At 33.3% G+C, this 72089-nt stretch overlaps 2 protein-coding genes and 1 non-coding gene across 3 annotated transcripts; 2 read left to right on the forward strand and 1 right to left on the reverse strand.

The window, feature by feature from the left end:
- Positions 1–26859: 26859 nt before the first annotated feature.
- On the reverse strand, positions 26860–30258 carry LOC146885527 (uncharacterized). The gene is made up of 2 exons (XM_085674972.1): positions 29895–30258; positions 26860–27329 (listed from the first exon to the last, which is right to left on the reverse strand). Exons 1-2 carry the CDS (start codon positions 30256–30258, stop codon positions 26860–26862), a joined length of 834 nt encoding a protein of 277 aa, XP_085531098.1.
- A 1339-nt stretch (positions 30259–31597) lies between these two features.
- Positions 31598–31704, forward strand: LOC146885528 (small nucleolar RNA R71). Its single transcript, XR_014996180.1, has one exon. It is a non-coding gene; the product is annotated as a small nucleolar RNA R71 (small nucleolar RNA).
- A 29582-nt stretch (positions 31705–61286) lies between these two features.
- Positions 61287–62191, forward strand: LOC146885529 (U-box domain-containing protein 56-like). The gene is made up of 3 exons (XM_085674973.1): positions 61287–61475; positions 61761–62011; positions 62167–62191. Exons 1-3 carry the CDS (start codon positions 61287–61289, stop codon positions 62189–62191), a joined length of 465 nt encoding a protein of 154 aa, XP_085531099.1.
- Positions 62192–72089: the final 9898 nt, after the last annotated feature.

Raw genomic sequence — 72089 nt, forward strand, 5'->3', positions numbered from 1 at the left:
AACATATCTAAACTATACATCTTTCTCTACAAATCAAGATTAACACATAGATGAAGTTGTGGTTAGTGAGGTGAAATAAAAAATGTTTAAATTCTTGTATATTTTAAATCGAAAGAAATGAAAAATTTGTCATCACGTCTTTTTTTTTTCATGTTTTAAATTTTCATTTTGCATATGTTAGAGTATATTATAGAGTGGAGGTAAACATGTTTTTGATCTCTTAACTTTTAATGAAAATTGAAATTGGTCCCTTTTTGAAACTTTGACCCAATTTAGTACCTCAACCTTAGAAATGCATGAATTTAGTCATTTTAACCAAATTTTGTTAAGTTTATTTGACGTTTCAATGTTAACTATTTTACATTTGAGTTGTTTATACTATTTTACATATTTTCGCTTTAATGTTAACTAAGAAGCACATTTAAAACATCAAATAAACTTAATAAAATTTGGTTAAAAGGATTAAATCCATGCATTTCTAATGATGAAAGACTAAATTGGTCCAAAGTTTCAAAGTTTGGTTAATTCTAATTTCCAGTATAAGTTAAAAGACCAAAAATATATTTAATTTTTAGAATTAGAGTGTGAAAGTTATCAAAAGTGGAAATTTTAATTGATGGTGATGAATTTTTTTTTTCAATTTGTGTGTTTGTTTCTTGATTTCATGTTGCATTTCGCATAATAAAATAAAAAACAGAAGGCACAGAGTAACCGCATCATTAGTATCATATCATCAATCAAAGTTCTCGCCTTCAACGCATACATACTTCAAAGTAAAGAGAAGATTCCAAGAGTAATTTAAATATTTATGATTTATTAAATAAAGGGGTGACTCTCTTACCACATAACTTTGTTATTACATATATAATAAATAAATATATTAAAATTTTTAAAATAGTGAAAATAAATAATGAGTTAAAAGAACGTAATATAGAATATACATACAAATATAATATGTAAAACAAAAGTTTGTGCCATGACCAAATTGCTTTTCAAAATCTGAAACTATTCAGGTACTCATGGGCAGTAGTGGAATTTCATGCAATATGTTGGGGGTGTCAAAATTTTGGTTAAATTATTCTTTGGTCCATTTTTTTGTCTAAAAATATCATGTTGGTCATCTAGTGTTTTTTAGTTTCAATTTGGTCTCAATTTTATAAAAAATAATGCAATTTTATATTTTTCGTTAAATTTCTTGAAGCGGAACAAGAATTTTTCATTAAAATTGATACTACGATTATGCCAATTACACCCACAAAGCAAATCATTCACAACTTCAGTTTTGATGAAAAATTCTTGATTTGATTCAATAAATTTAATGAAAAAGGACAAAATTACATAATTTTTTAAAATTCGGACCAAATTGAGATTAAAAAAAAAACTAAATGAGTAACTTAATATTTTTGAACGAAAATAGGAACCAAAAGAGTAATCCTAAAATTTTTATATAAACTAGTCAAAATATTGTATTTACTTTTTTTAGGATAATAAAAAATAATAAAATTACAATTATTATTATTATAATTATAAAATTAGATATAAATAATTTTTATAATTTTAGTATAATTAATTTTCATTTATAATGATTCAATTTTAAAAAATGAAAAATGATTAAATTAAACAAATAACAATTTAAAAAATAATATTAATAAAATAATTATTTTTATTTAAAAAATGTTTAAAAGATTAAATTGAAAAATAAATGTAAAAAAGAAAACTTTTTCTTATATATAAATATAAATGTGTAAATATTTATTAAAATATTAAATTTGAAAAAATTTATTTAAAATCATATATTAAATTATATAAATGTAAAAAAAGAAAAAAATTGGGGTTCATGGACCCCTTAGTTCCAACTTTGTTCCGCCATTGCTCATGGGCATCCATTCTAGCATTAGTGGATGCTTTTTCTTGTACAGTCTAGAGAGTAAAGAGCTTCTTTTGTAAATATTAAGAAATAAAAAAATATATAAATGATTAAAGTGAAAAAATATTGAATTAAAAAGAAATCATATTCTTTTGAAAAAATAAAAAAAAAAATTCGTTATTTAATTTGATAAAATTAAAAAAATGTTACTAAATAGAATTTCCAAATTATTGTATGTTTCAAATAATCTTAGAATATATATATATAAAAAAATAGTAGTAAAATAATGATTTAAAAAATGAAAATAATATAATATAAGATAAGTCAAGAGTAAATTAAAATATTTAAAAATGTAATAATAAAATCTCTCACATGAAATTCAGTTTCTTCACTTGTTATACATATATTATTTCTAATGGTTTTGTTTTTTTTAAATCACCATTTAAAACTTTTGATTGATTGATTGTACGTCAGATGCTCTTATTAGTGTTGGTTCTACAATGAGTACTCATTAAAGTTCCACATCAGATAATATGATGAGTAAAGTAGCAGAAAAGTACTATAGAAATAAATAGTTTTTTTTTAGTTATCACCACAACATAATATATAATTTGAACTTATGAGAGACTTGAATAGTTGTGTAGCATTAAAAGGGTTGCAATTTTGTCCAAAAAAATTGCATGAGAAGTATGACTTTTGTCCAAGAAAAAAAATACACGATAAATGTTTGTAGTTTTGTTCACAAAAAATAAATTGTATGAAAGTTTGAAGTTTTTGCAAGAAATAGAAAAAAAAATGAATGTAGTAAAACTTTTTGTGACTATTTTGCTTGAAAAAATTATTTTTTTATTGCATGATTACCAACAATTGACAATGGTAGTTGAATTAACGGACCTGTAAACAAGGTAGGATAAACCTAGTATGGGGATGTTTAGGGTGTAGTAATATCTATATTAACCTTCCTTCTTATTATCATAATAATGTGGACTGAGATGATGTGTATCACAATACGTGTTATGATCTCGATCCTTTCCTACATACCCCCAAATATAATATTGAAGAGAACTATAAGTACGTCGGCAATAGTCAATAATGAATATAATTACCAGTAATATTCTCATTACTTTTTGTATAAAATAGTCAATGCTTTTACTGTTGGGTTTTTAATAAACTTAAATGTATTAACCACTATAGGTAACTAGCCGTTGTAAGAAACTAGCCATTGTGAGTAGTTAATGCACTAGTCGTTGGAGTCTAGGTAGTTAATGAGTTAGCCGTTTATAGTCGTTTATAGCCGTTGAGAGTACAATGGTGAGGAAATGTGGGTCTATAAATATATTATGTATTGTATGAATAAATAAAAACAACACAAGAGGTGAATAAAGTTTTTTCACAAGATTATAGAGTTGTTGTCTAACAAAGTACTAACAAAGTGGTATCAGAGCCAGTTAGCTTGAGTGTTTGAGTGGAAAAAAGAGAGAGCTAGAGAGTTTGAGTGTTTGAGAAAAGAGAGCTAGAGACCTAAGTGTTTGAGAAAAAAGAGAGTGAGATGGCCAGTCTTACAAACAATATTTCCTTGCCTAAGTTGACAAAAGCTGTCAACTATGACAATTGGAGTCTCAAAATGAAGGCCCTTCTTGGTTCCCAAGAAAATTAGGAGGTGGTTGAAGATGGTTTCGATGAACCAGCTGCAAGATCTGGGAAAATTAAATAGTTATTTAATTAATTATTTAACTAGGACGGGTAGCGAGAACATTTAAAGCAATAAATGCGAGGAACTAAGACATGGAAGAGTACTAGCTCAAGTGGTTGAGAGTACTTTATTGTGTGTGAGGACTTGGGTTCGAGTCCTATGTGTGTCACTTCGATGTTATTTAAATTATGTGTTTTTGTGTGCTTATATATTGAACTCGTTTGGATGATGATAAATCCTTAAAATTGTGGGAGTCATCATGAAATATGTGTTGGTTGAGTGGTTATGTATTTAAATTGTTAATTGGTTGGTTGTGGGTTCAATCCTTGCTAAGAACAAAACTAATTTTCTTTTTGGCAATTTTTGGTTGCATGGTATTGAAGGGACGTAGAAAACCTAGCTGCAGATGAAGGCAGTCCAATGGGTAGGAAATCATTCAATAGTGGTTCATGAGTAGTCATTAGCTAGGACATTTAAGGTATTTTCGTTTTTAGCACTTAGCACCTTTAATTTGGGTAGTAAGTAAGAGAGAACAAGCTAGTGGGAGAGGCAAAGAGTACCACAGTGGGTGTAAGGGTCAATTATTAGGTTTTCAGAAAGGAGGAACTGATTGTAAGAGGGTGGAGTGGCTGGAAAACATTGTGAACGTGCAAGAGAAGGTCAAGGAAGTTTTTTGGATTGGAGATACATCAAAATTCGTGGTTTAGCAAGGAATTCCAGGTAAGGGGAGTTGTTTTTGATGCTTTGATACATGTACGATGTACTGTGTTGTAATTGATTGAAAATTGCATGCATTCCATCTGATTCTGCACTGTTTGATTGTGTTTTCTGGGTTTCTCCCAGAAACCGCCTGGCGGTTCAAGCCCTACCGCTAGGCGGCTCATCAGAGATGAGCAACTGTTCTTATTTTGGGTTGAATCGCCTGGCGGCCATGAGTTCCTGCCAGGCGGCACCACGCTGTTCGAGTGTTGTTTGATGGTTTTGATGCTATTTTGGATGAATGTAACCGAGTACTGAGGTTCCGTGATTGTATACATATATATATGTAATAGTTGTTGTACTAAATTGATATGTTGGAATGTTTATGATCATATTAGATTTTCGTGTATGGGTAGTTTGGATGGAAACCTAGAAATGAATGTAAACCTTGGGTTGTTCGGGCTAATTAAGATGTAAGTGGAATCTTGGAACGTGAACAAAATGATATTGGTCAGAACGGGTGCTAAAAATGTTGTGAATGAATATGCGGTGGTGATCATGGGAGAAGAGGAGAGAGTTAAGATCGCGGAGGATGCAGAAAAATGCGTGAGGAGGTCTGTATCTGGTATGCCGCCTGGCGGCGCCTTGCTAGCCGCCAGGCGATGATGTGAGCAGTCCCAGTGTAAGTGCAGTGAGTGGATGGCCGTGGGGGGAGTTGTGGTATTTGACTTATACGTAATTGTTGGTGAGTGAAGAGAGAAAGATTGATGGGCCGAGGGTACTTGTAGGGAGAAGGATAAAACTTTACGCAAAAAGGGGAGCTGATACGGTATGATGGTAGGTATGTTTATGGAATAGGGAAGAGCAATTGTATTTCACAATTTAGGTTCTGGGAGTATATTGTTGCATATGAGGTTGGATAACTGTGATCAGGACTTATTGTTCTAGGTAGCATACGTGACTTAAGTGAGTAATGGATGATGTGGGATTATGTAACCTTGTATAGGAATATCAAATTTATGGTGTAGTGAAGGTGCTGGATGGAGCAATGGTGATGTTGAGCTAAACAAACCTTTAGAAAGGGTGGCATTATGGATGCTAAAGGGCAAGTTATGACTGGAGCCACTTAGGGAGTGACTTAAAGATCATGGGGCATGGGTAGTGTGAAAATATCACATTAAGTTGAGGGTGAGGAATAAGAGATCCTGAGTTCTTGGTGTTATTAGTGGTATAAGTCCATGTACTCAAACCCGTGTGAGAAAATTGACAGTATGCAGATCATTGGTGTAGCGCCTAGCGGCACGAGCGAGTGCGCCAGGCGATTGGACTAGCGTCAGATGTCCCTACACCGTTTGTCGCCTGGCGGCAGGGATGTGCTCCGCCAGGCGGTGTTGGAAAAACAGTGGCGCTGGAAGAGTGCTGGCGCCTGGCGGCGGGCATGTACCGCCAGGCGGTCTGGAACAGTTTCGCCTGGCGGCAAGTGGGCTGAGCCAGGCGGTAACGCTGTTGTTCTTTGTTTCCTGGTGTTGTTTTAACTGACAATGATGCTTTGCTTGGATCGAGAGATGCTGTGCCATGAGCGGGTAGGTTCATGGATGGTGTGACATGTGATGATATGAGCGGGGAGGTTCATATCCAGTTACTCTCACGTGGGGATACGAGCGGGGAGGTTCGTATGTTCCGTGCTCACGTTGAGAGATGCCACGTGCGGGGAGGTACGGGGGCTGGTGGATCACATGTGTTGGACTACGGGCGGGTAGGTCCGTAGAGCAGGACTACGAGCGGGGAGGTTCGTAGAGGCAGGACCACGAGCGGGCAGGTTCGTGTGGGCATCAGATTCCCGAGTCCAAGGCTAACAAATTGTATGATTTGAAGACCGATAAGTCTTGGGGTTAAGGTCTTGGCCAAGAATTATAGATAATGAGTATGATGGGTAAATGATCTATCTTGTGTTTACATGCTTGTTATTTTATTTTCTCAGCTCACCCTTTCTGTTTGTGTGTGGCGATGATCGTGTAATTCGTTACACGGGAGCAGATGTTGATACAGGTGGTGCTGAGGATGCTCAGATGGCGGAGTGAGGGCTAGCATGGGTTTAGAGCTAGAGTTTTACTCATATGTATTTTATATTTTAAATGCAAATTTTGGGAACTTGTAACATTTTATGAATTTGGTTATGAGTTTTGGCGCGCTATCTTAATAAATTGAAATTTTCCCGCGTTGGGATTTTTATCGAGATGGCTATTAACGCAATTGATTTAATTTAATATTTATTTTTAAGTAATAATCCCTAGGGATGTTACACCAGCCAACACTACAGGTTGGTCAAATGTCCAATTGAAAGTGCTGAAAGACGCACGTGTGAAGGACAAGGCAGCTTTGTACATCCTGTACCAAGTTGTGGACGAGTTTGGCTTTGAAAAGATTGCAAGTGCTAAATCTTCAAAAGAAGCGTGGGGCATATTGGAGAAGGCGTATAAGGGAGATGACCGAGTGAAGCAGGTGCGACTTTAAACACTTAGAGGCAAATTGGAGAGTGTAACATCCTGTCAGGATATTACTAATTTATAAATAAATAAATGGAATGAATAAAATAGCGTGTTTAATAATACCTCATTTTTCCAAAACGCGAGAAAATTTAAAACTTTATTAAATGGGCGAATAAAGTATACAACTTTCATTACAAAACCAAAATCCACAATATTATCAAGTCACCCATCAGGGTTTACAATCATTTTCAAAAACAAATAAATACATATAAAAGTTTCCCAAGTCAATCCCCACTCCGCGACTAAGCTGCACCAGAGCCACCTGCATCACCAACATCTGCTCCCGTGTACCGCGTACACGATCATCGTCACACACACGCAGATAGGGTGAGCTTAGCAGATAAAATCACATATATACAAAGCTATAAACATATATATATATCAACATGCATACATATCACAACACTTAACTTAACTTTCCATGTTGCCCTATATTGTTATTCCCACAATCCGATCCCCAATACGTTTATTCGTGTTCTACTTCGTCTGATCATTTCTTCAAGGTGACTTGCTGCCATACCTATCGGCCACAACCGATAGAGCACGTGCGGGAAAACATGCTACGGATCATACACCGCAACGCCAGGTAGAGTTCCCATATACGAACAAAGCCCGTATCGTCCCAAGACTACCAAACTCGTCAGCCAACAACTGAGGAGGGCAATCTATCTGGACCCATCCGTACTGGCTACAACCAGCACACTCATACCGGCAACACTCGCCAACCCGAGCCACAACTCAAGGGTTTCTCGTGTTCATCCGCCATCCCGAGCCATAACTCAAGAGATGCTATTCCGAGCCACAACTCAAGGAATACCACGTGCTTAACCCCTATCCCGAGCCACAACTCAAGGGATACGTTCCGAGCCACAACTCAAGGAACTCCAGCAATCCCACCTTTAAAGCACCATTAGACGCCACATAGATCACACATACACAATCCAAATTCAAAGCTGTAGCAGTGCGAATCGCCTGGCGGGGGACACGTTCTGCCAGGCGCTGCCAGCTTCTAGACCGCGTGGCGGGTGTCAGATACCATCAGGCACACAGCGCCTTTTAAATTGTTCACGCAACAGGGACCGCCTGGCGGAACTGCCTCTGCCGCCAGGCGCACCAAGTCCTAAGACCCCTCTGTGATCCCGCTACCGCCTGGCGGTCCAGATCCCACCGCTAGGCGCCATGACAGTTCAACACACACTGGTTTCACTGTTCAAGTTGTAACATAGTTTCTACCACATTTCCATTTGATCAACCCCCGAATTATTACTTAATTGTTTACTACAATGGTAAGGTCGAATCCCCCCTCCCTAGCTTGTTAACAGAACTCTCTCAGTAATGTTATTAACTCTTTCCTTTTTGACCTACTATTACCCATAGATTCTTTACCACTAAGTGATTGTCAAACCTCTTCCACTGTTTGAACTCTTATACACCATGATTAATCAATTGTTAAATCCCCCCCTTGTATCCAACTTAACCAGCATGTAGAATCTCTATCACGCCATAGGATAGAAAGACCTCCAATGTTTAACATCCCGCCACCTAAGGAATTTCTCACCCTTGTGGTTCATGCACAACTCCCTCGTCAACCACCTCAACCATCACAATTCCCATCTGCTGATTCTAACCCCAAGGAAACAGTACTCATCCCCAACACACAATACTCCAGCCTGCAGCATTCTGTCTCTGCGCTGGCGCCTGGCGGCCAAACCCCGTGCCGCCAGGCGGTGCTTACCATCTAGGTATTTTCCAGATTTTCCCCGCACTCAAAACCCCACCATTTCTCCATCTTTGTGAATTTCCGCTTCAATGCCATCCAGTTCTCACACAATCACAACTGCCCCATATTTCAGTTACATTGATCCCTATTTCTATATCCAATTCCCGTTCAATCAGTTCCACGAGCAATCAAGGTTAACACACCTGCAACCTTAGACTTACACCCACTGTTCCATTCATTTGCTCCGTTAGTTAGATGACCGTACCTACTATTGGTTACCAATATCACTCTGTACAATTCACCCCTGAATTATGCCCCGATTAAATTTGGCCCAGAACTCCAGGAACCCCAAAATAGGTCAAATCACCCCGCGCCGCCTGGCGGTCCAACCAGTCCCGCCAGGCGCTGCATCAGCAAATCCAGAAATAGCCAAACACTTTGCGTCGCCTGGCGACCGTGAGTGTGCCGCCTGGCGGTTCCTCTTCCAGGAACCCAGAACACATGCAAATGTATGAGTCGCCTAGCGGTAGTTCATCGCCCGCCAGACGGTTTCTGGAAAATTCCAGAAACGCAGAGTTTTCAAGGATTGGACAGTGCAAATACAATCAATATATCATATAGATACACATTATTAATCATACGTATAAAAATCACGGAGTCCAGCTCCCCTAACCTGGTTCTCCTTCGTTTAAGCTTGACAATTTGTAAGATTCCCCCTTGATCACCCACCTTCCTTGCTTCCTCACTATTTAGCAACGCAAAATCACACCCTAACCTCTCACACTCTCTCAGATTTTCGCTTTCTCTTTAGGTATAGTTTCCCAGCTTGTCAAACCTTAGCCCTTAACCTAATTTTCCTTTTTAAAGTGTGCCTAAACTAAGTGATTAATTACCAAAACGAAAATGGCATTGAATAAGACATAATGTGCCATTCAATCCCTCCCTATGGCTGCCCTTCCAGCCTCCTTTGGCTGCCCACTCACTTAGGTTTCCTTCCCACCTTTTTCCATAATCTTCTTCTGTCTGAAGAAATGACTCATCGAAATAATGAGTTACTATTGATATCGACACATCTGAGATCGCTAAATGTTCAGGAGTTCTTCTATTCAATCCTTTTCCTTCTCCTTGTTGCTGGATATCTCGTTCGTACACATCTTCTCTTTGTTTCTCGAGTCTATAGTGAGTTACAGACAGAGTTCGAAAAGGTAAAATCTTTGATGATTCCATCATACATGATTGAGTTGCGAAAACTTCTGGATAGGTATCCTACATCTGAACTGAATTCTTTCTGGTTAAAGAATATCTTTCTAGTTGCTCTGGAACAATTAGGAGATTCTTTAGAAGAAATACGGAGTTTTGCTTTTGGTAGCAACATGCTATGGGGTGGTGGTCCCGCTTATAGGGTCAAATCCATACGTTCTAAGAATAAATATTGGAATCTCATCGATCTCATAAGTATTATACCAAATCCCATCAATCGAATCGCTTTTTCGAGAAATACGAGACATCTAAGTCATCCAAGTAAAGCAATCTATTCCTTGATAAGAAAAATAAAAAACGTGAATGGTGATTGGATTGATGATTAAATAGAATCCTGGGTCTCGAACACTGATTCGATTGATGATAAAGAAAAAGAATTCTTGGTTCAGTTTTCTACCTTAACAACAGAAAAAAGGATTGATCAAATTCTATTGAGTCTTACTCATAGTGATCTTTTATCAAAGACATATTCACGTCAAAACAAAAAATGCCAAAAATATAAAGTTTAATGTAAGTTCTCCAAGGCTCGAACCCACAACCATGTAATCACCAAGTCTATATCAAACCACTTAACCAAATTCACATTTCTTGCTAGGAATCACAATTCAATTATCATAATATACAAGAACATGTTTTCATAGATTTAAATAATAAAACCATAACATCAAAAGTTAGCATACATAGGACTCAAACCCAAGTCCTCTCGCACAATCAAAGTGCTTTCAACCACATGAGCTAGCACTTTTCCACATCATACCAACCATAATTTAATGTCATAAATATTACCCCTCCCGTATTTATTAATTAATTATTTATTTAATTAATTAAATTCTACGGGTCTTACAATACTTCCCCCTTTTTAAATTTTTCGTCCTCGAAAAAGAGAACTTACCAGTGAAGAGATGAGGATAGGACCGCCTCATGACATCGTCCATCTCCCATGTCATTTCTTGAGTTGCCTCATCCCATAGGACTTTCACGGTTCTGATTTCCTTACCTCTGAGTTGTTTTGTTTAAGAATCCAAGATTCTCACTGGTCCAACTCCCAATATTAGATCCTCACGTACCTGAACGTCGTCCTCCTCTTACACAAGTGTAAAACTTGCAATGTACTTCCTTAACTGTAAATCCTATATACAAGTTTGCCAAGTGCGGTGGTAAAACGATCTCATAGGCTGCTAGACCTATCTTTCGTGTTATCTGCTAAGATCCAAGATCGTTCTTTCGTTGCCAGTAATTGGAGTAATCTTGAGAATCGCATTCTCTCCGTCCTTAAACTTCCACGACCTTCTCCCCATATTTGCATACAGCTTTTGTCTGCTCTGTGACGCGTTCATCTAGTCTTGGAAATAACAAGATTTCTCTGTGGTCTGCTACAGCAACTCAGCCTAATAATCGCCAACTCCCAATCCAAGTATTCACACATCTAAATTTTGCCTCTTTTACCACCCACCGCCTTAGATAGTCCGATTCTTATCTTGATTAATACTTCACTTAAGTGGTTTAACTCACAGGTTTCTTCTTAGCGATCTACTAAAACTTGCAATCATTATAGTGTTTACACTAAGTCCTCGTCATCAAGTTTTCAGTATCTATTCCTCTACTCCTCTTTCTTCCCATTCCCCGCAACACCATCCGATTAGAAAGTATTGACACCATCTCATCCTCAGGTACTAATGCGATAAAGAACTTCACCACTCCAAAGTGAAATTCTAGCATCTATTTGAAAACGAGTCTATGACTCTTCCCCCATCTAGATGATCTACATCTATTCTTCTTTGGTCTTTGCTAAGCAACTCTAGTTCACACGACATTCTGTCCTCACCTTTTTGATCCATTTACCATTGATACATCGTCGTCGATTTGTCTCTTTGGTTCATCGAACACTACCTTGTTGAGTACCACACTGTTCCAGCATGAGATTGGAAAATAACCTATCCATTCCCGTGTTGATGTCCCATTCTCACAAAAGAGTCAATTCCAATTAACCTTGAGTATAAATTCTTCGATCATCTTGAGACACCACCAAACCCAAGTATTCCGCACTTAGCCGCAACTGTAGAGTAAACCAACATCTCACTACCAATTCCCCCTTGCCGAAACTAGAACCTAATTCTCATAATGGCGATACCAAGGAGTATCTGATCTCGATTAAAACCAAAACGCATACCCCAAACACCACTTTTTTATACCTTGTATCTTTTTAATTATTTATTTTAACCGATCCAACACCAATTAGTAGAGACACTCCTTCAGCTACACAATAGTTTTCCCTTTTCCTTTCATCCTCCCTTGTGCCATGACCTTACCAACTGCCTCATTCCCATAAGAACAACTTAACGAAGTACTTCTTCTTTCGATACTTGAAACTGTTCATCTCATGCCCCAAGTTAGACCTTTCTCTCTCGTGAGCCACCTTACTTAGGACATCCATTCTACTCCTGACTTAAATTGTGGTTAGTGCCAAGAAGATTTAACTGCCTCTCATGGAGGTTGACCGACATAAAACCTTAAACATACGGTATTCTTACCACGTGATTAGTTCTCCCCCTTTCTTAGAACATTTCCTGGTCGACCTAATCTTTCGAGCCCTACCTCAACTTTACCTTCCGCTGGAGATTCTCACTTCCTTGTCTCGACCCTTTTGGTTTCGCCTTAGCCTCATACGTTTCACTACTTTCCACTCCTACCTTTGACCCATGTTAGGATGTAGTACCAATTTGACTTCTCAACTTTGCTGCACAAGCATGCACTAAACACCTTTCCTTATTCTAACCTTTGAATTTGATTCCTCTCCCAAAACTTTTGGTATTCGTTCCAAGAACCTATTCTTGCCCTCAGTTTAACGCGATGTTTCTAAACTCCTTTAGTGATTTTCGCCTACAAATCCACAACTTAACTTCACTCGTACACTGATACACAACCTTCTGCATATTCGTATCTTCGGTCAAGAGGCTACCTTAAAGGCCCTACATTAACCTTTGCAAGGCAAGCATGTCAAGTTTGACCTTGAATCTGCATTCCTTTGCCACCATAAATAAAAAACACATACCACATGAGTGCAAACATAAAAGGAAAAGGTATAGGAGAGAAACTCAACCTATAACTTCCCTCTCTTTTACCAAAACCTTTAGAATTAAGAAAGGAAACTATCTCTGATATAGTCATGAGTGTGCACCCTCATCACTTTACCAAGAAATTTTCTGTTCTTAATGCTTCCAGTTTCACAACTTTACGTAGTCCGCAATCAATAGTATGATCGATAGATTGCAAATTCATTCCTACACGGTTTCGCAACCGAAACACGACAAGCTCACTCCCCAAGGCCCAAAAATCATTTGAAAACCATTGCTCTGATACCAAATGTAACATCCCGTCAGGATATTACTAATTTATAAATAAATAAATGGAATGAATAAAATAGCGTGTTTAATAATACCTCATTTTCCCAAAACGCGGGAAAATTTAAAACTTTATTAAATTGGCGAATAAAGTATACAACGTTCATTACAAAACCAAAATCCACAATATTATCAAGTCACCCATCAGGGTTTACAATCGTTTTCAAAAACAAATAAATACATATAAAAGTTTCCCAAGTCAATCCCCTCTCCGCGACTAAACTGCACCAGAGCCACTTGCATCACCAACATCTGCTCCCGTGTACCGCGTACACGATCATCGCCACACACACGCAGATAGGGTGAGCTTAGCAGATAAAATCACATATATACAAAGCTATAAACATATATATATCAACATGCATACATATCACAGCACTTAACTTTCCATATTGCCCTATATTGTTATTCCCACAATCCGATCCCCAATATGTTTATTCGTGTTCTACTTCGTTTGATGATTTCTTCAAGGTGACTTGCTGCCATACCTATCGGCCACAACCGATAGAGCACGTGCGGGAAAACATGCTACGGATCATACACCGCAACGCCAGGTAGAGTTCCCATATACAAACAAAGCCCGTATCGTCCCAAGACTACCAAACTCGTCAGCCAACAACTGAGGAGGGCAATCTATCTGGACCCATCCCTACTGGCCACAACCAGCACACTCATACCGGCAACACTCACCAAGCCGAGCCACAACTCAAGGGTTTCTCGTGTTCATCCGCCATCCCGAGCCACTACTCAACAGATGCTATTCCGAGCCACAACTCAAGGAATACCACGTGCTTAACCCCTATCCCGAGCCATAACTCAAGGGATACGTTCCGAGCCACAACTCAAGGAACTCCAGCAATCCCACCTTTAAAGCACCATTAGACGCCACATAGATCACACATACACAATCCAAATTCAAAGCTGCAGCAGTGCGAATCGCCTGGCGGGGGACACGTGCCGCCAGGCGCTGCCAGCTTCTAGACCGCCTGGCGGGTGTCGCGTACCGCCAGGCGCAGAACGCCTTTTAAATTGTTCACGCAACAGCGACCGCCTGGCGGAACTGCCTCTGCCACCAGGCGCACCAAGTCCTAAGTCCCCTCTGTGATCCCGCTACCGCCTGGCGGTCCAGATCCCATCGCCAGACGCCATGACAGTTCAACACACACTGGTTTCACTATTCAAGTTGTAACACAGTTTCTACCACATTTCCATTTGATCAACCCCCGAATTATTACTTAATTGTTTACTACAATGGTAAGGTCGAATCCCCCCTCCCTAGCTTGTTAACAGAACTCTCTCAGTAATGTTATTAACTCTTTCCTTCTTGACCTACTATTACCCATAGATTCTTTACCACTAAGTGATTGTCAAACCTCTTCCACTGTTTGAACTCTTATACACCATGATTAATCAATTGTTAAATCCCCCCCTTGTATCCAACTTAACCAGCATGTAGAATCTCTATCACGCCATAGGATAGAAAGACCTCCAATGTTTAACATCCCGCCACCTAAGGAATTTCTCACCCTTGTGGTTCATGCACAACTCCCTCGTCAACCACCTCAACCATCACAATTCCCATCTGCTGATTCTAACCCCAAGGAAACAGTACTCATCCCCAACACACAACACTCCAGCCTGCAGCATTCTGTCTCTGCGCTGGCGCCTGGCGGCCAGACCCCGTGCCGCCAGGCGGTGCTTACCATCTAGGTATTTTCCAGATTTTCCCCGCACTCAAAACCCCACCATTTCTCCATCTTTGTGAATTTCCGCTTCAATGCCATCCAGTTCTCACACAATCACAACTGCCCCATATTTTAATTACATTGATCCCTATTTCTATATCCAATTCCCGTTCAATCAGTTCCACGAGCAATCAAGGTTAACACACCTGCAACCTTAGACTTACACCCACTGTTCCATTCATTTACTTCGTTAGTTAGATGACCGTACCTACTATTGGTTACCAATATCACTCTATACAATTCACCCCTGAATTATGCCCCGATTAAATTTAGCCCAGAACTCCAGGAACCCCAAAATAGGTCAAATCACCCCACGCCGCCTGGCGGTCCAACCAGTCCCGCCAGGCGCTGCATCAGCAAATCCAGAAATAGCCAAACGCTTTGCGTCGCCTGGCAGCCGTGAGTGTGCCGCCTGGCGGTTCCTCTTCCAGGAACCCAGAACACATGCAAATGTATGAGTCGCCTTGCGGTAGTTCATCGCCCTCCAGGCGGTTTTTGGAAAATTCCAGAAACGCAGAGTTTTCAAGGATTGGACAGTGTAAATAGAATCAATATATCATATAGATACACATTATTAATCATACGTATAAAAATCACGGAGTCCAGCTCCCCTAACCTGGTTCTCCTTCGTTTAAGCTTGACAATTTGTAAGATTCCCCCTTGATCACCCACCTTCCTTGCTTCCTCACTATTTAGCAACACAAAATCACACCCTAACCTCCCACACTCTCTCAGATTTTCGCTTTCTCTTTAGGTATAGTTTCCCAGCTTGTCAAACCTTAGCCCTTAACCTAATTTTCCTTTTTAAAGTGTCCCTAAACTAAGTGATTAATTACCAAAACGAAAATGGCATTGAATAAGACATAATGTGCCATTCAATCCCTCCCTATGGCTGCCCTTCCAGCCTCCTTTGGTTGCCCACTCACTTAGGTTTCCTTCCCACCTTTCCATATTCACGTCAAAACCAAAAATGCCAAAAATATAAAGTTTAATGTAAGTTCTCCAAGGCTCGAACCCACAACCATGTAATCACCAAGTCTATATCAAACCACTTAACCAAATTCACATTTCTTGCTAGGAATCACAATTCAATTATCGTAATATACAAGAACATGTTTTCATAGATTTAAATAATAAAACCATAACATCAAAAGTTAGCATAGATAGGACTCGAACCCAAGTCCTCTCGCACAATCAAAGTGCTTTCAACCACATGAGCTAGCACTTTTCCACATCATACCAACCATAAATTAATGTCATAAATATTACCCCTCCCGTATTTATTAATTAATTATTTATTTAATTAATTAAATTCTACGGGTCTTACAGAGAGCATGAAGATGAAGGAGACAGAAGGAGTACCCGAGTACATTACTCGGGTTGAAACTGTGGCAAATCAACTTAGTAGAAATGGAGAGACGTTGCCCGCTAGCCGAGTTGTGGAAAAGATTTTCTGGTCTCTAATGGATGACTTTGAGAACGTGGTGTGCGCGATTGAAGAGTCCAAGGACTTGTCAATGCTCATAGTTGAAGAGCTTGTCGGGTCCCTTGAGGCGCATGAGCAGTGGAAGAAGAAGAAGAAGCTTGAGCCACTTGATCAATTACTCCAAACAAAGATGTCAATTAAATATGAGAAAGCTCAGAACACTCAAGGTAGAGGACGATATTGAGGAGGTATAAGAAGCGGTCCTAGTGGTAGAAGCCGAGGACAAGAAGAGAAAGAACAATCCGGTCAACAAAATTGGCACGGAAGAGGACGAGGTTCATGGAGAAGAGGTCAATCAAGCAACTCAAATGTTAAGTGCTTTAAGTGTGGCAAGTATGGCCATTATGCAAAGGACTGTTACTCAGGCAAGTCTTTCAGTTGTGGTAAGTCCAAACATTTTGCCAAAGATTGTAAATCTGAAAGTGGAAAGGAAGAGACGATCAACCTCACAAAAGATGTTGAAGAAGAAGTGATATTGTTGATGATGACGCATAGCTCGAGATCCGAGCATAAGCAAGCAAACTCGACAAGAAGACCAAGTAGCATGGAGAATTCAGCAAGAAGGATGAGTATCATTGTTAACTCGACAAGACAGTCGAGTAGCATGGATAGGTCGACAACACAACCGAGTAGGTTGCATAGGCTGGTGAGACATGCATATAGCCCACACAGGGTGGTGGAGCATGAAGATACCCTGGACACCATGGTGGAGCATGAGGCCAACTCGGTTAACTTGGTGGAACGGCTACATAGCTTAGATAAGTTGATGGAGCAAGTGGATTACTTAGATAGCTCGGTGGAGCACGTGAAAAGCTTGAGTAGCTCAGAATTTGAAGAAGAAGAACTTCTAATCCAAAGGTTAGAGATTGAAAAAAGAGACTTGCAACAGAGTATTGAAAGATAGGTTAGAGACAATTTAATTCTATAAGCAAGCTTAGCGAGAAGGGAACAGGCTTTGCAAAAGCGGCACTTGGAATTTGAAGAAGATGTTTCAACTTTGCAAGAACAGTTACAAGTTGAGAAGGATCTGAGAGCTGCACTAGAGGTGCAAGATGAGAATTGGCGACTTGAAATGGACGAGGAGAATGAGCACAATACGTGGGTGTGGTCTGATCTTTCCAAAGGAAGTCGGCCTATTGATAAGAACTTAGTTAACGACAAGTCGACCACAAAGACAACAAACCAAATGAGTAACAAGTCGGCCAAAGAGAAGAACAAGTTTGCCAGTAAGGATGCAAAAACTGAGAGAGCAGAGAACAAGTTAGCAACAAGTAAAGTGAAGTAAAAGTCGACCATAGATAAAGTGAAAGGGAAGTCAGTCATGAAGAAAGCAAAGAACTTAACTATTCATGAAAGGGACAAGCATAATGTGAGAAGAGTTATTGCACGTTGGAAGTCGTGATGAAGAATAAAGGAACAAAGATGAAGAATAAAAGAAGCATTTAAGTTTAATGGGGAGTTTTGTTGGGTTTTTAATAAACTTAAATGTATTAACCACTATAGGTAACTAGCCGTTGTAAGAAACTAGTCGTTGTGAGTAGTTAATGCACTAGTCGTTGGAGTCTAGGTAGTTAATGAGTTAGCCGTTTATAGCCGTTGAGAGTACAATGGTGAGGAAATGTGGGTCTATAAATATATTATGTATTGTATGAATAAATAAAAACAACACAAGAGGTGAATAAAGTTTTTTCACAAAATTATAGTGTTGTTGTCTAACAAAGTACTAACATTTACAATGTGGTATCTTGAATTTATGTAAGAGGAGAAAATTTATATGGGAAAGAAATTTGTCTCTAAATTTATCTTGCATGATAATATAGAAAAATATGTCTAACTTCTAGCATAAATTATTGTGGAAATTCCTCTTGCCATCATGATAACTTTACCCTAAATCAAACATTTTTTTTATCAACAATAACAAATATATTAATAAGGGCAATAGGGTTACCCCAACCCAAATACAAAAACAAAACAAAGAAGGAAGAAAAAAAGAAAAAAAACAATAAGAATAAATCTAAATCATACATCTTTCTCTCCCATAACTGTTGCCCACCAAATTACAAGAAAAAATTATAATAATAAAAGAGACTAGAACATGAACTTGATCTTCCACTCTTAATGCCAATATGGATCCTGCATAGAATCATAAGCACAACACCACACACCAGTATAGATTCCAATACCAAAAGAACAAGTCATGTCAGTATAATTATTCTTGCTATCGTGATAGGTTCTTACCATGCAAAAACTAAATAAGACTTAAGAAACACAAAACCATACACAGATAGAATTTCATTCTGAACCTATTGTAAACAAAGAACATTACCTTCACGTCCCCACCCCATCAGATAATATAACAGTCTACTAATTGATGAGTTCAAATTTTTGCCCTCATTTAATATTTAAATTTGGGGATTTAATTGAATTTTTTGTGCTTAAAGATTGATCTAATTAGGATTTGTGATTATTGGATTTATTGAATAAGTTTGGTAAAAATGGTGTAAAAATTGATCTTAGTTGCATAAAATATTATTGGATATTCTAACGTTTGTTAATGCAGCTGGAATTTATTTTTGGTCATTAATAGTGTGGATTTGAAATATTCAAACCAAAATAAGTCCAAAATCACGAAATTCTGGAAAAGAATAAATCAGGAGCTAAATACACCCCCTATTTTTTTTTTCACACTCCTTTTAAAGTGGACCACCAAAAACCTATTCTGCACCCCAGTTTTGACTAAGTTGCACCCCTCCTACCACTTAAACTCCACTCAACCAGATGCTGCCATGTGGCAATCCCCACCTTTCAAATCAGGCTAACCAAATGCTGACATGTGTCATTATCCTTGCAAACTTATCTGTACCAATTAAACACTGCCACGTCAGCATCTCCTCCATCTCACATGAAACCCTAACCCTAATGTTCATCATCTCCTTCCATCATCATGGCAGCCGCCACCCTAACCGCCAATCTCGCCGCCGGCCACCACGGTTCCACCACAGATCTGCAGCAGTGCCCAACGCCGTGAATCTACACCGCAAGCTTGAAGCCACCATCATCCTTGCGCACCAGCAGCCATTGCAGAAGACTCCACCGCGACGCACTCATCAGCCTACATCTGCGAGCGAGAACGAACCAGATCGGAAACCTGCATCAGTTCATGTTGGAACAGCGAAAAACGCAGCCACTGCTGCGAGCCACTAACATTTCGCAGTCCACCAAAGCGAACCTGCAACGCACACAGCAGCGACGAGTAACCACCACTCATCTACACCGAGCTGGACCACCGCATCGTCGACCATCGCGAGCCTGAAGCCACCACGAAACCACCGCAGCCATGGCAACTCCCCTCCACTGTGATGGATCATGCAGCACCTGTCCTTGCTATTCCTGCATCTTTGCCTTGCCAGAAAACATCGCCGGAGAAAAAGGAGCGGTCGTCATTGCACCTTGCACCTGCGGCAACAACAAGGATAGGGGCAGCAAACCCTAATTCTGGAGAGAGAAGATTCGCCACGTGTCAGCCTCTGATTGCACACTCAAATTGGTCAAATCTGGTCAACTGGTCAAACTTTGGTCAAATTCTGGTCAATATTGTAAAAATGGTCAAATAAGAGGGTAGAATTGGAAATTGGACAGAAATTAAGTTGCCAATTAGTTAAATAAAGATAAAATATTTTAGCAACCGACAGATAAAGTCCAAGTCCAATTGAAGCCTATTTAAAGAGGCCTAAGGGAGCATAAGAGAGACAACTTACAAACTTAGCAATTCTCTGGTTTTGGCAAATACCGTCATCCACCACATCTCTCCTTCTTCCTTTATATTTTCTTCACTTCATCATATTGTTATCATGTATTTCATCAAAGCCATGGAGGGCTAAGCTTTTAAGGTTGATTCCACTGTAATTTCTTAATTGGATTCTGAGGTTAGATGAATTAATTTATTTGTTCTTTTGATTCTTGTTTAGATTTATATTTTATCTATGTCTTTTAGTTCTTAATCTAGTTAAAGCAATGATTTTTACATTATAGCAAGTTAGCATAGTGTTAAATCTAAAAAACATAACAATCATATGAGTCAATGGGTTTTTGAATTTTAATTAAGAAGTTACTTTGATTAATTTTTAGAAACTTTCATATGATTACAAGAGTTATTGCTAATAATTGAGAAGTTACTTTGATTAAAGGTAAAAACTTAGATTAGAATTAATCAAGAAGTTACTTTGATTAATTAACTTTTTACTAGATATAAGGTCTAAAAGAATAGACATGATTAAGACTAGTATTTTTTTTATTTTGATTCTTATTCATTCATTTTACGTTTGTCTTATTTTATTTAATTATTATTTTTTTTTACGCATATACGTTTAATAGAGTTTGTATTTTTTTTGTAGTCCTTAGTTTTCTTTTTATATATTTCAAGCAAAGTTCTATTTTTGTTTTGATTAAGAATTTCTTTTAAGAAATTTTTTGAGACTAGTTTGGAAAACTCTGTCTATGAAAGACTTGGTATTTAAGTTGTCCACTGTGACGCACCTCTCTTTCCTAGGAGTAGACCCAACGACATCTTAACTTATTTCTTTCTTGAAATCTTTCTGCAAAACAAGAATAGGAAAAAAAAACAAAGGAACACTTTCAGGTGGACTGCATAGTGCATGACCCTAGCCAACCCAGGTAAAATCTATCAATTGGATCCGGAACTTGAACGGAGCTTGCGCAAAGCACGTAAAAGACTTCAATTTAAGTGTTCTACTGAGAGAACACCTTCTACATCTGAAGCTACTATAGAAACAACACATTCATCCCCTCCATTCACAAATATATCCTTTGATCTTTCATCAAATCCATATCCAAACATAATGGAGGAAAGAACCATCAGACAGTTGGCCACATCCAACAATCCCATCATCAACAACAACATCCAATACCCAGAAGAGTAGTGTGACCTCAAGATTGACCTTCTAAAAGCCTTGCCACAATTTCATGGGTTATCAGGAGAGAATCCACACAAACACTTGAGGCAATTCCATATGATTTGTGAAAACTTTAGATCTCCCACGATCGCGTTAGAAACTCTCAAAATGAGAGCTTTTCCTTTTACTCTTCAAGGAGCGGCACAAGATTGGTGGTACTACCTTTCGTTGAGAATCACTAATTGGGCAACTATGGAAAGAATTTTTCTTCAGAAATATTTCCCTACATCTCGAGTGGCTTCTGTTGTTGGTCTCTTGGCAAGCATACCAAAAGTTAACTATAGTATAATGATTTGAAGTAAGAGTGTCGAACCCAAGAGGAACGGATTCAGTTAAAATAATTAATTATCTCGATCAACATATATATACAGAAATTTTAATTTGATAGATCATTGACGTTTAAACTAATTTGCATAAAAAATACAGTAAAAGCAGAAAATTGGATAAAAATTCAGTAAAAGAAACTGGGATTGAATTTCATCTATCTCCCTTGTCTGTAATCTGGATGAATATAATATATAACATATGAAAATACCAATATTGATGCACACTCAAAAATCATTTATACGGATCCCTCACGTATAAAATTCATAAGATTAGTTCCCTGAATATTGATTCCTCACATATTCAACAAACTATCCAACATTACGGTCAAGTGTTAAAAGCGAATGATATATTAAGATCTATTCCTAGCATCACAGTATATCAAGTATCATTGTTCAAATCAGATTTTCAAAAATACCTTCCGGTCCGATCTAAAAATCAAAATCAAAACATCTATTGATCAGATAAAAGTAAGCATTAAGAGTAGAACAATAATACCAATATTGAGTAAAACAGAAATGCTATATATAAATATCACCATATTACATCCAAGTTCGAGTAGATTACATCCAATCCCAAGGAAAGAGATTAGCCACTCATGGTAGCTATCAAAATCCTAAGAGCTAAAGAAGAAGAAGAAGAAAATGTGAACTTTGTAGCTCGTGGTCACAGCTCCAGCAAGTCTGTAGCTTTTCTCCCAAAATCTCCAAGCTGATTTCACTTTCTGATGCAGGGAGAATTTATACCCACGAAGGTCTCGCTCAAGCAACGTGAGTCTCGCTTGAGCGAGACAGCATTCTTCATGCTAAAGAAAGCTTCTCGCTTGGGTGAGACGTGCTGAAACCAATGTCTCGCTTAGGCGAGCAAGAGTACTTCGAGTTGAAGAAAGGATCTCGCTTAGGCGAGATTGGCAGCATCTGCGCTCGCCTGGATGAGAATGGCAGCAAGAGAGGGTCTCCACTGCGCGAACTCTCGCTTAAGTGAGAGTCTGCGTCGCTTAAGCGAGAATGGCGGCAGTGGCTTTAGCTTAGGCGAGAATGCTTTGGTTTGAGCGACCTTGACAACATTCCTTCCCTATTTTCTTTGTTTCTTGCTTTCTCCTTCACTCTTTTTGAGTTCTCTTTAATCTTTCCTGAAAAACACACAAAATAAGATCAAATGATTTCTTTAAATCAAAACTTGGAAGCATGTGACTGAAACTTAGATTTAGGGAGAATCAATATGAAATGAACACAAATTTAAAACATAAGTGCCAGAGTTTGTTATGAATTTTTACTGAATTTTAGCACTTATCAACTCCCCCCAACCTAGCATTTTGCTTGTCCTCAAGCAAAGTAACAAGATCAATAGCCATTCAAAACTAAAACTGAAATTGGTTATTGAGAAATCATTTTCACAGTTCCTTACCAGACAACTTTTGCATTCTAAACCACAGATTCAAAATCAGAAGCAAATGGTGAATCCAATTATCAAACAACAGTAGGATAAGAGTGCAGCCAATTTTTCAGGAAAACTAATTGTAAGAACAAGTGATTCTAACCAAGGAAATTATCTCTTAAATGTCACAGGCATGTGTCTCTCTCATTTTCCACTGGATTTCAACAAACACACATTCAGCATGGATCTTAAGGTCTTTTCAAGGTTGTAATGAGGCTAGGCTTTCAAGAATAATGGTTTTTCAAGATCACAAAAGCACAACTTAGAAAAGAGAGCATAGTTACAATTCAAACCCAATTCTGCTTTCCATTCCTCACAATTCAAACCTCAATACACCAAGTTTCTTTTTCATTCATAATTCACTCTTATCTCTTTTTGTTCTTTCCTTTTCTTTCCCTTTTTTTTTGAGTAAATATATACATTCCTACACAATACTAAAGAGTGAATTATGATACTCAGCCCTTTTCTTCCTTAAGTGCAATTCTACCAACCAACAGTTGAAAAATGCACCTATGCTCTTTATCCCTAAGTGTGCAAAGGGAAGTGATAATAATTCAAGTTAAGGTTAAGGTGCATAATTCAAACAATTAGGCTCTCAAATGGGCTATCAACAAAAGATGATTATTTACGGGTTGGCTATTTGGCACTGAGTTATAAATTCAACAAAATTGCCTTAATCATTTCCATGCTTCAAATGTGATGTTATCAAATAAAAACTCAAGCAATATCAATTTGTCAACAAACAGTGGAAACACTCAAGCTGTTTAAGGATTCACACACTCACTGGGTTTTCTGGTTTACTTCCTTGGTATCTCACTTGTTGTTACAACTGATTATCTTGACTAACTATGTAGCACTAATATCATAATCCTGTTTAATTATGAATTCAACCAAAATCTTCCTTTTTCACCTATGTGTTCAGTTCACTCAGTTGTTCTAGACTCAGGATACTTACTGAAATCAAATTTCTCTTTAACCAATTTTCTCAAGAAAGATTTTCAAAATGATTCCCAAAAAATTTTAGTTGTCTCTAAGTATTATGCACAAAATACTAAGCCAAAAGGTAAAGTTAAACAGTTAATTAACTACATAATATAGCATTCTAGCCAAAACAACTAAAGCAAAATAGTAGTAATTACATAAATACTACAAAATACTAAAAGAAAAAGAACAATGAAACCGTATTTATAGAGTTTTGAAGGGTGGAATGATGCTGTGAATCAATCTCCTCCAAAATCAATCTCATCCTCAATGTCTGCTCCATCTATGTCAGCAGCTCCTAATGGTCCCTCACTTGCAGCAGGTCCACTTCCCCTTGGGAAAATAGGACTGTCCCCAGGCCACTGTAGATAAGTGAAGAATTCTGGTGGAGTCATGCTTGGGTATGGTCCGCGGACATTCTGATAGAGGTACTCCTGAAGGTGAAGTTATCCTCTATGAATGGAAGCATTTTGCTGGTGAGTGTGCTCCATCTGCAACCTCAGATATCTCATCTTCTCAAGTAATTCATTATTCATGTTGAGCTGAGGTTGTTGTGTGGGCCCTGTTTGTTGTTCTTCCATTGTTGGTTGGTCTTCAGCTTGTTGGTCCAGCTAGGGCTCTTCTAGCTGCTCCAAGTCCTCTGGGTGGGTACAAAAGTGTTCAATGAATCTCTTGGTAATTAAAGGTCGTATCTTTTTAGTTAACTCTACCTTCACCCTTTGATCTTGGCAAAGAGCTGTGATCAAAGCCGGAAAACCCAAAGCACCTTTTGCCTTGTCATTCCTAGTGTTGACTTCGTATCTCACAAATTTGTGGATTTCTTCAGAGATAATTGTGGCGACGTCAACAGTCAGATCCTCCCTCATTATGCAATAAAGGAGATGACATCTAGGGACGTTCAAGTCTGACACGTGGCCAATGGACACTATGTTTGCAAGTAAGAATGTGGTCCAGACTTGGGCTAAGGTTTTCATATCTCCTCTTAGAATTCTGAGAGGATTTCTAGTGGGTCCGACTTGATAAGATCGGTTGGCAACGCATATAAGGAGTGCCACTTTATTTTCATCATAAGGTTCATGACTCCTCCTTCTCCTTGTGAAGTCATAGCGTTGCCCTGGTTCTAGAGGTAGTGGATTACCAAGGAATTCACTGATGGCTCCTCGATCATAATTTACCCACCTCCCCCTAACTTTAGATCTCTTTTCACCAAGATTGTCCTTAGAAAAAGCATTTGCATAGAATTCTCTGACAATTTCTGGGTCAAATTTGGGAAGCGGGTCAGCCAACTTCATCCAATTCCTCCTGATAAGGCCATTCAAAAATGGGTCATATTCGTCCGTAAGTAGGACCACTTTTCTTTCTTTGATAAAGACCCAGTTCTTTATCTTCTCATACCGTTCTTCTCTTTCGGGGTCCCTAAAATGGTTGCTTATTGGCCTTTCAGGAGAAGAGCTACTTGCACGTCTTCTCCTCTTCCCTTTGCTGGGTTCAGTAGCGGGAAGTCTAGATGTTGTCTTTGTTCTAGCCATTGACCTGCAAGGATGAAAATTAACCCACCAAACACATGCCAAGTCAGCTTTTACAGACTTAAATGACCAACCAAGAACAAAATTAAGTCAAGCATTTCATCAAACAACTTGGATGCACTCTTAAAATATGAAATTTTTGAACCAATTCGTGCATAAACAACCCACATTATTCTGTTACAGCATCAATTCATATTAATTCTCACAACATAAACATAAAATGCAGGAAACAGAACATGGGCACTCTCCTAGGATCTGGGGTATGCAAAACCGTGACTATGCTTGGTGAAATTGAAGAGAATGAGAAGTAGAACTTACCTTTGTACAAAAATTAGCAAAGGGAGACGAAATTTGTGAGTTAAAATTCAAAGAATTGAGTGAGTGAATGGTGCGCTCAAAACTGAGAAGGAAGAATGTGAGCGAGAGTTGGGAGCGAGGGTTTGGGGGAAAGAAAACTGAGAAGTTCAGCCCCTACTACCCACTTAAACGCGATTTCTCGCTTCAGCGAGATACGCGTGAAAAAGCCTTTAAAATTCTCGCGCAGGCAAGGTTGTTTCGCCAAAAAATGTTTTGGCGCAGGGCATTCTCGCCCAAGCGAGACACTACTCGCTTAAGCGAGTATATCAGAAAAAATGTTTAGCTCAGGTTCTGCATATCTCGCCCAGGCGAGACATGTGTAGCTTGGGCGAGATTTTCGTGTAGTTTTGACACACCCTGATTTTGCCACTTTCCAAAATTTTGTTCAACTTTCCCCCACTCAATTCATGATCTTTTCAGTCCAATTAACTCAGAAACACACATCAAACCATACTTCAATCAATTCTTTATCATTCCAAAACGTTTCACATCAACAAACTCAAAATCAAGCTTTTAAATTCAAATATCAGAATTTGGCCAAAACAAGGCAATTTTTAGCATTTGATGATCTCAATTCTGGCACCAAAACTCATTCCCATGCTTAAAATACCAGTTTTGTTTGAAAACACTAAAAGTGCATGGTTTGCCTCATTGAGATGATTGGATGTTAAAATTCACCTTTTTACACACAAACATCGAACTTTAAACACAAACACATAGTTACATACACAAACACATTTAATCACACAAGATGAAATTAAAGTGCAAAAACATAATTAAAACACTGGGTTGCCTCCCAGGAAGTGTTTGTTTAATGTCACGAGCCTGACGCCTGTTTCATTTAAGGTTCATCAAGTTGAATGATTGTGGTGAGCCTATCAATCTCACCACTAAGATAGGGCTTCAACCTTTGCCCGTTTACAACCCAGCTCCTTTTGGATTCAGGATCCTCTAGCTCAATGGCTCCATAGGGTTTCATATCTTTGACAAGAAATGGTCCTGACCACTTTGATTTTAGCTTTCTAGGGAATAATCTCAACCTGGAGTTGAACAATAGTACTGATTGGCCAGGATAAAATTCTCTTTTGAGAATTTTCTTGTCATGATAAGCCTTCATCTTTTCCTTGTAGAGCTTAGAGGACTCATAGGCGCTAAGTCTCATTTCCTCCAATTCTTGCAGCTGTAGTTTTCTCTTTTCTACTGCTGCCTTTGGATCAAAATTCAAAAATTTCAAGGCCCAAAATGCCTTGTGTTCCAATTCAACCGGTAAGTGACATGACTTACCATATACCAGCTGGAATGGGGATAAACCTGTGGGAGACTTATAAGCAGTTCTGTAGGCCCAAAGTGCGTCATCCAACTTCATTGACCAATCTTTTCTTGAAGATGCCAGTGTCTTCTTTAGAATACGCTTGATTTCTCTGTTTGACACCTCCGCTTGTGCATTGGTCTGTGGATGATAAGGTGATGCAATTTTATGCCGCACTCCATAATGTTCCAAACATTTCTCAAGTTGAGCATTGCAAAAGTGTGAACCACTATCACTAATAAACACTCTTGGAGTACCAAACCTGCAAAATATGTACCACTTGTGAAATTTGATTACAGTTTTGGCATCGGCTTTAGGAGCTGCTACTGTTTCAACCCACTTTGTCACATAATCAACTGCCACCAAAATGTATTCATTTGAGAAAGAAGATGGCAGTGGTCCCACAAAGTCAATTTCCCAACAATCAAAGGCCTCAACCTCTAAAATGATATTCAGTGGCATTTCATGTCTTTTTGAGATTCCCCCTATTCTCTGACAGTTATTGCAGTGTTGCACATATTTGTGTGCGTCTTTGAATAAGGTGGGCCAATAAAATTCAGATTGGAGGACTTTTATAGCTGTCCTCTCTCCATTAAAATTCCCTCCATATGGGGAACTATGACAGTGCCACAAAATGCTTTTTGTCTCATCATTGGATACACACCTTCTCAACAGTTGATCAACTCCAATTTTGAATAGATGAGGATCATCCCACACATATTGGTGTGCATCTTTTAGGAATTTCTTCTTCTGGTGCCAATTAAAATCTTCAGGTATGACCCCTGCAGCTTTGAAATTGGCCATGTCAGCAAACCATGGCCTTTCTTGCACCATCATCAATTTTTCATCAGGAAACTCCTCCTACACCTCTGATTGAGTGTTGGTCACCTTAGTATTCAGCAATCTAGACAAATGATCAGCTACAAAGTTTTCACTTCCCTTTTTGTCCTTGATCACCAAATCAAATTCCTGCAACAATAAGATCCATCTAATTAGTCTTGGTTTTGAATCAGATTTGGTTAACAAATATTTAATTGCAGCATGATTAGTATATACAGTGACAGATGAACCAATCAAATATGCTCTAAATTTTTCCAATGCATAAACTATAGCTAGCAATTCCTTTTCAGTTGTTGCATAATTAATTTGAGCTTCATTAAGGACTTTTCTAGCATAGTGTATAGCATGGAAAACTTTGGATTTTCTCTGTCCTAAAACTGCTCATATGGCATAGTCACTTGCATCACATATTAACTCAAAACCTAAATTCCAATCAGGAGCAATTATCACAGGAGCTGAAACCAATTTTTGTTTTAACAATTCAAATGCATGCAAACATTCAACATCAAAATTAAAGGGTGTATCCTTGTTGAGAAGATTTCTGAGTGGTTTGGCAATTCTGGAGAAATCTATGATGAATCATCTGTAGAACCCAGCATGGCCTAGAAAACTCCTGATACCCGTCACATTTTTGGGTGGTGGCAGCTTTTCAATGATCTCCACTTTAACTTTCTCGACTTCAATACCTTTAGCAGAGATTTTGTGGCCCAGCACCACACCTTCAGTTACCATAAAATGGCACTTTTCCTAATTCAAAACCAGATTGGTATCAGCACACCGCTTCAGTATGGTGTTTAAGTTTTCCAGGCATTGATCAAATGAAGCCCCAAATATAGAGAAGTCATCCATAAGGACTTCTATGCATTTTTCCACCAAGTCCGATAAAATTACAAGCATGCATTATTGAAAAGTTGCTGGTGCGTTACACAATCTAAACGGCATTTTCCTGTAAGCAAACACACCAAAGGGACAAATAAAAGCAGTTTTTTCTTGGTCTTCTGGATCCACTGCAATTTGATTATAACCAGAATATCCATCCAGAAAACAATAGAATGCTTGCCCTGCTAACCTTTCTAGCATTTGATCCATGAAAGGCAAAGGAAAATGATCTTTCCTAGTGGCCTGATTTAATTTTCTATAATCTATACACATTCTCCAACCTGTGACTGTTCTAGTAGGAATTAATTTATTTTTATCATTACAAATAACAGTCATACCTCCCTTTTCTGGAACTACCTGGACCAGGCTGACCCAGGCACTGTCGGAAATTGGATAGATCATACTTGCATCAAGTAACTTCATTACTTCTTTCTTGACCACCTCTTTCATGGTTGGATTCAATCGCCGCTGAGGCTGTGCTACAGGCTTGTAGTCTTGGTCCATATGAATTTTGTGCATACAGTAGGATGGACTAATTCCTTTAAGATCAAATAAAGTCCAACCTATTGCACCCTCATTGGCCTTAAGAACTGAAATCAGTTTTTCCTCTTCAGAAGCCGTTAAAGCACTACTAATCACCACTGGTTTGTCACCTCCATCTGCAAGAAAAACATATTTTAAATGAGGAGGTAATACCTTTAGCTCCAGCTTCAGACTTTCAGTTCTATTTTCTTGTTGCAATTTCTCAAGTTGTATTTCATTTGATGCAATTTCTTTTGCTGAATTCAGATGTGTTAAGTATTCATCAACTTTATTTTCTTCATCATCCTCCACATCATCACAAGCACCAATCAAAGCTTTTTCCAATGGGCTTGCCTTTGTCAATTGCTTCCTGGATGACAAAACAATTTCATTTATCACATCCATCCTGAAGCATTGTTGCTTGTCCTTCGGGTGCTGCATTGCTTCAAATACATTAAAGTTGACTTCATCATCTTGCACCCTGACCTTCAATTTGCCATCATCAACGTCAATAATGACCTTGGCCGTCTTCATGAAAGGTCTTCCCAGTATTAGAGGAACTTCAGTGTCTTCCTCAATATCCATTACTACAAAATCAACTGGGAACATGAATTTGTCAACCTTAACTAAGACATCCTCTGCCACACCATAGGGATACTTCATGGATCTGTCAGCTAGTTGTAACGTCATCCATGTAGGCCTCACTTCCAGATCTCATTTTCTCCGTAGCATAGACAAAGGCATCAAATTTATACTGGCACCCAGATCAAGCAATGCTTTTCCCACTGGTAATGTTCCGATTGTAACTGGAATAGTGAAGCTCCCAGGGTCTTTGGATTTCTGAGGTAATGATTTCTGAATTATAGCACTGCACCCTGCTTCAAGCTCCACTGTCTCTTCAGAAAATCTTCTCTTTTTTGTTAGGAGCTCTTTCATGAATTTTGCATATGTCGACATCTGCTCCATAGCTTCCACAAAAGGGATGTTAATCTGCAGTCGCTTGAAAATGTCCATCAATCTTGCAAATTGCCTTTCCTTGTCTTTTTTGGAGGGATTTTGAGGGTATGGTAGGCCCTTCAACTGAGGTACCTGTTTCTCACCCTTCTCCCTCTTTTTCTCCTCACCTTTACAAACTCTCTTTTATTTTGTTCTTCCTCTCCCTTACACTAATTTTTTTCATTCTCTCTCTTTTTCCTCCAACACCTCCTCCTCTAGACCCAGGTTGTCTCCAATCCCTCTTCCCACAACTTTACCACTTCGGGTGGTAATAGATTTACAATGCTCCTTGGGATTAGTCTGTGTGTTGGCTGAAAATTGACCTGTTTGCTGATCTGATAATTGTTTTGCCAACTGTCCAACCTGTGTTTCGAGATTTCTGACTGAAGCTTCTATATTTTTCTGATTGGTCAAAGAAGCTTGCATAAACTTTTCTAAAGTATCCTCCAGTTTAGATGTTTTGTCATGCACCGAAGGATAATGTTGTTAATGTTGTTGATAAGGAGGTTGTCTGTTTGAAGGACCAGCATCTTGCTTCCATCTAAAATTCTGATTTGGATTGTTTCTCCACCCCTATGAAAAGTTGTTATTGTTGGAGAAATTTCCTGGTCTTCCTTGGTTGCTCACATATTGAACTTCTCCTTGTGAGCTACTATGATAAGAACAATGACCATTTGGATGATCTCCTCCACAAAAGTCACATCTCATAGGTTGTTGACTGGTAGAAGTTTGCACAACTTGCAACTGCTCTGGTAATTTAGACATCTGCTTCGTCAATGCTTCAATCTATTGAGTCAGAATTTTATTCTAAGCTAAGGTCGCATCTGTAGTACTAAGATCAAGCACTCCTTTCCTCTGAACAGTTTGCCTGTTATGTTGAGCTTGATGATTTGTGGATGCTAATGCCTCAATGATTCTTGTTGCTTGCTCCACATCTACACTCATCATTATTCCACCTGTTGCTGTATCTAATATCATTTTGGTGTCAGGCCTCAGACTATTACAAAATATGTTCAACTGAGCAATATCTTCGAATCCGTGATTTGGGCATTTCCTCAATAAGGAATTGAACCGCTCCCAAGCTTTATAGAATGGCTCATCTAGTCCTTGCCTAAACGTTGAAATATCAGCTTTGGCTTTGATGTAGCGAGATACTGGAAAGAATATGTTCAAGAATTTCTCCTCAACATCCTTCCAGCTGTTCAAACTCTAATTTGGATGTGACTTAAGCCATTCCTTTGCTTTACCTGTCAAAGAAAAAGGAAACAAACGCATGTATACATGCTCAAGATCTCCTTCTTGAAAGCCCATGGTTCCTATCAATTCATAGAATGTAGAAAGGTGAGTATATGGATCTTCATTATCCATTCCAGTGAATTGATGAGAACTGATCAAGCTGAGAAAAACTGGCTTCATCTCCAAAGTTTTGGTGATGGGTGGTATTGCTATGCTAGAAAAATATCTTGGCCCTTGTTGCATAGCATAGTCTCCAAATGTCTTTCTGGCTAGAGCTGGTCTTTGATTCTCCATGTTTTCTGATTGAGATGTGATGGAAATACAGGAAGATTCTTCCCTTGTCTTTCCTTGCTTCTTCTTGTTTTTGCCTATGTTCCTTCTAGTTGTCTTTTCTATCTCCGGGTCAAATGCTAATCGATCTTCAGGAACCTGACCTCCTAAGAGCATAAATCAAAACAACTCAAGCAAGGATTAGTACAAAGGGAAAATTTAATAAGCTATCTAATAAAGAAAAATATACACAAAGCTGGATTAGATAACTTAAAATTTCAAAAGTCAACTGTAGTATAATGTAGTATAATGATTTGAAGTAAGAGTGTTGAACCCACAATCAGCATATATATACAGAAATTTTAATTTGATAGATCATTGACGTTTAAACTAATTTGCATAAACAAATACAATAAAAGCAGAAAATTAGATAAAAATTCAGTAAAAGAAACTGGGATTGAATTTCATCTATCTCCCTTGTTTGTAATCTGGATGAATATAATATATAACATATGAAAATACCAATATTGATGCACACTCAAAAATCATTTATACCGATCCCTCGCATATAAAATTCATAAGATTAGTTCCCTGAATATTGATTCCTCACATATTCCACAAACTATCCAGCATTACGGTCAAGTGTTAAAACCAATTGATATATTGAGATCTATTCCTAGCATCACAGTATATCAAGTATCATTGTTCAAATCAGATTTTCAAAAATACCTTCCGGTCAGATCTAAAAATCAAAATCAAAACATCTATTGATCAGATAAAAGTAAGCATTAAGAGTAGAACAATAATACCAATATTGAGTAAAACAGAAATGCTATATATAAATATCACCAGATTACATCCAAGTTCGAGTAGATTACACCCAATCCCAAGGAAAGAGATTAGCCACTCATGGTAGCTATCAAAATCCTAAGAGCTAAAGAAGAAGAAGAAAATGTGAACTCTGTAGCTCGTGGTCACAGCAAGTCTGCAGCTTTTCTCCCAAAATCTCCAAGCTGATTTCACTTTATGATGCAGGGAGAATTTATACCCACGAAGGTCTCGCTCAAGCGACGTGAGTCTCGCTTGAGCAAGACAACATTCTTCATGCTAAAGAAAGCCTCTCGCTTGGGCGAGACGTGCTGAAACCAATGTCTCGCTTAGGTGAGCAAGAGTACTTCGAGCTGAAGAAAGGATCTAGCTTAGGTGAGATTGGCAGCATCTGGGCTCGCCTGGGCGAGAATGGTGGCAAGAGAGGGTCTCCACTACGCGAACTCTCGCTTAAGCGAGAGTTTGCGTCGCTTAAGCGAGAATGGCGGCAGTGGCTTTAGCTTAGGCGAGAATGCTTTAGTTTGAGCGACCTTGACAGCATTCCTTCCCTATTTTCTTTGTTTCTTGTTTTCTCCTGCACTCTTCTTGAGTTCTCTTTAATCTTTCCTGAAAAACACACAAAATAGGATCAAGTGATTTCTTTAAATCAAAACTTGGAAGCTTAGATTTAGGGAGAATCAATATGAAATGAACACAAATTTAAAACATAAGTGCCAGAGTTTGTTATGAATTTTTACTAAATTTTGGCACTTATCAGCTGTTCGTAGAGAAATTTATGGAATTAAGCAACGAGAAGGAGAAACCCTTAGTGAATATTGGGAAAGATTCAACAAACTATGTGCATCTTGTCCTCAGCACCAAATGCAAGAACATTCCCTCATTCAATACTTTTACAAAGGAATGAATTCGTCAGACAGACAATGGGCAGATGTTGCAAGCGGAGGATCTTTTCTGGATCAATTGCCACAAGCTGCTAGAGAGTTGATTGAATGAAAGGCAACTAATAGCCAACAATATGAGACAAGAGCAAATTCAGTAACGTCATTAAGGGGAGTTCACGAAGTTGAGACTTATGCAGCAAATGAAAAAAAGACGGAAATGATCCAAGTTGGAAAAATCATCCAAATATGAAATGGGGTAATCAACAACATGAGCAACCCTATGTTCCTACTCAGATGAGACAACAACCTCAACCAAATGTTGCATCACTAGTAGAGAAATTTATGAATGTTGTGGTTGAGCGGAATGGTGAAGTAAAAAAGATGATTACTGACTTGACTCAAAGGGTGGAAAAGTTAGAATCTAAAGTTAATCAAGGATCAAGTCAACTACCTACACAAACTGTGGTCAACCCGCGTAATGTAAGTGTTATTACTTTAAGATCGGGTAAGCAGGTACGAGGACTTGAGGAAGCCCAAGAGAATGAAGATGAGGAAAATGAATTTGCACCTATTGATAAAAGTGGAGGATCAGGCGAACCAATACCATGTACATTTAGACGCCTACACCTACTAATGACTCCAGGTTAGTATCTTCTAATTCTTCTTCTTCTAATTCTTCTTCATGTTATTCTCCTCTTCCTCCCTACCCGAATCGTTTGAAACCGAAAACTAAGAAGTTGGAGGAGTTGGACCAAGAAATCTTGAATACTTTCAAGAAGGTAGAGATAAACATCCCTTTGTTGGATGTTGTGAGGCAAATTCCGAAATACGCTAAGTTTCTTAAAGAACTTTGCACCAATAGAAGGCGTATTCGGGATAATGAGGTTGTGAACTTGGGAAGAAATGTATCAAGCTTGATCAGAAGACCTATCGAAATACCACAAAAATGCAAGGATTCAGGTATGTTTCTGTTCCTTGTGTTATAGGAAGTACTAAATTCGACAGTGCCATGTTAGATTTAGGAGCTTCTATAAATGTGATGCCTTTGTCAGTTTTTACTTCTCTTCATCTTGGACCTCTTAAGACTACAGGTGTGGTCATTCAATTGGCCAACTGTAGCATAGTTAACCCTGCAGGTGTGTTAGAAGATGTGCTTGTCCGAGTGCAGTTCAATGTGTTGGAAGCCATGAAGCACCCGACTGAAGACCATTCTTTGTTTTGTATTGATTTATTAAGTGATGTAGTGAACAATTTTGCTTTTGGGTTTTTAGACATTTTTTCTGGTTTTTCCTCTTCTTTGGACTTTTCTTTTCCGAATATGTCGTACACAATTTTAGACGATGAAGAAAACTTTAAAACAGGTGATATTGAGGACGCAGTTTCACTAGATGATACATATGTGGCGTCCGAGTGTGATGCTGAGGTGGCTGAAATTACCTTAGGCAATAAAATGTTGCCATCTGTGGAACAACCACCCACTTTGGAGTTGAAACCTTTACCATCTCATTTGAAATATGTTTATCTTGAGAGGGATGGGAAACTCCCTGTTATTATATCTGCCTTGCTTACTGATGAACAGGAACAAAAGCTATTGCAGGTTATCAAAGATCACAAGAGAGCAATTGGCTGGACTTTTGTAGATATTCCTGGTATTAGTCCTTCTTCTGCATGCAAAGAATAATCTTGGAGGAGGATGCTAAGCCAGTAAGGCAACCTTAGAGGAGACTGAATCCTTAGTAGATGTAGGTTGTGAAGAAGGAAGTCACTAAGTTGCTACAAGCAGGTATTATATATCCTATTTCTGACAACACTTGGGTGAGTCCTGTACATATGGTCCCCAAGAAATCTGGGATCACCGTGGTCAAGAATGAGAAGAACGAGTTAATTCCTACTCGTATTCAGAATAGCTGGAGGGTCTGCATTGATTATAGAAGACTAAACCAGGCCACCAGGAAAGACTATTTTCCCTTACCATTCATGGACCAGATGTTAGACAGATTGGCAGGTAAGTCTCATTACTGTTTTTTTTTATGGATTCTCTGGGTATTTTCAAATCTGTATAGCCCCAGAGGATCAACATAAGGCCACCTTTACTTGTCCATTTGGTACATATGCTTATAGGAAGATGCCATTTGGCCTTTGCAATGCTCCTGGAACATTTTAGCGATGTTTGATGAGTATTTTTACAGATTTGTTGGAGCATTGTATTGAGGTTTTTATGGATGATTTTAGTGTATATGGTTCATCTTTTGATAATTGCTTGTCTAATCATGCTAGAGTCTTGGAGAGATGTGAAGAAACTAACCTTGTTTTAAATTTTGAAAAATGTCATTTTATGGTGGACCAAGGTATAGTTTTAGGACACGTTATTTCCAAGAATGGTATATCTGTAGATCCTGCTAAAATTTATATTATTTCACAATTACCTTACCCCTCTTCTGTGAAAGAGGTTCGATCTTTTCTTGGACTGCAGGATTTTACAGGAGGTTCATCAAGGACTTCAGAACCCTCTCTCCAACTTACTGCAAAAGGATGTACCATTTGACTTTAGAGAGAGGTGCAAAGATGCTTTTGACACATTGAAAAAGGCGCTTACCACCACTCCTATCATCCAGCCACCTGACTGGACATTACCATTCGAGTTGATGTGTGATGCATCAAACTTTGCAGTAGGAGCGGTTCTTGCACAAAGTGATGGGAAGCTACCACATGTAATATATTATGCTTCCAAAACATTGGACGCAACGCAGGCTAACTACACCACAACTGAGAAGGAATTATTAGTTGTTGTGTTTGCCTTGGACAAATTCAGACCTTATATACTTGGTTCCAAGGTAATTGTTTACACTGATCATGCAGCATTAAAATTCCTTCTGAAGAAAGCAGATTCCAAGCCAAGGTTGATTAGATAGATGCTACTGCTCAAGAGTTTGACATTGAAATTCAAGATAGAAGTGGGGCACATAACTTAGTAGCTGACCATCTTAGCAGAATTGAAAATGGAGAAGATAACATTCCTATTCAAGATGACTTTCCTGATGAAGTCCTCCTAGCGTTGACTGCTATGAAAGGTATGTTTCCTGAACTTTGGTTTGCTGACATTGTTAACTATTTGGTTGTTTCTGCTATTCCTCCCTCATTCTCCAAGTCTGAAAGAACCAAGCTGAAAAGTTAGGCAAAGTACTATATATGGGAAGATCCAATCTTATGGCGCATTGGTAGTGACCAAGTCATAAGGAGGTGTGTTCCAGATATTGAGATACCTTATGTGCTTGAGTTCTGCCATTCGTCCCCTTGTGGTTGACATTATGGCACACAAAGAACATGTAGGAAGGTGTTAGATTGTGGATTATATTGGCCTACTATCTTTAAAGATGCACGAAGGGTGTATGAAAATTGTGAGCAATGTCAAAGAGCAGCTAGATCTATTACAAGGAGGGACGAGATGCTTCAACAACCCTTGATTTTTTGTGAGGTATTTGATATTTGGGGTATTGATTTTATGGGTCTTTTTCCTCCTTCTTCTGGATTTTCTTATATTCTGTTTGTTGTAGACTATGTCTCCAAATGGGTGGAAGCCATAGCTACAAGGACTAATGATGCTTATGAGTTTTGTCAGGTCTAACATTTTCTGTAGGTTTGGGATACCACGAGCCATCATCAGTGACCAGGGGACTCATTTTTGTAATAAACTGCTTGAGAACATGTTGAAGAAGTATGGGGTGACACATCGCGTTGCTACACCATTTCACCCCCAAACTAATGGGCAAGCAGAGATCTCTAACAGGAAGATTAAAAAGATACTAGAGAAAGTAGTGAAGCCTAGTCAAAAGGATTGGGCCATAAGATTGGATGATGCACTTAGGGCACGCAGGACAACCTACAAAGCACCTATAGGTATGTCACCTTTTAGGGTGGTTTTTGGAAAGGCTTGTCATCTACTTGTGGAGATTGAACATCGGGCCTATTGGGCCGTGAAAGCCTGCAACATGGATTTGGAAGAAGCAGGGAAAGAGCGGAAACTTCAGTTGCAAGAATTAGAGGAGATTAGGCTTGCGGCCTATGAAAACTCAAAGTTCTACAAAGAAAAGACCAAGCAATTCCATGACCAAAAGCTTGCTAGGAAGGACTTTAAGGTAGGCCAAAAGGTGTTACTATATAATTCTAGGTTAGTTCATACGAGTGGTAAGTTACGATCCAAATGGAAAGGGCCATTTATTATTACAGAAATATTTCCTTATGGAGCAGTGGAGATCTCTTGGTATCTCGGCCCTCTGCGAGGCAATGGTCGAGCCCAAGTTTTCTTTTGGTATCGCGACCCTCTATGAGGCAATGGTCGAGCCTAGGTTTTCTTTTGGTATCTCGGCCCTCTGCGAGGCAATGGTCGAGCCCATGTTATCTTTTGGTATCTCGGCCCTTTGCGAGGCAATGGTCAAGCCAGGTTTTCCTTTGGTTATATTGGCCCTCTGTGAGGCAATGTTCGAGTTCTCTTTTTTTTTCATTTTTGAAACCCAAACGAAATTAGTGTTTTTATCTTTACTTATCTTTTACTACGATAATATAAAAATTTCACTTTCATATTATCTAGTCAAATCTAAGTAAAGAGGGGCAACTGTCAACACCCAATTTCGTCCGGATAAATGCATTTTTTTAGTTAAAATAATAATAATAATAAGAATATAAATAATATATAATATAATAATAATAAATAAAATATATATATATTTGGATTGATGGTAAGTTTTTTTTTAACTTTAATTCTACCACGAGAAAAAAGAAAAAAAAAGAAAAAAGAAAAAAACTAAGAGAAGGAGAATCTAATTTATTATCACACTCTTTTTGTGAGCCCAAATGTTTTACATATTTTCACCCCCACTGTTCGCTATTTACACTCTCCACATGACATGACAGAAGAGGACGTTTCATAATTTACACTTATGTGTCTCTTTCCGTTGTCAGTCGGAGAAGATATTATTTTCATTAGAAGCAAAAAATATTTCGGATAATAATGCTTTTAGAGAATGGTACGATTTTAATATTTAGAAGAAAGTACTCCTGATAATAATTAGAATCAATTATATGAATAATATGTTATGATTACGATCTTTATGTGACAGAAAATATGATTCTAGTAATTACAGGCAATATTTCGTTAATAATTATAATCAATACAGTGGATATTATGCAAGGATTTAATAAGACCAATTCCTTCCCCATATACTTTTTTATAATTAAAGACTAAGATCTCAATCGTACCTCAAGGGGCCTATATAAGCACAAAATTTCTCTAATGTAAGGGACAGAAAAAAAATTCGAAAAAACCCTATCTTTTTTTATTATAGAGCACACACATAAAAAGGGATCACCTTAAGGTAAATTTTCTTTGCTCCTAATGCTTTTCATGATTCTCTTATAACATCACATATATGATCGTTTGAATTGTTGTATGATTAAATGTGTTCGGGGCCCTCATGTAAGATGATTTTGGGTTTATCATTGATGTGTTCAACCTTTCTCTTTTCCTTTATTCTTTATCTTGGTAATTAAAAAGGTGTTTTTCGTAGACTTTAGTTCTCTAAAAATAATAATAATAAATAAATAAATAAAATAAAAAATTATATTTTCTTTTATATAAGTTGTGAATGTCATGTCAAGTCTCGGACTTGCTTGATAATCAAAACACTCTTTTATAGGCTTTTAATTCTTTTTTTTTGAAAGAAAATTAGAAATAACAAAAAATTATAAAATTATAAAATCATCTTAAATATCATGTCAAATCTCAGATTTGCTTGATAACTAAATATTTATCATGTAAAATCTTGGGTTCTCTTGATATTATTAATAAAATATACATATACATAAAAATCTAGAAAATTAAAGAAAAAACAAAATAATAATATCAAACAACAAATTTTTTTATAAAGAACTACGTTATCCCTGATTTTCCAAATGGAAATACGTAGGAGCGAGGTACAATCCTCATCGGGCCAAAAAAATAAAAAAAATAATTTTGTTTGATTTTTTTGGGAATAACAAATATTTTAAACATCAAAATTATACTTTTCATACTTAATTAAAGAGGGAACCGTCTTAAGACGAGCGTTGTGGGGTGCTAATACCTTCCCCACACGTAACCGACTCGCGAACCCTAATTTGGTTTCGAAGACCATTGTTTTAAGGTTTTTCTATACTTTTCCATAATAAACTATGGTGGCGACTCCTCTGTACTATTTAAAATTATTTTCGTCGTCCCGCCGCGATCTCAGTTGCGACATTTCATAACTAGCTTGGAAAAACTAGATAAATCTGAGAAACACTCTAGGTCCAAAGATGGAACAATCTCTCCCCAATATGAACATTGCCTAGGACAGCTAAAAAAGATAGAGTATTTGATGAAAACTCTTTCAAAATTCACTCTAGAAAGATCAAACCTAGATGTTGTGTTAGGATCTCAAAGGAGTGTACTTAATAAAGAGGGAATAGGTTATAGTGGCAAATTTAATCCATTAAGCACCAGAAATTTTCTAAATATGAGTAAACCAACATTTGTTATTTGCTCCTACTATTCTAAATTTGGTCATGCATCAAATTCCTACTATTTTAAAAATTGTGGGGTTTCTAAAGGAGAGTACAAATGGGTACCTAAAGGATATCTTACAAAGCCAATTAATAGTCATGTTACAAGAGGTGATAATAACAAAGGTCAAATTTTAGGCATTGCCAAGGTGAAAAGTGCCTCTTCCATTGTGATCAAAAACAATTGTTTGTTGAAGTACTCCCATATTTTGAATTTACTATATGTTTATTCATTAAAAAGGAAGTAAAATGTGCATTTTTCATATTTCCGCATAAATTAATCAATGAGAATAGCTTCAAATTGATTAAAATGGATTGTTGTTGTGATTGTGTGTTTTGAGGGCTTGATTAAAATTATGTGCCTTGATTGCTACTAAATCACCTTTTGTTGAGATGCATGAGTTGATATTATACTATGTTTTGATAATGTGAGTGAAATTGCGTACCTTTATTGTTATTAAACCACATTCTACTGATTTATATTATGTGTTTTACTTGCTAGCTAATCCATTAGGTAATTCTCTAATCGATTATCATTTTCCTGCTATGGCTCATTTGCTTCTGAATAATACATAATTCCTTAGATTAGTCATCTAGTAGTATTATAATCCTTAACTGATTGTATGCACTCTGATGTCTTCATACTTTGCACTCTGATACTGCAATACTTAATTGCTCATATGATTTATGCCTGTATGCACTCAGAGATATTGTTGGATCTACTCATGCAATCAATACTTGCTCATTGGTTTATGCTTGTTTTGTGTGCTGTTTATCTTTGCTGCTTGTATTTGGTACTTATGTTTGCCGCTCATACATATCATTTCACATATGCTTAAGCCCTGCTGCCATGAATAAACTGTTATACTCTATGAGGTGATCTTAAATGTTACTACTCTTTTTGCTAATGTCCAAAGGGGGAGAAAGGTTGTTTTTCTTGTCTCTATGTTGCAGGACACATTTTGGCCATCATAAAAAAAAGGGGAGATTGTTGAAAGGGGGAGCTTGTTCAACTCAAGTGAAGATGGTTTTGATGATGTCTAAGGCTATGCATCATGTGCATCACTGGTTTAGGCTTATTCCTGATTTTCTATCTTTTGCATTAGGTGTTATAGATCAAGTATTACATGTAAAACAAGTTTGCATCAAATTGTGTCAACCATCAAACTCTTGAATGTGAACTCGTGAATAGATTAGCTACTTAACTAATAGATTAGATGAGGGCACTGCACTGATGCAGTGAAAATACACTCACGATAATCTATTAGGTAAATTCCTAATCTATTAGTCACTACAGCAGAACCAGTATAAATTGTTGTGTTCTTTGTTTCTCTCATCTTTTATGCCTTTCTCAATTGCTTTGCACATTTCATTAACACAAAACTATAAAACTAATTATTTGGAGTATAAAGATTAAAGAAACTTTCAAGATTCATTTAAAATCAGTAAAAGATTCAATAATCAATTCACCCCTATCTTAGTTGAGTTATATTAGACATATTTGTTTTAACATCATGATCATAATGAAATTGCAGCACACATGTAATGGCATGTTAAACACTGTGAATAAAACTTTGACACATGTTATGGTGCAATTACGCAATGTCATAAATATCTTTTAAAAGACCTTGTTCACACTTAGTGACATAATATGATATATTTCCATGGTTTAATTATATAATATATATGCAAACTAAGAGCAACAGTCAAAACATTCATTCAAATAAAGTCAAATCAAGCATGCATTCTCAAATAAAAATAACCTTTATTTAATTTCTCTTCCCAAATAATTAATTTAAATGCAAAATCCTTGGCATTTTATCTCTAACCCTCAACTAGGCAGTTTCAACTTTTTTCTTTAAAGAAAAATACTGAAACTAGTTTTGAATCTCTAGAATGCTGTCAACTACGCGTATTCATTAGAAAACTAAAGTATTATATTAAAGAAGGAATGCATACCAGTGGAATAGCTTACAATTGAGCTTCTTCCTCTACAACCTTAGCTGAAGACAGAACATTAAATCACAAAAGTAAATAATAATAATAATTCAAGAAAATGTATCAACTTTAGAAGAAAAATAAAACATGTAAAGTCTATCTATTCATTCTGCAACAAGAGAAGAAAAGCAAGTAATCGAAGAAAGTGTTGAAATTTATATATTTGAAGATATTAAAGACATTTATATTTTGTCAATATTCTTTATAAACTCTAACAAAGAATTATCGCATACAGAAAAAATAAAGTATCTTTCAAAAGTCCCTTGACATTTTGAACCTCCGTTAAAAACTGCAGTCAGAAGAACTTTCAATACAATCTATCTTTCTGTCATCTTGCCACTATTTTCTTCAAATTTTTTCAAAAAGAAACAAGAAGAAAAAATGAAACATATTCATCCCAGAATTAAGGATAGGGTATAGATAACTTACCTTAATAAGAACACACACACCGCAAACCAAACAATTCTCTTTAGGTAAGATATTTTTAAAGGAATGAAATATAGTCTTTGGTTTTGGCTTTCCGAAAAAAAAGTAATTCACAGTTACCATTGCCGATATGAATGTTTGGCTTGCCTACAGTATCACAGGTTTTCAGAAAGTGATTTTCTGTGACTTTTTTATTTTTTTAATATTTTTTTATATACTTTATGTTACTGCTGGATTTTATAATTAAGAGTTTATTTTTGTCTGATACTATTTTATTTTTATTTTTTTTCTAAATTATTAATTTACAACTTCTAAATACCTAGTAATATTAAATAATGTTCTTTTAATATTATCCTCAAATATAATATTAATTTCTCTTTTTTTTTATTACAGAATGAATATGTAGAGTCTGCAGGCTTCTTCTTCTTCTTTTTTCTAAAGTTGATACATTTTCTTCAATTATTATTATTCACTTTTGCATATTAATGTTCTTTCTTCAACTAAGTGTTAGAGAAAGAAGTTCAATTGTAAAACATTGTTTTGACTATTTGTAAAGCACGGGTATGTATTCATTATAATATAATACATTGGTTTTTTTTTATATAAATTTTATTTTATTGATAGAATGTTTTATAAATATAATATATATATATATATGATTAATCAGTTTTCTTAATTGCTCTACGTATCATCAAAAGAAATTAATAAATACACTAATATTCATTGCGCAACAAACTCGGTCTTTGCGCGAAGGAGTGGTAACGCTGTGTTAGAGAGAATGGATACAGTACGGTGAGAAGTAGAGGAAATTTAATATACTAAAGAGAAATTAAAAGGTTTGAAAGGAAGGAACAACCATTTTGAAGGGAGGGGAAGAAAGGAAGAACATTCAAGGGAATAGGATCATTTTTTCACTAACATTTTGGTCCAAAAAAGTTCATCCTCATATCAACATTAATTTACTCATCTCCTTTTCAATTCAATTGAGAGTTCAATTAAGAGTCATGATCTAAAAAAAGCAATTCGAAAGTGCATTTCAGAGACATTTTTTAGATTCAACAATAAGAATACTTTAGGAAAAAGACAATAAGAATACTTTAGGAAAAGCACAAGGAACGAGAACAGATTGGCAAGTAACAGGTTACACGGTTTTGCTTTCTACTTTGTTACGATGCTCTGTTACATTTTGTGTGGTCATAGAATTGTATGAAATACATATAGAAAGAACAAAATATTGTCATCTTAGGCTTCTAAGTTAATAAACCACAATTAAAAATAAAATTAAACTAGGTTTAAGGAATTTGAAATGGAGAAGCCTTAGGAGATGCCGCTGGTGAACGAGGAAGGCAGAATAGTTTTTAGTAATGAAATTAGCAAAAAAAACAAACAATTATTACAAGAGATAATTTCTCTCATAAAATTTATTAATTAAAGGTTTAATTTTTTTTTAACAAAGTCACTAATAAAATGGACTCCATTACTATTTGAAGAATAATAAGTATAAAATCTTATAATTAAATATTTTTTTATATAAAATATATATTTTTAAATTGGAAACCATGTGAATTAGAATTTTCAATATTTTATTCCCTAAAACATATTTATTTACATTTTATCTTCAATATTATTTTAATTGATATTTTAAATATTTTTAAATTTCTCTTTTAATATATTAACTCGTTGTTTTTTATCAAATTCCGTATCACTTTAATTCTTTTGTATTACATCTTGATTTCAACATATTAATAAATGTAGAGTTAAAAATTTGATATATGTAAAAATAACTAAAGATAAAAATATTTATTTGAGAAGGTTACACCGTATTACAAAAAAAATAGTACATATAAAAAAACATAAAAATTAAGGAAATTTATTTATTTTATGGACTTTGTTTAAAATTTATGAATGTTATGTATTGTATTTTATTTGAATTTACAATTAAAATATATTTTTAAATATTCACTTTTATTTTATTTTAATACCCGCATGTACCCGTGTAAATATTAAAAAATTATGCAAGTACCCGCATAACGGATACCCGACAAATATAGATACGAGTACATGACACATATTTATCCAACTAGGGATGGCAACGGGGCGGGGCGGGCAGGGGTGTCGCTATCCCATACCCATCCCCGTAAAAAAAATTCATCCCCATCCCCATACCCAAACCCAACGGGTATTAAACTTTTGACTCATCCCCATCCCCACCGGGTAACGGGTATAATCTCGTACCCATATCCATACCCATTTTCTTACTACTTCAATATTAATTTTAATTAATTTTTATAAAATAATAAAAATTTTATGATAAAGGAAACATAATATTATCAAATATTCAATATTAGAATGATGATTGTTTCTTCCATATCAAATACTTTAAAATAAATTATAATTGTTTACATTTTATATAATAATACCAAATAAAATTTCATGAGAGCTAAAACAATTATGAAATTTGCAAATATTAATGAAACATAATTGATAAAATTTAAAATTTTTAAAAAAAATATAAAAGAAAAACAAATATTCAAATTAAAATATATTTTAAATGTTTGTTTACTTCAATCTTTTAAATTCTAATAAATCTTTTTTTATACACTAATAAAAGTTATAATACATCATTTGGTCAAAATGATACAAAGAACATAATTGATATTTTAAATGTTTGTTTATTTCAATCTTTTAAATTCTAATAAATATCTTTTTTATACACTAATAAAAATTATAATACATCATTTGATCAAAATGATACAAAGAACAAATAATAATCATAATAAAAGTTTAAAATAAATTATAATTGTTTACATTTTAGATTATAATAACAAATAAAGTTTCATGAGAACCAACACATTTATTAAATTTACAAACATTAATGAAACCTAGTTGATAATATTTAAAAATATTTTTTAAAAAGTATAAGTGAAAAACAAATATTCAAATTAAAATATATTTTAAATGTTTGTTTACTTCAATCTTTTAAATTCTAATGAATATCTTTTTTATATACTAATAAAAGTTATAATACATCATTTGATCAAAATGATACAAAGAACAAATAATAATCATAATAAAAGTTTAAAATAAATTATAATTACTTACATTTTAGATTATAATACCAAATAAAATTTAATGAGAACCAACACATTTATTAAATTTGCAAACATTAATGAAACCTAGTTGATGAAATTTAAAAATACTTTTAAAAAAATATAAAAAGAAACAAATATTCAAATTAAAATATATTTTAAATGTTTGTTTACTTCAATATTTTAAATTCTAATGAATCCCTTTTTTATACACTAATAAAAGTTATAATACATTACGTAATCAAAATGGTACAAAGAACAAATAATAATCATAATAATAAAATTTTAACATAGATCTTGTATCTTTTGAACTTCAATTATGTTGGATGGTGATAAAAAAAATATTAATGACAATTACATTACATTTTTATATTGTAGTAAATAAAAGTTATTTATATAATTATAGTGAAAAAATTACAGTATGATTGATAATGAGTTAAAAAATAAAAAATAATTAAATAAAATATATCGAAATAGTATTATACATAATGAAAATAGACAAGAAATAAAAATGTTAAAAAATTAACAAATGTTTACAAACAATTTGAGAGACTATTGAAAGAAATCGCACAAAAGAAAACAAATGTATAATTAAGGGTATGATAAGTTGAAAAATATGTTAGAGATCTAAGAAAACTTTTCAAATATCAACATATATACTCAGTAGTTGAGAAATAACAAAAAATGTTTTAGTGAAATAAAAAAGTTATTCAAATGAATCAAAAACTAATAATAAGAATAATAAGTAAATGATTTTTTTTATATTACCTAGTAAACGAAATGTTTGTGCTATTAAATACTTAAATTGAGAGTATTAAACATTTTCATGTGAAAGAAAAATATACATTAAATAAAAATATTAAAAAATAATAGAAATATTCAAATGTGAGACATAAAATTTTTTAATTAACATACATATTTTGAACATAATTACATAAAGATTATGATAAGATGAAAAATATAATTGAAATGCAAATGAGTTTCATGACAACCTAAATAATTAGAATAAATAAAAAATAATATATATATATATATATGTGGTTATTTGATTAATTAGGAATATTTTAATAATTTAAACGGGGACGGGTAATATGGCGGGGATATGTACATCCCCATACCCATCACCATACCCAATTGAAAAAGTCGGGGATTCCCCATACCCATACCCATACCCAGTCAATGCGGGGATTCCCCGTCAAAACGGGGACGGGTTCGAGCAATACCCACGGGGACGGGTTTATTTGCCATCTCTATATCCAACGGGTAAGGTATGAGAGAGCTACTACATGTACTTTACCCGCCCGCACCCCGTTGACATCCCTAGTTACAACCGAAAACTTTTCTCATGATCCTTCTTAATTCTTAATTAAATATTTTATTTCATTTTAACAACTCAATAATAAAAGATTTATTTGTCATTTGAAATAATTTATATAGGCGTATAATTTTATATTTCAGTAATATTTTTATTATAAATATATTTTTTAAATTACTACTCAATGAAGTATAATTTTTACAGTTTTTCTCTCTTAAAGGTATTTATTTACATTTCTTCTTTATTCTTGTGTTAATTATTTTAATTAATATTTTAAATATTTTAAATTTCTTTTTTTTATATTAACTCATTGTTTTTCATGAAAATCAATGTAATTTTAATACTTTTGTAATACATTCTGTTGAAGAGGAGTTGAAAAATTGTATATAAAAATAACTAAAAATTATATATTTAATTCAAAAGGTAATTTTAATATTATTATTGTGGATTTAAAAAATCATTTTGGAGATAAGTACCATTTGGGTCAAATATGAGAACAAATAATCATGTATGTAATTTAAATTTGAAAAGCCAATTAGGTTTTATTTTTACTTTTTGGTATGGTTTAACCATTATTGTTTATATTTTTAGGAGTCAAATGAAACTTAAAGATATCATTTTTCTTTATATTCTACTCAAAATTAAGGTGTCCAAAAGTTATGTCATTCTTAATTATATCAGTTATACATATTAATGTTTTATTTTTTTTCTAAAGTTTAAAATGGTTGTTTTATATCCAAATTTTTCCCATGTACATGTAATGTACATGATGATAATTTTTTTATATTGTATAGTATCTGTTAGTTAGTTTTTCTTCATTTGTGTTCTAAATTGATATTCTATCCACTGTTTCTTCTAAAAAAGGATTTATATTTATAGAAAAAAAAAAGTAATAAATGTGTAGCAAACAATAAATAAAGTCAAAATTGACTTGATTTGAATTAAATTTAGCAAATATATATGATAAAATAATTTAATTTGTTAAAACTTTAGTATAATTTGTTAGAAAAAAAATTAAATAATAAACTGGTTGTAAATGAAATTCTTTGAAAAAAATGAAGTAAAAAATCAAATATATAATAAAATTTTGAAAAGAAATGAAGTTGATGTAGTCCAACATTTTAAGTTTTTCTATTGACGGAATATATTTTTAAGATTACAAATTCATATATTTCATTCACACCCTTCTCTTATTTAAATACTGTAATGAAAAAAAGTGAAAAGTATATAAAGATAGATAAAAAAAAATAATAGAAAATGTTTAAAAATTCATATTTAAAATTTAACTTAAATGTTTTCAAAGCAGATTTTAATATTTAAAGGATTTTAAAAATAAGTTTTTAAAATATAGATTATATTTTTAATTATGTTAGAATCTATCTATTACACGAGTCTTAATATTTAAAATAATTTAATTAAAATATTTAAATCCTTAATATTTTTAATAATATTTAAAGGATTAGCTTTACTTTGAATTTCTTTCTAAAAAACACTTCTTACTTTAAGTTTTAAACTTTTAATAAAATTACTACTTAAAAGGACTCACTTGTCATTTGAAGAATCAATCAATACAAAATTCCTTTATTTATTCTCAATTGTTGGATTGAATTTTTTTTTCAAGGAAGTATAAAAATTCTTAATGAAATATTATAAAAATTTTAAAATACAAAACTTATAAAATTAAAAAAATTCAAATTCAAATTCAAATTACATAATTATTTGTTGATATTATTATTTATTTAAATTAAAGTTAATAATTAAAAAAATAAATTACTTAGTAATAAAATTTTAGTTTTGGAGATTAGTAATAGATGTGTAGCAAACAATGAATAAAGTCAAAAAATGAATTGATTTGAATTAATTTTAGCAAATGTATATGATAAAATAATTTAATTTGTTAAAATTTTAGTATAATTTGTTAGAAAAATAAAATTAAATAATAAACTGATTGTAACTGAAATTCTTTGAAAAAAATGAAGTAAAAAATCAAATATATAATAAAATTTTGAAAAGAAATGAAGTTGATGTAGTCCAACACTTTAAGTTTTTCTCTTGACGGAATATATTTTTAAGATTACAAATTCATATATTTCATTCACACCCTTCTCTTATTTAAATACTGTAATGAAAAAAAAGTGAAAAGTATATAAAGATGGATAAAAAAAAATAGAAAATGTTTAAAAATTCATATTTAAAATTTAACTTAAATGTTTTCAAAACAGTAGAAATCACATATCTTATTCTCAATCCATTTTTATTTGTTTTCATTACTTTATTTGAACATATATTATAAATTAGAAAAATGTGCTCATCATATTTTTTTTGTTTGTGTTTTTTACTAGAACATGCATATATGCACATAGTTAAGCAGATTTTAATATTTAAAGGATTTTAAAAATAAGTTTTTAAAATATAGATTATATTTTTAATTATGTTAGAATCTATCTATTACACGAGTCTTAATATTTAAAATAATTTTAATTAAAATATTTAAAGTCTTAATATTTTTAATAATATTTAAAGGATTGACTTCACTTTGAATTTCCTTCTAAAAAAACACTTCTTACTTGAATTTTTAAACTTTCAATAAAATCACTACTTAAAAGGACTCACTTGTTATTTGAAGAATCAATCAGTACAAAATTCTTTTATTTATTTTCAACTGTTGGATTGAATTTTTTTTTAAGGAAGTATAAAAATTCTTAGTGAAATTTTATAAAATTTTTAAAATACAAAACTTATAAAATTAAAAAAATTCAAATTTAAATTCAAATTAGATAATTATTTGTTGATGTTATTATTGATTTAAATTAAAGTTAATAATTAAAAATATAAATTACTTAGTAATAAAATTTTAGTTTTGAAAATTAGTAATAGATGTGTAGCAAACAATGAATAAAGTCAAAAAATGACTTGATTTGAATTAATTTTAGCAAATGTATATGATAAAATAATTTAATTTGTTAAAATTTTAGTATAATTTGTTAGAAACATAAAATTAAATAATAAACTAATTGTAAGGGAAATTATTTGAAAAAAATGAAGTAAAAAATTAAATATATAATAAAAATTTGAAAAAAAAATGAAGTTGATGTAGTCAAACATTTAAAATTTTCTTTTGACAGAATATATTTTTAAAATGACAAATTCCTTTGACGAAATATATTTTTAAGATTACAAATTCATATATTTCGTTGACATCCCTCTCTTATTTAAATACTTTAATGATAAAAAGTGAAAAGTATACAAAGATGGATAAAAAAAAGTATTAGAAAAAAAAATAACAATTCGGTGTTTGATGATTTCAAATTTTTAAAAATTCATATTTAAAATTTAACTTAAATGTTTTCAAAATAGTGGAAATCACATGTTTTATTCTCAATCCATTTGTATTTATTTTCATTACTTTATTTGAACATATATTATAAATTAGAAAAATGTGCTCATCATATTTTTTTTTGTTTGTTTTTTTCACTAGAACGTGCATATATGTACATAGTTAAGCAGATTTTAATATTTAAAGGATTTTAAAAATAAGTTTTTAAAATATAGATTATATTTTTAATTATGTTAGAATCTCTATTACACGAGTCTTAATATTTAAAATAATTTAATTAAAATATTTAAATCCTTAATATTTTTAATAATATTTAAGGGATTAGCTTTACTTTGAATTTCTTTCTAAAAAACACTTCTTACTTGAAGTTTTAAACTTTTAATAAAATTACTACTTAAAAGGACTCACTTGTCATTTGAAGAATCAATCAGTACAAAATTCCTTTATTTATTCTCAATTGTTGGATTGAATTTTTTTTTCAAGGAAGTATAAAAATTCTTAATGAAATATTATAAAAATTTTAAAATACAAAACTTATAAAATTAAAAAAATACAAATTCAAATTCAAATTAGATAATTATTTGTTGATGCTATTATTTATTTAAATTAAAGTTAATAATTAAAAAAATAAATTACTTAGTAATAAAATTTTAGTTTTGGAGATTAGTAATAGATGTGTAGCAAACAATGAATAAAGTCAAAAATTGACTGGATTTGAATTAATTTTCGCAAATGTATATGATAAAATAATTTAATTTGTTATAATTTTAGTATAATTTGTTAGAAAAATAAAATTAAATAATAAACTGATTGTAACTGAAATTCTTTAAAAAAAATGAAGTAAATAATCAAATATATAATAAAATTTTGAAAAGAAATGAAGTTGAGGTAGTCCAAAATTTTAAGTTTTTCTCTTGACGGAATATATTTTTAAGATTACAAATTCTTTTGACGGAATATATTTTTAAGATTACAAATTCATATATTTTGTTGACATCCTTCTCTTATTTAAATACTGTAATGATAAAAAGTGAAAAGTATACAAAGATGGATAAAAAAAAGTATTAGAAAAAAAAATAACAATTCGGTGTTTTATGATTTCAAAATTTTAAAAATTCATATTTAAAATTTAACTTAAATGTTTTCAAAATAGTGGCAATCACATGTTTTATTCTCAATCAATTTCTATTTATTTTTATTATTGTATTTGAACATATATTATAAATTAGAAAAATGAGCTCATCATATTTTTTTGTTTGTTTTTTTACTAGAACGTGCATATATGTACATAGTTAAGCATATTTTAATATTGAAAGGATTTTAAAAACATGTTTTTAAAATATAGATTATATTTTTAATTATGTTAGAATCTATCTATTACATGAGTCATAATATTTAAAATAATTTTAATTAAAATATTTAAATCCTTAATATTTTTAATAATATTTAAAGGATTAGCTTTACTTTGAATTTCTTTCTAAAAAACACTTCTTACTTGAAGTTTTAAACTTTTAATAAAATCATTACTTAAAAGGACTCACTTGTCATTTGAAGAATCAATCAGTACAAAATTCTTTTATTTATTCTCAATTGTTGGATTGAATTTTTTTTTTTCAAGGAAGTATAAAAATTCTTAATGAAATTTTATAAAAATTTTAAAATACAAAACTTATAAAATTAAAAAATTCAAATTCAAATTCAAATTAGATAATTATTTGTTGATGTTATTATTTATTTAAATTAAAGTTAATAATTAAAAAAATAAATTACTTAGTAATAAAATTTTAGTTTTGGAGATTAGTAATAGATGTGTAGCAAACAATGAATAAAGTCAAAAAATGACTTGATTTGAATTAATTTTGCCAAATGTATAAGATAAAATAATTTAATTTGTTAAAATTTTAGTATAATTTGTTAGAAAAATAAAATTAAATAATAAACTAATTGTAAGTGAAATTATTTGAAAAAAATGAAGTAAAAAATTAAATATCTAATAAAAATTTGATCATCATCAAGTAGAGCCATCAAAATGGGTTATAACCCGCGAACCAACCCGGCTCATCACAGGTTCGGGTCGGGTCGGGTTGAAAAAAAATTACAAATTTCAGTACGGGTTAAAATTGAACTTGCCCACTAAAAATTCGGTTCATTCGGGTTGAACCCGTGATGAGCCGAGTTGGTGAAATAGAATTTAAATATTAAATTAATATATATATTTTGTAAACGGGGATAAAGAAGATGCTTCAAGAGATGAAAATGTTGTGGATTTATCTATTCAAAATTGTAATACTATAGTTTGATAAGTGATAATAATGATTTGATGTTACATATAATTTTTATTTTTGTGATTTTGGTTTGTATTTGTAGTTTAATATAATTTGAGATTTTATTTGGATTTTATTGAATTTTATTTATATTTTAATCGGAATTATAATTTAGTTTTCTTGAGATTGAAGAAAAAATATTGTGTTTCTTTTTTTAATTATGTGAGCCAGTGAGCCAATCCGTTTAACCCGCCAACCCGTGGTGGGTCAAGTCAGGTTCTAATTTTTTGGCTCGCTAATAAATGAGCCAGATTGGGGTGATCCACTAAGTGGCCAACCCGTCGCGAGCCGAGCCAGGTTGGGTCGGGTGACCCGTTTTGATAGCTCTATCCAAACTCATCCAAATCTTTTAAAATTGTCTCTTTCTTTCTACACTACCAGAAAAATATTTTTTAGTCACAGTTAAATAGAGTTAGTAATAATGAAACGACGCTATATTTAAAGAAAGTAAAATTATAGGATATTTCTAGTCGGTTTAAAACTGACGGTATCATCTTATATGATATTTACTACTATTCTCATTGTGAATAGTAAACCAGTGGATGAGTAATATCAAAAGGTGGAGCATATGCCTACAGAGATTTTTGGAAGCCACGTTCTCTTCTCCTCCGCACTCTTATTCCTTCAAAACATTTTCTTTTCTCGTCGTAAGCCATGCATTCTTCGGCAACATCTTATCTTCTCTTCTTCAAAGTTTTTTCTCTTCTCCTCGAAAGCCATCTTCTCTCTGTGGAAGTTATTTTCCCGCGTAAGTCATTTTCTTCTCTCTGTAATATGATTTTCTCTTCCCGAAGTTATTTTTGTTTGAAGTCATTTAAAATTCATTTTGTTTTGAAGTTTCAAATACTCATAAACCCTAATTTCAATCACTGATATGAGTTTTTGTATTGGTTCAAATTGATTTTCTTCATTGCATATTTTCGATGTCAAGTTCCTCACATCAGTCCCTGCCAAATGTAAATATTGTTTCAAGTTTCTCCATTCTAACATGTAATAGTTTAATAGAATCAGCTATAATGAATTTGTCAAAGAAGAAAAATCCTACATGTATGAATCTCCTGTGCTTTTCCAATTTTAAACTCTTTTAAACTGTTATTTTTTCTTAAGGATATCATGTTATGATGTTTGGTTGAAAGTTGGATTGGAAGCGATATTTGATCCTTTTAGAAGTCTGTTTCCCATGGTTTTGGTTCCAAAAATAAAACAGAGATCGTTGTGTGGGCACCTAAGGTAAAATATATTTGAAATCTCTTACACTTGTGCACACACAATATAAGGGTCTGTAGAAGTTTAAACTTTGATAGTACTTGTTGTCAATGTTCTTTGCTTCTTCACGCTAAACGATTACGATAACTTATTTTCCTGTGTGCTTCATAGATATGAAGATAAATTCTAACTTGTGTATTTTTGTTCTGGATCATTTATATATTCAAAGAAGAGCAAAAACATGTAAAAGATGTTTGTTACTGATTGATCTTATACCTCTGTTCCTACAATCAAAGGTGAAAACTATTGTTATATAGGTGTTTGAGAATTAATGTTTCACTGGCTTTCATGGATATGTTGTTAAAAAATTAAAAATTTCTTATAACGAACCAACATGTTAATGCAATCTCATTTTTTGAACTTGATCCTCCTTTATTTAGTTTGGGCCTCAAAATTAGTTTGTGCTTACTTATGTGTGCTATTTTGGTCTTATCGCTGGTCAGTACATGATCTTTGACTCACACTCCTCACATTTGGGATTGCACATCTCAATTAGATTTGTAAGACTAGACATCTACCATACAGGTGATCTTACAATGACCCATTTACAAGTGATCCAATTGGTTTAATAACAACCATTAGGATAAAATTTTGATGTTGTGTATGTATTAGAATTTTGGTTAAGGCCTTACTAGAAATTTAAGATATAGCCTAATTAGAATTTGGGGGATGCCTTAAAAAACCAGAATTTTAGGTTTGAGTTTGTGTTAATTTGAGGTTAAAGTTGGAGACCACCAAAGAATTTTGAAGGGAATAATTTCTTTGTTCTTCATTTGGTGCATCGGAATTCATGAAGGCACTCATCCAAATTTTATCCAAACATGACAATTAAAGTTGGCCTACGCTTACTATGAGGTGAATTGTGGCAAGTATTGAGTGCATGAAAGTGTTTATGTATCACGTAAGCTTGGCATTATTTTCCTTGTGAACCAATTCTTTCTATATTTGAATTGCTAAAATCCACATGGTTTATTTGACAACTTTTTTTTACGTAGGATTTGGTAGTCCAACTATTGAGATGTCAAATAATTTTGTTCACTTTTTCTTATTTCCTTAAACCAAGATAGATGAGTTACATGATTGCATTGCCATTTGGTCATTTATCACCATCAAGATTTCTTTTATGTCAAATACCAAGGCTCATTTCAGTTTCAACAATTTTTTTTCTATATTTTTTGTTTCATCATCATACGTTTTACAAAAACTTAATTTTTTTTCCATGTAACTACCGTATGTCATTTTGTATGTCATTGTTTAAATGTTTCAAATCTTGGTCTTCTTTTATATAGTGTTCTTTTATTCCTTGCATAAAATAGTAGTACCAAACCTCATTATCCACAACATATTTCTAGGTTGGTGGTTGTATACTGATTAATTTTCCATCATTGTAGATTTATTATGAGACAATGGGCCTTTGATATCTGCAGAGACTCAGGAAAGAAAATTGATGCTTTGGTTGTAAAGATAGGAATTGGAGGATCAATAACAGGTGCTTGAAAATTCTTCAAGCAGAAAAATCCAGACATCAAGGTATATTTTTTTATAGTGCATAATATACTAGCAGTGATCATGGGATAGGTTTTCTTGTGCTAACTTTACAATTTCTTCTTCGTTTCCCCAACTATATGGTGTGGAACCAGCTGAAAGTGCAATTTTGAATGGAGGAAAGCCAGGTAATTTTACCACCTTTCACCAATTTATTTGATCTAGCATTGGTGAGTCTGCTATACTGCACTTATGTATTCTACTTGTGTACTTTAATTTATGTTACTATTGTTTCTTCAAGTATAACGTGTTAGTTGAAGGTTGAAACAATAGGGTTTTTTTTATAGTTAGTTGCTCTGGATTTTCTTTTTTTCAAAAGATCTTAATATTTTCTTTTTTTCAAAATTTTCTTAACTTTAAGGACACCTTATAAAGAACCCTAGCATGCTTCTAACAGGGATAAACGTGTTGGTTCATCTATAGCACAAGTAAGGACTATTTGTGTTCCAAAATATAGAACACAATTCACAAAAAAAAATTGAAAAGCAAAGAGATAACGGTATGCTTGAAAATGATCGAAGATTTCCTTTTTACCCACTAATGATCAAGATGAATGAATTATGTAACCTTTACTTTATGACAATTTTCACTTAATTAAAAATTCTAACGAACTTTTATGTTCTTTAAAAAGGTGTCTGATTCTCATTACTTGGAAACACCGGTAGCAAAAACAATTTAACATCAGAGCTTGGAAAGACCTTGTTCATGGCAAGCTTTCTGTTAGAAAAGACTAGTTAGGCTTTCATGCAGAGAACAAAGTTCTCCCAAACACTTCAATCAAACATGGTTTTTAGAAACGACTTACTCGCTGGTCTAACCATAGCAAGTCTCTGCATTCCTCAAGTACAACGTATAATAGTATATTTATAACTCTACACTGATAAAATCATGAGATTTGTTTATTTCCTTTTCACATAGAATTTAACCAGCTGCTTGTAACAAGAGAATTGTTACCTTTAACTGTGGATACTGATTAAGAAATTAAAATAATGAAATGGTTTATACTAGACAAAAATCAAGAGAAAATATACCATTACATTCTTTTGATAAAACTCATTTTTAATTCCTCAAGAAATTCTATTGTATTGGTTATGTAAGTGCTTTGCCCTCACTAACCTTGGTAATTCCTTAAATGTTCTTTTGTCTAATAGGTCACCTATTGTTCGGATTTCAGAATTTCCAAGGTGTTGGAGCTTCTATATTTATCTAGACGTCTCATATTGGTGATTTGGGACTTACACTTACAAGAGCAGATCGTGTGATCGTGTGATTGTTGTTGATCCTACTTGAAACCCAATGTGTGTCTTGAAGCACTTTAAATTTTTTATAAATTTGTTGTATAATATACAAAAAGAAGTAGCATTATTGGTATTTTCTAATTTAGAAACTGTTATCCACTTAATTATTTTCTGCTATGTAAGTAAATAAATATTATTTGAACACCTTTGACATGTTTGATAAATACATTTTAGGTTTTTTAATTTTTTTTATTTTTAAAAAAATATGACTTTAACTGTAGCTAAGGTATTCAATATAATTTTTGTAAAATTCACTTGGTTACAACCATCGCTAAATTTTTAAAATTTTTGAATTTACTAACGATTACAACTGCCGCTAAGTATTAAATATACCTTTTTAAAAATTTACTTAACGGTGGTTAAAATCGACTTTAATATTTTTGCTGGCGATTATAATTAACCAACGTTATGATGCTTTGTGACGTCAAATTCCGTGTCAGTTATTTAATTGAAGAAAAACAAATAGTGATGGTTCAAACCGCCACTAAATTATATATCAAACTAACGTTAAAATTTAAGATTTTAGGAGTGTTAAGTAAAAAATAATTATAATAACCGCAGTTACAAGGGAGAATTTTTCTCTTGATCCTTCTTAATTCTTAATTAAAGATTTTATTTTATTTTAACAACTCACTAATAAAAAATTTACTTGTCTTTTGAAAGAATTTATATAATTGTATAATTTTATAATTCAATAATATTTTTACTATAAATATATTTTTTAAATTATTACTCAATGAACTATAATTTTTACAATTTTTCTCTTTAAAAGGTAATTATTTACATTTCCTCTTTATTTTTGTGTTAATTATTTTAATTAATATTTAAAAATTTTCTTTTCATATATTAACTCATTAGTTTTCAAGAAAATCAATGTGATTTTAATACTTTTGTAATACATTTTGTTGAAAAGGAGTTGAAAATTTGTATATAAAAAGAACTAAAATAAATATATTTCATTCAAAAGATAATTTTAATAATATTATACTGTGTATTAAAAAATCATTTTGGAGATGAGTAACATTTGAATCAAATATGTAAATAAATAATCATATATGTAATTTAAATTGGAGAAGTCAATTAGGTTTTATTTCTATTTTTTGGTATGGTTTAACCATTATTTTTTATATTTTTAGGAGTTAAATGAAACTTAAAGATAACATTTTTTCGTTATATTGTACTCAAAATTAAGGTGTCCAAAAAGTTATGTCAATCTTAATTGTACCAATTATGTATCATTAATGTTTTTTTTTTAAATTTAAAATGGTTGTTTTAATTCCAAATGTTTGTACATGTACATGATGATAATTTTTTTATATTCTATAGTATTTGTTAGTTAGTTTTTTTTTTATTTGTGTTCTTGATTGATATCGTATCCATTGTTTCAGCCTGAGATAAGGGTGAGTATGGATTAGATTTTTAATGATCAAATCCACATACAGTTTAGATCTAAATAATTGGATTAGATTTTCAACCCAAATCCATTTCTTTAGCAAAACTAGTTTGGATTTTTTTAAAATCCAGAGCCAAATCTTTGGATCAAGATTTAAATCCAGTCCTAATATTTGGATCAAGTTCAAAATTGATAATCCATTTGGTTCTTTCCACTTCCATCCTAGTCCATCTGAGTCTTCAGGCCCACTGTGCTCGTTTGGGTAATCGGGCCCGGCGTGCCTGTTCGGGTCATCAGGCCCACCTAGCCCATTTTGTTCTTCGACCCCGTTTGGCCCGTTCAGTTCTTTGGGCCCATTTGGTAGGTTCGGGTCTTCGGGCCCACCTGAACTGTTTTGGTGATTAGGTTTGCCTGATTGGTTTTGGTCACCGAGTCCGCTTGGCCCGTTCGGGTCTTCGGGCCCGCTTGACCCATTTGGATCTTCGGGCCTGCCTGGCCAGTTCGGGTCTTCGGGTCCGCCTGGCCCGTTCAGGTCTTCGGGCCTGCCTGACCCATTCAGATCTTCGGCCTGCTTGGCCAGTTCGGGTCTTCGGGCCCGCCTGACCCGTTCAGGTCTTCGGGCCCGCCTGGCCCGTTCGGGTCTTGGGCCCTCCTGACACGTTCGGATCTTCGGGTCCGCCTAGCTCGTTAGGGTTTTCAGGCCCGTCTGGCCCGTTCGGATCTTATTGCCCGCTTGACCCGTTCGGGTCATCGGGCTCGCTTGGCCCATTCCGGTCATCGAGCTCACTCGAATTTTCCTGGTCGTTGGGCCCATTCGGGTCATTGGGCTCTCCCGAATTTTCTGGGTCGTTGGACCCGATCGACTCGTCCGGTTTGTCAGGCCCTCCTAGCCCGTTCATATCTTTAGGCCCGTCCAACCTTTTATGGTCATTGAGCCTGCTCGGTCCGTACAGGTCATCGACCAAGGCCCATTTGAGTCTACATTTAGCCTAGTCCATCTCAACCTTTACATTAATCCAACTAAAAATTTAAACTGAAAATTGGGATTGGATTTTTTGGATTATCCATATTTGAAAATCTTGATTTATAAAATGGATATCCAATCCATAAAATATATAAGATTTAAATTAGATTGAAATCCAGATCCATTAAATGAATTTTAAATGGATTGGATTTTTAATAAAATGGATTTTAAATGGATTGGATCAAAGCAAAAGTGGATTGGATCAAGAAAATTAGATTTTTTGTCTACCCCTAGTATGAGAAAGAGTTTATATTTGTAGAAAAGAATTTTAAAATAAAAGATAATTGTTCATAAACTTTCCCTACAAGCCTAAAATATTATAATATAAAAAATAAAAAGAATGAAAATAAAATAATATGAAAAAAGAAATCTTAAATTTAAAATTGAACACTTAACATAAAATATATCAAAGAATAATAAATGTTCCTGCAGAGAACAAATAAGATAAGTTAGGCACAAGCGTCACCTTACCATGTAGTCCGCTATCTCTTCAGTTGGCCTCTTCCCGGTCGATACATGTCAGCTTGAACCCAAGAGGGGTTACCTGCAGAAGAGTCTCTGAAGCTCAAGTAAGTCAAAGCTCTTAGAGAGTCAAATCAGTGATTAATGAATGCGTACCTTTAATTAATGGGGTCCACGCTTATTTATAGAGCATTAATGATGTCTGACCACCTCATGGGCCGAACCTTGACTTGGGCTCTAGCTTGGGCTATGAGTGGGCCTGGGCCCTAACCTAGGCCCTTAAGACTTATTGGACACGGGAGCTTCTATTTCGCTAAGCTTATTGGAGTAGTCGGCCTGGGTCGGGCTTTATTCTTACCGGGTTTGCCGGAGTAGCCGGGTTAGACCGGCTACCTTCTTTGACGATATGTGTAGGTTAGAACCGATACAAGTTAGGCTGACTCAGCTTAGGTTGAATGCTTGGCGGCCCTGGTGCATGCATTGTTTACTTATTTGGTCGAGTCAGGCTAGGTGTGGTACAATAAATAAAACAAAAAGTTGCCATATGTTACTGCATTCATATTGATAATAATAAGGATGCATGGTTAGGGTTTCTTGTAAATTCAAAATCAGAGAATAGGATTCTTATTTACAATAATAATGATACATCTCTAAGATAGACGAAAGACGAGAGAGTAGGTTTTCTTCTCGTTCTTTTGAGAGAAGAGAGAAGGTTTGGTGAGATGAAGAACAAGTAATTTGTAACCTACATAAAGAGAAGAAGAACAGACACTACAAAAAATTTATTTTTTATTAGTGCTTTTTTTAGCGTTTTAATAAACCGCTACAAATATTTTTATTTATGTTATTTTTTTAACCGTCACAAAATTTAAATTATTTTAAACTTATATGCTTTTAGAGTTGTTAAAGTTTCAAAACAGAGAATTGGAAACTTTGTAAATCAAATATCCGTGACTTGTCTCGTCTTCTCCTCTCCTCTCAGGTTTTCTCTCTCAAGGGCTTTTTCATTTCCCTCTAGCAGGCGTTATCATTTCTTTTTGTTGTGCATTCGCAATTCTTATTTTTCACATTTCTCCAACGATGGTGGAAATTACTGCGGGGATTTCTTGGTTTGAAATAGCAAAAAGGTGAACCATCAAATACTTTTTCCCCTTATAATTTGTGTCATTATTAGTTTGCTATTTTAAAAACTAGAAGGTAAAGCTTCGATTAACCTAGAATTTCTTAATAAGCAAATTTTGGTTGATACTGTGCTATGACAAGTAACATGCGTGGAGCTATTTTTTTTTTTTACTTATTTCAGAATTTGTAACAGCTGCATTCACTTTATAATTAATGTTTATTTATGCATAGGTTGAAGAAAAATTAAATTGAAAGTGAAAAAGAAAATCTGATTTTGAGTTTTCTAATAGAGTGCACCACCATTTGGGTGAGATAGATAATGTTAATTTGATATGGTCAAAAAGATAGGTGAAGCAAGCTTGGGAGATGCATTTTCTGTGAATCTATGTGAGTTGCTTCTTGAACTATCCGACAACATCATTTGTAAATGTGCTCTTGGACAGAAGTACACTAACAACATGGTCAAAGAGCTTGCAAGGAGGTTGATGATTCAACTTGCAGTTGACACTTGGGGATCTGATGTAATCATCTAAAATTGCAAGCACTGTGTGTAGGATTCTTCTGGTATTTTCTAGGACAATGATAGTTTAGGGATCTCCTTGTTTTATTGAGTTGAGGGCCTTTACAGTGGTCCTCCAAGTGACCCAAACTCAAAGTTGATCACCTTTAACCCTGAAGCATGAGAAGGCAAGCGTTTAATTGTTTGCGTACCGTAGTTGAATAGCGAAGCATAAGGTGCATAATTTTCTTTGCTATTATTGTCAATATAGTTCTCTTTACCTTTGTTTTCTTCTCTTGCAATATAGTTTCCAATCGGTGGAGTGATATCTAAGAAAATTCTCCCTACATGTGTTCCCACTTTTTTGGAAGTCATGCGAGATCCACATGTAGTTGTAGATGGTTTTACTTATGAAGCTGAGGCTATACAAGGATGGCTTAATGGTAGTAATGACAACTCACCAATGACTAATAATAAGCTTGACCCTCACAATCTTGTTCCCAATTATGCTCTTCGTTCTGCAATCCATGACTGGCTTCAAAACCGTCAAAATATGATGTATTTTGTGACAGTTTTTAACCGTCAAAATATGATGAAATATAAATAAATTAGCCGCTATTATTTTTTTTCTTCTGACAATACCAGCAGTTAGAATATTTTTGTCACAATCTATTTTTGACATTCGTAATTCTGACGGTTATTTAAACCATCAGAAATGTCATTTGTGACGGGTTTTAACTACTAGAACTTGTAGATGGTTTTACTTATGAAGCTGAGGCTATACAATGATGGCTTGATGGTGGTAATGATAACTCACCAATGACTAATGATAAGCTTGACCCTCATAATCTTGGTCCCATTATGCTCTTCGTTCTACAATCCATGATTGGCTTCAAAACCACTTATCTAGTGCTTTTCTCCCATTTTAATTGAATTGTATATCTACTTTTTATAGACATATCTAGGAAAGAAAGTTATCATTTCATTTTGTTAGCTTGGATCAGGTTCTTCAATCATTATTTATACCTATCGTCTTGTATAGGTTAGACAACAACATGATTATCCTACAATAGTTCTGAAGTACACATTATATAAGATATATATCAGAACGACTCTTTATGTGATTATGTTTATATTTTTGTTAGTTTTATATAAGGAAATTTTGATTCATTTGAAGGAACTTTCTAAATTCGATAGCAGCAACAATTTTATAAAGTGAGAATCTCAAATGGTCATGATGTGGTTGGTTATTCCTTTATGTATGGGTTTATCTAAAGCAAATAGTAACATAGTGAAAAAAGATTTAATTTTTTTTTAAAAGGGAATGCTTGAAACAAGAGCTTAAATGTATTTTATTTGTGATGATTTTTAATCGTCAAAATGTGATATATTTTGTGGTTTTTAACCGTCAAAATATTATGCATTTTTTGGTGGTTTTTAACCGTAAAAAATATGATGCATTTTGTAACGATTTTTAACCGTCAAAATATGATGCATTTTGTGGCAGTTTTTAATCGTCAAAATATGATGAAATATAAATAAATTAGACTACATTTTGTGGCGGTTTTTAACCGATATTATTTTTTTTCTGACAATACCAACAGTTAGAATATTTTTGTCACAATCTATTTTTGACATTCATAATTTTGACGGTTATTTAAACCGTCAGAAATGTCATTTGTGACGGGTTTTAACCGCTAGAACTTGTAATTTTAACCGTCACAAATATTCACTTTTTTTGTAGTGAGAAGAGACAATGTTCTTCTTCAACTAACTTTTCTATACTTTTATCTTTTTAATAGATTTGTCACAAAAATTTTTCACATTTTTTTCATTTCTTTATATCGCTAGTTTTATGTATTCATAATCAATAATTTTATATATTGAAATATTGTGTATTTTTTGATATTTAGTTAAGCTAAAAGGAATGTTAAGGTTATCGAAAAATCAGAAGAGAAAATTCAATGAAGTCTTAAATTGATACTTTAATATTTTTTGATATTTAGCTAAGCAGATTTAATATTTAAAGAATTTTAAAAATAAAGTCCTAAAATATAGATTATATTTTCAATTATATTAGAGTCTATTTATTACATGAGTCTTAATATTTAAAATATTTAAAGTCTTAATATTTTTAATTATATGTAAAGGATTAGCTTCTCTTTGAATTTGCTTCTCAATAAAAAAACATAGGTTCCGTCACTTCCGCGTTTTAAAGGATGGACTTGATGCTTCCAATTTTTACAATTAATTAGATTTGATGTATTTTTGTTTCTCTATTTGATGAAGGCATGACCACCTCCTTAGAAGCTCCCTCAAGAAGGATCACTAGAAGCATGTCTAGATGGGAGTCTTCTATTCCATCACCTTTATCTTTGTTTTGCATTACTTTAGTTTGAATTCCCTAAGTTGGTTTCTAGTTGAATTATTTTGGTTGACTTGTTGACTTTGATCCAAAGTTGACCTTTGACCAAGATTAGATTAACTAAAACCAACATGCTAATCCTTGTTTGTCTTGTTTTGTACGTAATTAAGAGAAAGTAGAGCATGGCTAGGTGACACTTGGTGATTGGAGCACTTGGATGAAGTGGAAGAGAGAGGAAAGCAAAAAGCATAAAGCAAAAGCAAAAGTAGACATGTACCTTGTCTCCTTTTGCCTTTGTGGTTTATGCCTTAGAAGGTCACTTGGTCTCCTTCCTCTTTTAGCCTAGAATCCTCATGGGAATGCCTCCACTAATCATCTCCCTTCACTTGGCCAAGACTCACTCTCACATTAGGTTTAGGGTTTGCTAATTAATCTTTTTTCATGTTTTTGTATTTGCTAAAGGACCCCTATGAACTCCTATTTAAAGGGTGTTCCTTGTCTTGTAAAAGGGTTGATCATTTTGTTATAAACTTTGTGCATTCAACCACCAATTTTCGTGAGCTCTCCTTCCTAGAAGTGAACTCACCTTTGCCTTATCTTGCTTGCAAGTGGCGGCACCATCACTCATCTCTAGGGCTTGGTTGGCTTAGATCCCCCCTATGAGTGGCGTGCTTCTTCCATTCTTCATCTTCTATGCTTTCCATTTTTATTGTTTCTTCTTTCATTTTGCTCTTTAGTGTTTTTATTGCTGTGTGTGTTTAAGCTTGAATCCAACTTTCTTCTTCCTTTCATGAGCTTGAGAAATGAACCTTCACATCTAGATAGCATGCTATCTTAATGTCCAGTGGGAATTTTCAAAAAGCTTTCTTAAACAACTTCACCATATTCATAACTCTAAAAGGAAACAAGATAATCCTTCATCACTATTTTAATATAATATTTCTTCATTTTCTTTTTTCTTGGATATATTTCCTGTTCCCTTATTTAGGACACATAACGGGAGCCTTCTCTACTCCCCAACCGCACCACCTAGGGAAACATTTGAATACTATCTTTGTAAATTTTGGCACTCCACGTTAAATGTCCTAAACACAAATACTTGAAACATACGATGATTTGATATTGTGTTAGATGTGGTTGATTTGTAGGTTTGTGATTTGAACAGGTGTAATGTTTTGTCAATTATTTGAATAATTATTTGAATATTGTATTCTGAATTTGTTTACCAATTAAGATTTAGAAAATTATATTTGTTTTAGCTTTACTAGGTATTGTGTAATTTCGAAACAAAAATGGCCTTTAATTATATTTTTTTGATGTAATAAATTAAAAGTATAAAAATTTGGATAAAATATATAAACCAAAAAGAACAATCCCGTGTTTTATGTTTTCAAAACTTTAGAATATCATACTTAAAATTCAACTTCAACTTCTTCAAAATATTGGAAATCAAAAGTTTTCCTATCTATTCATTTCTATTTATTTCCATTACTTATTTAGACCTATTCATCAAAAGAATGTGCATATACGTGCACAATTAAACAAATTCTAATGTGTAAAAGGATTTTAAAATAAAAGATAATTGTTCATAAAATTTCCCTACAAGCCTAAAATATTATAATATAAAAAAACTAAAAGAATGAAAATAAAATAATATGAAAAATGAAATCTTAAATTTAAAATTGAACACTAACATAAAATATATAAAAAAATAATAAATAAAACAAAAAGTTGTCACATGATACTGCATTCGTATTGGTAGTAATAAGGATGCATGGTTAGGGTTTCTTGTAAAGCCAAAATCAGAGAATAGGTTTCTTATTAACCATAATAACGATACATTTCTTTCTTGATACTGGTGATAGCATTGCTTTAAGATAGACGAAAGAGTAGGTTTCATTCTCGTTCTTTTAAGAGAAGAGAGAAGTTTGGTGAGATGTAGAAAAAGTAATTTGTAACCTACCTAGAGAGAGAAGAAGAATAGAAGAGACGGTGTTCGTCTTCAACTAACTTATCTATACTTTTATATTGTGTATTTCTTGATATTTGGTTAAGCATGAATGTTGCAAAAGGTTATCGAAAAATCAGAAGAGAAAATTCAATGATGTCGCAAATTGATACTTTAATTTTTTTTCTCTAAATTTTTTAGATATTTAACACCAATCTTTGTTGGTTTTTCTATTAATTTAAAATTTTTATATTTAATTATATTTTAAATTTTAACAATATTAAAATATAATTATTTTATCATTTAATTGTTTTTTAACTTTTATTCGTGAACATTAAATAAAATATTAAACATAGCAGTAATATTTATGGACATTTTTGTTCTTTAAATAAAATAAAATTGTATTGAAGGTTATCATGTCGAATTTGATTTAATATCATAATTAATAATAAACTTTTATGATATTCGATGTATATTAATTATTCTTAAGTAGTGTTCTAAAATAAAAGTCTCTCGCATCATGAATTTCTTCACATCATATATATATATATAACAAATAAAATAATAATAATAAATAAAACAAAAAAAATGTCACATGATCGGTTTCTAAAGCTTGTGGTACTGCATTAGTATTGATAGTAATAACACTGCATTGTTCAGATTTCTTGTAATAATTTGCAAGAAAAGATTATTTCCTACTATTTATTCTAAGAATTTTAATTGGCAGGTAATTCCTTCATGAGTAAGTATTTTCTACGAAATTTGTTACGAAAAGTATTTTATACAAAATATTTTGTAAAAAAATTGGCAGCAATTTCCTACAATTTTTTTTTCATAACAAAATTTATAAGTATTTCCTGCAAAAAAAAAAAAATCAAAACAAAATTGGCAGGAAATATGAGTTTTTTTAGTAGTATAGGGACAGAGTCCTCTTGATCGTTGAAAGGGAATTTAGGTTGCATATTTTGACAACCAACGATGCATATTGCTTTTAGATAGAAGAGAGAGAGTAGGTTTCGTTTTTGGGATCGTATTTGTTCAGAATGACTATTGGCAACACATATTAAAAATGTATTTTTTCTAGACTAATTTAAAGAACCAATACCATGAAATGCATCGTTGTTACTGTCAATACAAAGCCTATTTTCTGATTTTAGCTTTACAAGAAATCTGAACAATGCACCGTTATTACTATCAATACCAATGCAACACCACGGGCTTTAGAAACTGATCACGTGACATTTTTTTATTTATTATAATTTTATTTTATTTGTTATATATTTGATGTGAAGAAATTTTTTCACTCAAATTTTTTATTCAAAGATTTTATTATATTGTATTATATCTTTATAAATTAGATACTTTATTGACAAGTATCGGTAAACTATATAGTGACTAATTATTTTTTCACTAAAATTTGTCACTATTTAAAGATTTGATTGTATTGTACTATAACTTTCCACCAATCTATTTTAAGCTTCCATACCACATAAAATCTCATATGAAAAAAAGTTTGAATTTATAAAACAATGAATAAGTTAGACTCCCAAAATTAAGTTAAATGATATCAAATATTTTAACATTTTTTTTAACATTGACCTGACCCTTTGAGAAGGGGATCTTCTTAAAACACATACCAAATTTTTCACTCATCATCACCTTATTAATATCTACTCTATTGTAATGAAAAAAACAAAGTGAGTTTGAAATTCAGAAAAAAATTGTGTTCTTAATCTTTCAGTTACATTTTACTCTCTTACCCTTCTCTTATTCCACCACCATATATAAATTCTCTATTTTTTTTATTTATCAACAAGAACAAATATATTAATAGGAGCAATAAAATTGCTTTAACCTAAATACAAAAAAAAAAAGGAAAAAAAAAACATCAAGAACATATCTAAACTATACATCTTTCTCTACAAATCAAGATTAAAACATAGATGAAGTTGTGGTTAGTGAGGTGAAATAAAAAATGTTTAAATTCTTGTATATTTTAAATCGAAAGAAATGAAAAATTTGTCATCACGTCTTTTTTTTTCATGTTTTAAATTTTCATTTTGCATATGTTAGAGTGTATTATAGAGTGGAGTTAAATATGTTTTTGATCTCTTAACTTTTAGTGAAAATTGAAATTGGTCCCTTTTTGAAACTTTGACCCAATTTAGTACCTTAACCTTAGAAATGCATGAATTTAGTCATTTTAACCAAATTTTGTTAAGTTTATTTGACGTTTCAATGTTAACTATTTTACATTTGAGTTGTTTATACTATTTTACATATTTTCGCTTTAATGTTAACTAAGAAGCACATTTGAAACGTCAAATAAACTTAATAAAATTTGGTTAAAAGGATGAAATCCATGCATTTCTAATGATGAAAGACTAAATTGGTCCAAAGTTTCAAAGTTTGGTTAATTCTAATTTCCGGTATAAGTTAAAAGACCAAAAATATATTTAATTTTTAGAATTAGAATGTGAAAGTTATCAAAAGTGGAAATTTTAATTGATGGTGATGAAATTCTTTTTTTTTTTCAATTTGTGTGTTTGTTTCTTGATTTCATGTTGCATTTCGCATAATAAAATAAAAAACAGAAGGCACAGAGTAACCGCATCATTAGTATCATATCATCAATCAAAGTTCTCGCCTTCAACGCATACATACTTCAAAGTAAAGAGAAGATTCCAAGAGTAATTTAAATTTTTATGATTTATTAAATAAAGGGGTGACTCTCTTGCCACATAACTTTGTTATTACATATATAATAAATAAATGTATTAAAATTTTTAAAATAGTGAAAATAAATAATGAGATAAAAGAACGTAATATAGAATATATACAAATATAATATGTAAAACAAAAGTTTGTGCCACGACCAAATTGCTTTTCAAAATCTGAAACTATTCAGGTACTCATGGGCAGTAGTGGAACTTCATGCAATATGTTGGGGGTGTCAAAATTTTGATTAAATTATTCTTTGGTCCATTTTTTTGTCTAAAAATATTATGTTGGTCATCTAGTGTTTTTTAGTTTCAATTTGGTCTCGATTTTATAAAAAATAATGCAATTTTATTTTTTTCGTTAAATTTCTTGAAGCGGAACAAGAATTTTTCATTAAAATTGATACTACGATTATGCCAATTACACCCACAAAGCAAATCATTCACAACTTCAGTTTTGATGAAAAATTCTTGATTTGATTCAATAAATTTAACGAAAAAGGACAAAATTACATAATTTTTTAAAATTCGGACCAAATTGAGATTAAAAAAAACTAAATGAGTAACTTAATATTTTTGAACGAAAATAGGAACCAAGAGAGTAATCCTAAAATTTTTATATAAACTAGTCAAAATATTGTATTTACTTTTTTTATGATAATAAAAAATAATAAAATTACAATTATTATTATTATAATTATAAAATTAGATATAAATAATTTTTATAATTTTAATATAATCAATTTTCATTTATAATGATTCAATTTTAAAAAATAAAAAATGATTAAATTAAACAAATAAAAATTTAAAAAATAATATTAATAAAATAATTATTTTTATTTAAAAAATGTTTAAAAGATTAAATTGAAAAATAAATGTAAAAAAGAAAACTTTTTCTTATATATAAATATAAATGTGTAAATATTTATTAAAATATTAAATTTGAAAACATTTATTTAAAATCATATATTAAATTATATAAATGTAAAAAGAGAAAAAAATTGGGGTTCATGGACCCCTTAGTTCCAACGTTGTTCCGCAGTTGCTTATGGGCATCCATTCTAGCATTAGTGGATGCTTTTTCTTGTACAGTCTAGAGAGTAAAAAGCTTCTTTTGTAAATATTAAGAAATAAAAAAAAATATAAATGATCAAAGTGAAAAAATATTGAATTAAAAAGAAATCATATTCTTTTGAAAAAATAAAAAAAAATTCGTTATTTAATTTGATAAAATTCAAAAAATGTTACTAAATAGAATTTCCAAATTATTGTATGTTTCAAATAATCTTAGAATGTATATATAAAAAAATAGTAGTAAAATAATGATTTAAAAAAATGAAAATAATATAATATAAGATAAAAGTCAAAAGTCAAAAGTAAATTAAAATATTTAAAAATGTAATAATAAAATCTCTCACATGAAATTCAGTTTCTTCACTTGTTCTACATATATTATTTCTAATGGTTTTGTTTTTTTTAAATCACCACTTAAAACTTTTGATTGATTGATTGCACGTAAGATGCTCTTATTAGTGTTGGTTCTACAGTGAGTACTCATTAAAGTTCCATATCAGATAATATGATGAGTAAAGTAGCAGAAAAGTACTACAGAAATAAATAGTTTTTTTTTTAGTTATCACCACAACATAATATATCATTTGAACTTATGAGAGACTTGAATAGTTGTGTGGCATTAAAAGGGTTGCAATTTTGTCCAAAAAAAAAATTGCATGAGAAGTATGACTTTTGTCCAAGAAAAAAAATACACGATAAATGTTTGTAGTTTTGTTCATAAAAAATAAATTGTATGAAAGTTTGAAGTTTTTGCAAGAAATAAAAAAAATGAATGTAGTAAAACTTTTTGTGACTATTTTGCTTGAAAAAATTATTTTCTTATTGCATGATTACCAACAATTGACAATGGTAGTTGAATTAAAGGACTTGTAAACAAGGTAGGATAAACCTAGTATGGGGATGTTTAGGGTGTAGTAATATCTATATTAACCTTCCTTCTTATTATCATAATAATGTGGACTGAGATGATGTGTATCACAATATGTGTTATGATCTCGATCCTTTCCTACATACCCCTAAATATAATATTGAAGAGAACTATAAGTACGTGGGCAATGGTCAATAATGAATATAATTACCAGTAATATTCTCATTACTTTTTGTATAAAATAGTCAATGCTTTTACAATGTGGTAGCTTGAATTCATGTAAGAGGAGAAAATTTATATGGGAAAGAAATTTGTCTTTAAATTTATTTTCCATGACAATATAGAAACATCTGTCTAACTTTCTAGCATAAATTATTGTGGAAATTCCTCTTGCCATCATGATAACTTTACCCTAAATCAAACATTTTTTTTATCAACAATAACAAATATATTAATAAGGGCAATAGGGTTACCCCAACCCAAATACAAAAAAAAAAACAAAGAAGGAAGAAAAAAAGAAAAAAACAACAAGAATAAATCTAAACCATACATCTTTCTCTCCCATAACTATTGCCCACCAAATGACAAGAAAAAATTATAATAAGAAAGGAGAACTAGAACATGAACTTGATATACCACTATTAATGCCAATATGGATTCTACTAGGGATGTCAACGAGGCGGGTAGGCTACGGGTAGTAGCTTCCCCGTACCCTACCCGCTGAATAAATATTCGCCCCGTACCCGTATCCATATCCGTCGGGTATCCGTTATGCGGGTACCCGTCTATTTTTTTCATATCCACGGGTATCCACGGATACCCGCGAGTATTTACAAAATTATTTAAACAATAAATATTTAATCATAAATTCAAATAAAATAAAATAAAATACATCATTGTCATAAATTTTAAATAAAGTTCAAACAAACTCAAGTTCATACAAGTCCAAATAATCATAAAAATATAAATATAAAAAAATGTTCAACACAATGGAAATTCTTTAATTAGTGCTTTAATCAACAAGTCCACCTTCTCCGATTCATTCCTGAGAAAAAATTAGGTAAGAATATTTTTTACTAATATATATATATATATATATATATATATATATATATATATATATATATAGTTTTGTGAATTAAAGTTTAGCGGATACGGGTATCCACGGGTACGGATACTATGATAACCGTACCTGCCCCGTTAAGATGCCGGTTTCAAAAATACCTGTACCCATGGGTAGCGGGTATCCATTTTTAATATCTGTTTCCTACCCGTTGCAGGTTTTATCCGCGGATACCCACGGGTACGAATATTTTTGACATCCCTAGATCCTGCATAGAATCATAAGCACAACACTACACACCAGTATAGATTCCAATACCAAAAGAACAAGTCATGTAAATATAATTATTCTTGCTATCGTGATAGGTTCTTACCATGCAAAAACTAAACAAGACTTAAGCAACACAAAACCATACACAGATAGAATTTCATTCTGAACCTATTGTAAACAAAGAACATTACCTTCACGTCCCCACCCCATCAGATAATATAACAGTCTACTAATACAGGGATAAAAAATGAGTCCACCACCAACCTAAACAGAAGATCCTAATATCTGCTAAAAGCACAAAGATTGTAAACACATGGTTGGGCATACA

Source organism: Vigna unguiculata, chromosome 6 (genome assembly GCF_037176805.1).
Source record: "Vigna unguiculata cultivar grain cowpea cultivar isolate G323 ecotype 2 chromosome 6, ASM3717680v1, whole genome shotgun sequence".
Lineage (NCBI taxonomy): Eukaryota > Viridiplantae > Streptophyta > Magnoliopsida > Fabales > Fabaceae > Vigna > Vigna unguiculata.

Excerpts from the sequence above, each read along its gene's own strand:
- LOC146885529 (XM_085674973.1), top strand. The coding sequence starts at position 61,287 with ATGGTCAAAAAGATAGGTGAAGCAAGCTTGGGAGATGCATTTTCTGTG. Across the intron at positions 61,476-61,760 it reads TTGACACTTGGGGATCTGAT|TTTCCAATCGGTGGAGTGAT; the intron begins GTAATCATCTAA and ends CTTGCAATATAG. Across the intron at positions 62,012-62,166 it reads CAAAACCGTCAAAATATGAT|AAATGTCATTTGTGACGGGT; the intron begins GTATTTTGTGAC and ends TTAAACCATCAG.
- LOC146885527 (XM_085674972.1), bottom strand. The coding sequence starts at position 30,258 with ATGACGTTACAACTAGCTGACAGATCCATGAAGTATCCCTATGGTGTG. Across the intron at positions 27,330-29,894 it reads ATTGGAAAAAGCTTTGATTG|GTTTATCCCCATTCCAGCTG; the intron begins GTGCTTGTGATG and ends AGTCTCCCACAG.